The sequence below is a fragment of the Peromyscus maniculatus genome, chromosome 6 (genome assembly GCF_049852395.1).
Source record: "Peromyscus maniculatus bairdii isolate BWxNUB_F1_BW_parent chromosome 6, HU_Pman_BW_mat_3.1, whole genome shotgun sequence".
Lineage (NCBI taxonomy): Eukaryota > Metazoa > Chordata > Mammalia > Rodentia > Cricetidae > Peromyscus > Peromyscus maniculatus.
In genome coordinates this window covers 17,919,389-17,991,477 of record NC_134857.1, presented here as the reverse complement: position 1 = coordinate 17,991,477, position 72,089 = coordinate 17,919,389, and the positions used below count along the sequence as shown (strand labels likewise).

The window sequence follows — 72,089 nt, the reverse complement described above, 5'->3', positions numbered from 1 at the left end:
ATCTGGAAAGGACAGTGATCATATTGTTGGCAGTTGAGGCAAGGGCAGTTCTTTGCCTAGCAGGCCATTTTGTGCCAAGAAAAAGGCAAACTTCCAAACAGAAATGTCTTAGAAGCCCAACATTGTCTTGGGATCAGATTGGTGCTGCCACGAGCAATCCTGTCTCATGTCAACAGAATTCTAAGTTATCGAAACATTTAAATACCATATTCTCTAGGTCTATGAAGTGTTTGAACATTACCTATCCATCTGACATATGTTTCTGTAAATATAAAGAACCTAACTATAAAAATGACAAGCATGGGTGACTATAATTCTGTAAGTCTTATCTACCTAAATAACCTAAGGACTAAGGCTTCACATTAACGAGGTAAACAGTTTGTAAAAAGATTTACCATATATGAACAATGACCTCAAAATTGTGACAACATACAAAATATCTTAAACTGAGGTAGAAATGTATAGTGCAATATGATAACAATGTCCTTAACATGTATCAATATACAAAATATTCTAAACAAAGGTAGAACATACATACATTATGTCAAATATAATTTTACATTTGTATCAATATACAAAATATTTCAAATAGGAGTGTACAATACAACAAATATAGTTTTGTATTTGTATCAATATACAAATTAACTTAAATAGAAATATAAGAATAGTTTACATTTGTATCAAGTATACAAGAATCCATATCAGTGCAAATTATCTTTGCTAAATCAGTTTACTAGCAGATACAATAATCTACCTTAATATACTATACCTATTCATTCGCCTTTTTCTTTTCTAAAAGAGAATACTGAGTCTAAATTTTATTGTTCCACCCCAAACCCTATAACCATTCATCCACAACTGCAAGAAAAATGAAAACTTTGGGGGAGGAGTGTCATTTTCTTAGAATTACTTTGTGCTGTTTAGGGTGTGACAGTATCTGTGGGGTCCTGTAAGTAAGTTTAGATATTTAGGTCTCAATAGGACTAGCTGTAGAGTCTGCAGTCGGTCTCAGAGTAATGGGTAAGATTGGTGAGAATCTGGCTAGAAGTGCAGTATAATGGACCATCTCATCTTGGAACTGTCCTGAAGAATTGTCAGTCCAATGATGATCATTGAGTAATGTTCTTTGGTACAATGGCATCTTTCTGGACTGAATAGAGTCATTGTTGTGGGGCCCCATCTTCCTTCGAGAGACTTCCTGTAGAAACAAAAGCAAAGTCCCTTCCTCAACATAGGATGTATCCTGGTTTTCCTTCAGAGGTCAACAGATCTTTAAAGTAAACTGGGTGGTTCAGCTCAGGAGTTTTTTTCTGTTGTCCAGTGTCTCTCTGCAGCTGTTGTCCCTTTATCATCAGTATTGAGAAAATTCAAGGTTAATAAAGCATTATGTAATATATTTCTAGGAGTCATTGTTACCTCTTTTTTCTTACCTATTTAGCATATCCTTTAAAGGTTGATGGGATCTTTCTATGACTGCTTGGCCTGTTGGATTGTGTGGTATACCTGTAACATGCTTTATATTGTAATAAGCAAAAAAATGTCTCATTTTATTTGAGACATGTGCTGCAGCATTGTCAGTCTTAATTTTTACAGGTATTCCTATGATGGCCATAATGTCTAATAGGTGTGTAATCACAGAATTTATAGAAGTTGGTCATTGAAACCCTGAATAGGTGTCAATGGTATGGTGTACATATTTTAATTTTCCAAATTCTGCAAAATGAAACACATCTATCTTCTAGATTTCATTTCTTTGTATACCTTTAGGATTGCTTTCTGCAGGTAATGGAGTTTGGTTATAGAAGGAACAGTAGGACATTTTTAAAATAATTTCCTTGACTTGTTGTCAAGTGATGGAAAAGTCCTTTTCAAATCTTTGCTATTTACCTGGTGTTTCTTATGAAATTCTGAGGCATAATACCTAAAAATAACTGATCAATCTCATCATTACCTTGTTCTAAAGGACATGGCAGATCTATATGGGATCTGATGGTGTTGTATATATGGGATATTCCCTATTTCAGATGATTTCTTGTAATTATATAAACAGTGAAATTAATTCTGTGTTATCAAGTATAATTTCAGCAGTTTCTATTGGTGAAATTATTAAGGCCACTCCACGTAGTTAAAAGGGAGGTTTATTTTGTGGGGTAACTTACAAGTGAAGGGTAGGCTACAGGGTCTGGGAAAGGTGTGACACAGACCGGTGGTGTTCTCTAGAGAACTCTGCTCAGTTTACCTTCAGTGTCTGGGGTTCAGGAACCAAGAGAGCCCATGGATCTGGAACTCACGTCTTCAGCATCCTCTCTCAGCCCCGCCTTGTGGGCGTGACCTTTGCTGAAGCCTCAATGGGGGTTGGAACTTCCAGGTCAAAGCTGGAATGACTACCCACTACAAGTTTCAATATGTAAAACAACTCTCTCTCTGCATATTGAGAGTCAGTAACTATACTGAGAGGTTCTGTGAAGTCCATTAGTATCATAAGAATGGCATATAGTTGTGCCTTTTTTACAGACTTGTAAGAGCTTTGAACCACTTTACTTAAGTCTCCTGATTTATATCCTGCCTTTCCTGATTTATTTGCATCAGTGTAGAATGTGGGGACTCCAGAGATTGGTTTGTGCCATACAATGTGAGGAAGGACCCATTCAGTTCTTTTTATGAATTCTATTCTCTTACTTTTGGGATAACAATTGTTAGTCTCTTCCAAAAAGTTACTGCAGGCTTTTTTTAAGTATTCATTATCTTTCCATAAAGAGGAAATTCTTCATTACTTAAAGATTCTACAATTTCTTCTGGGTCCATTCGTGTCAATTACTGCTATGTGTTCCAAGGACTCTCTCTTTCTCTCTGAATTATGTCTGGCTGTAGGTCTTTGCATGTGTTCCCATGTACCGTAGGAAGCTTTTCTGATGGTGACTGAATAAGGTACTGATCTATGATATAGCAGAATATCAGTAAGAGTCATTTTATTGTTACTTTATTTTTTTTTAAAGACTAGTAGTATCCCATCTCTTCACTCAGAACTCCACAAGGTGTGGTGATATTTTATTTGTACTGAAATGTTATTTTAATTTTATGTTAATAAATAAAGTTGCCCTGGGGTCAGAGCTATTAGAGCCATAGTAAGAGCGTGGTGGTTAGAAGAGCTAGGTAGATTTCTGTGTGTTCAGGGATACAGCCAGTATTGGAGACATACGCCTTTAAGACCTGGAGGGCGGTACTTACAGGCAGTGATGAGGCAGTCATGTGGTTGGGTTTACAACCAATGAGAAGGCAGAACAGAAAGATTATTTAAACAGGGACACAGGAAGTACCGCCCTCTCTCGGGGAAGCTAGGAGCACTGCAGGAGGTAAGATTTTATCTCTGAGCTCTGACCTCTCGGCTTTCTCTTTTACATTGGCTCTGTGTTTCTTATTTTAAAAAGACGATTGGTTACATCTACATCTGGCGCCCAACGTGACAAGAATCCATTAAAAACTGCTTGGGGCCGGCTCCCTAGCCGGAGCAGCCGGCTCCCTAGCCCCGGCCCAGGTCTGCTTGGGCTCAGGCTGGACTGTGAGCTGCTTGCTTAAAGCCAGTGCTACAAACAGCTCAGGCCTGCCCTGCTAAACAGGGCCCCTGCCTGTAAAGCCAAGCCTTGACTCGGCTCACGAGGGAACAAGTGACTGGCTTTAAGCTTTAGCCGGCTACCCCTTCGCTTTCACTTTCACTTTCGCTTTCGCTTTCTCTCTTGCTTTCTCTCTGTCTCTCTGTTTCTGTCTCTCTCTCTCTCTCTCTCTCTGGATTCACACCTAGGACACTAGGTGGCTCTTTTGAAATTCGCTCGGATTTCTACTGTTCTACGCAGATTTGGTAAGTCATAAAGGAAACTATTTAAAAGACAAATTTTTTCCACATTTAAAAAAAAATGGGTTTCCTGTGTACATTGGAAGAAAATTGGGTTTTGTTTGAAATTTTAGGCAGTCTGACAATGGAACAACTATATGAAAAGATTAGTATTATGGGAATTATGCAGTTAATCACCATGCTTATTCTCATTTTACTATTTAAAAAGATAGTCGATTTAAGTGCCCGGATAACAGCTTTAGAAAAACCTGTTAATTTTAACAGTGAAGTTGGTTCAAGTTTGGATCATAAGGTTACAGAAAGAAAGCCTGTTTTCACACAGTCATCCTTAATTTATCCTGTAACCGTACAGCAGATGCCTGATCAAATGGCTACACAAAATATCTGGGCTCCAATTGAACTGATGGATTTTAAAAGGTTTAAGGAGGCAATAGTATCTTTTTTTTTTTTTTTTTCTTTTTTTCGAGACAGGGTTTCTCTGTGTAGTTTTGCGCCTTTTCTGGGACTCACTTGGTAGCCCAGGCTGGCCTCGAACTCACAGAGATCCGCCTGCCTCTGCCTCCCGAGTGCTGGGATTAAAGGCGTGCGCCACCACCGCCCGGCGAGGCAATAGTATCTTATGGCATGCATTCCCTATATGTAAAGCAAATGTTAAACTCTTGGTCAACATATAATAGGATTATACCACAGGACTGGCGGGACCTTGCACAAGCTGTTCTAGAACCCAGCCAGAGACTTCAGTTTCTAACGTGGTTTAAGGAGGAAGCTAGAAACGTAGAAACACAATGGAGGGATAAAGGAATACAAGTTTGTCAGGATCAGCTTATTGGAGAAGGCCAATATGCTTCAATACAAACACAATGTTTATATGATGTTCAAACCGTAATTTTATGTCGAATGGCAGCCTTGAATGCATGGGACAGAGTTGATGAACCAGGAAAAAAACCTGAGTCATTCACAAAGGTTATGCAAGGCCCAAAAGAATCTTTCACAGATTTTTTAGAAAGACTGGCTTCAGCAGTAAACAGAATGGTCTCAGGATCAGAAGCTAGTAAGGCAATAATTGAAGCTTTGGCATTTGAGAATGCGAATGCAGCATGCAAAAGAATAATCAGGCCGTTAAGGGCAAGATCTGCACCTTTGGAAGATTGGATTAGAGAAACAATTAATGTTGAGGTTGATGAGCATGATACGTGGGTAGGAGAAGTAATTTCAAAAGGTTTGAGGAGTGTTAGATGTTTTGGGTGTGGAAAGCAAGGACATTTTAAAAGGGACTGTAAACAGGTCATTCCTAGAAGCAATGTTTCTTCAAGGAACAATGGCAACAGAATGCCCCTTCCTTCTGGAGTATGCAGAAGGTGTGGTAAGGGAAAACACTGGACCAACGAATGTAGATCAACAAAGGACAGACAGGGTAATCCTTTGCCTCAGTTTTCGGGAAACTCCCGGAGGGGCCTCATGCAGGCCCCCATAGCAAAACCAGTTCAAACCTTTCCTGCAGCTGTAGAGGAAATCCCTGCTCTGAGCGATTAAATAACCAAATGACTATTGGAATAAATCAGGCTGGTCAGGATGATGAAAAAGAGAGAATAGAAAATTCAGGAGAAAACATAAAGAAAATTTTTTGGCAAACTTCTATTAATGAACAGAGACCAAAATTAACGATAAAAATAAATGGTGTTTTGTTGTCTGGTCTGGTAGACACAGGTGTGGACATTACCATAATTGCACCAGAATTTTGGCATCCAGCTTGGCCTCTTCAGGAGGTAAACGTTCAACTGTTAGGAATTGGGACATTATCTGGAGTGAAACAGAGTGCAAGATGGCTGGAATGTATAGGTCCAGAAGGACAGAGAGGAAAATTAAAACCATATGTCGCTAACATAGCTATGAACCTGTGGGGTCGAGACTTGTTGCAACAATGGAATACTCAGATTAAAATCCCTCCAATCTCAGAAACAAATCATAAACTAGCACATGTTTCTGAGAGAAATATTAGAAGGCATTATTTTGAGTGGTCACCAGCCATCCATATTATACAGGAACAGGGCACAACAACTGATAATCTTCCAAAAATACCAACAGCTCTACCTTTAAAATGGTTAACAGACAAGCCTGTATGGGTTCAGCAATGGCCTTTAACAACAGAGAAACTCCAGGCTTTAGAAGAGCTGGTAGAAGAACAGTTAAATGCTCAGCATATTGAACAGTCAACCAGCCCTTGGAATTCTCCTGTATTTGTTATTAAAAAGAAATCTGGTAAATGGAGAATGGTAACAGACCTTAGAGCAATTAACAAAGTAATTCAGCCAATGGGCTCTCTACAATCTGGAATTCCTTTGCCTACTCTGTTACCAAAAGGATGGCCTCTCATAGTTATTGATTTAAAAGACTGTTTCTTTTCAATACCCTTACAAGAAAAAGACAGAGAAAGATTTGCTTTCACAGTGCCTACTTATAATAATTCTCAACCGGTTAAAAGATTTCAATGGAGGGTCCTCCCACAGGGAATGTTAAATAGCCCAACTCTGTGCCAATATTTTGTACAACAGCCATTGGAAGTGATACGTAAAAAATTTCCTAAATCTATAATTTATCATTATATGGATGATATTTTACTAGCTGACTCAAATGCAGATACTTTAGAAAGAATGTTTGAAGAAGTAAAGAAAATTTTGCCTTGCTGGGGATTACAAATTGCTCCTGAAAAAATACAAAGAGGAGATTCTATTAATTATTTAGGATATAAAATAGAGCTACAAAAAATTAGACCCCAAAAGGTGCAAATTAGGAGAGATAGACTACAGACTCTTAATGACTTTCAAAGATTATTTGGAGATATTTCTCATCTACGAACTATTGTTGGGGTAAAAAATGATGAACTGACTAATTTGTTCAAAACCTTAGAAGGTGACAAGGACTTAAATAGTCCAAGAGAATTATCACCTGAAGCTGAGAAAGAATTGGCCTTGGTAGAAAAGAAAGTACATGAAGGGCACGTGGATCGTATTGATCCAAAGCTGGATTGCATTTTGGTTATTTTACCTTCTAGGCATTCCCCTACTGGAATATTAATGCAGAGGGAAGATATTATATTGGAATGGATATTTTTACCAAATAAACCAAATAAAAAATTAAAAACTTATGGGGAAAAAATCTCTGACTTGATTTGGAAAGGAAAATTGAGACTTCGTCAATTAGCAGGAATAGACCCAGCAGAAATTGTCGTACCTTTAACTAAGGAGGACATTGAAAAATTATGGACAGAAAGTGAACCTTGGCAAAGAGCTTGCAGTAATTTTTTTGGGAGAAATTAACAGCAAATATCCCAAAAGCAACAGAATTGATTTTATAAAGAGAGCTGATTGGATCTTGCCTCGAATTGTACGGCAAAAACCCATATCTGGAGTTCGTACATTTTATACAGATGCCAACAAAGAAGGAAAGGCAGGTTACAAATCAGAAAATTTAAGTAAAGTGGTACAAAGTCCTTATAATTCAGTGCAAAAATCAGAATTGTATGCTATTCTGTTGGTATTAATGGATTTTTCAGAACCTCTCAACATAGTAACTGACTCTCAGTATGCTGAAAGAGTGGTGTTACATATTGAGACTGCAGAATTTATCCCTGATGCTTCAGAATTAACTTCACTATTTATTCAATTACAAGATACAATCAGGAAAAGGAGTCATCCTTTATATATAACTCACATCCGATCTCATACTGGTCTGCCAGGCCCTCTAGCACAAGGCAATGATGAGATTGATAAATTATTGATAGGAAATGTGCTGGAGGCCTCAGACTTTCATAAAAAACATCACGTCAATAGTAAAGGTTTAAAAAAGGATTTTTCCATAACCTGGCAACAAGCCAAAGAAATAGTAAAGAAATGTCCTACTTGTTCTTTCTATAATCAAACGCCATTACCAACAGGATGTAACCCAAAGGGTACTCAGAGGAATGAAATTTGGCAGATGGATGTATTTCACTTTGCAGAATTTGGAAAATTGAAATATGTACACCACACTATCGATACTTATTCAGGATTTCAATGGGCAACTGCTCTGAGTTCTGAAAAAGCTGATTCTGTAATCACTCATTTGCTAGAAGTTATGGCCATTATGGGTATACCTGCACAAATCAAAACTGACAATGCTCCATCATATGTCTCTGTTAAAATGAAACAGTTTTTTGCTTATTACAATATAAAGCATATTACAGGTATACCACATAATCCTACAGGTCAAGCAGTTATAGAAAGGTCAAACAGAACTCTAAAGGATATGCTAAATAAACAGAAAGGAGTAACAAAAACCCCCAGAAATAGACTGCATAATGCTCTATTAACTTTGAATTTTCTGAATGCCAATGAGAAAGGAACAACAGCTGCAGAGAGACATTGGGTAATAGAAAAAACTACAGAATTAAATCAGCCTATATACTTTAAAGATGTGCTGACCTCAGAATGGAAGCCAGGGTATGTATTACGCTGGGGACGAGGTTTTGCTTTTGTTTCTACAGGAGAAGATAAGCTGTGGATACCATCAAAATTGATAAAGGTTCGATTTGAACAAGAAAAACCTCTTAATTAGAGGAGGTGATAATTCATCAATCAGCATGAACATCCAATTTAAACTAACTTGTACCTGTAACACATGTCTTTTCATTTAATCAGATAATAACTTGCCAAAAAGGAACATCCCCAAAATTAGTCTTGGGGGAAGGTTTTTGTTTTTGTCTTTTAGGAGAATGAAGGTTAAGGAATCTGAAGGACACAAGACAAATGAGACAACTGAAGAAAAGGGACAAATCATCTATCCCAGGAAACAGAGTATATGGGAGTATATGGCATATGGGTATATATTATCTGAAAAATTTTATGTCTTCTTAAATGTTTGTTTCTGCTTTTCTCTAAAGATTTAACACTATTGGTTTTCTAATAGTCCCAGTTCAATTAAAATTTAAAGCTGACTTTGGAGTTGGAGAATGGCTCTCTCCTTCTTTAAACTCAAGCATGTTGTTAAAATGAAAATACAAACTCCCTGTATCATGTCAGAATAAAAGAGCCATTTTCTGCTATGGGACAGGACAAAGCCAAATTAATTAAGGGACTATTCTATTACTAATCTCAACTCTTTGATTCTATTCTGATTCTTTAAACTTTTCTTAAAGTATAAATTTTATATCAAAATTTACAAGATTAATATATATATACATTTTAAACTTTGTTAAGATATGAATGGTCATATAGAGTACTAACTAATTCTAGAAAAAAGGCTTCAGTTAGCTGCATATATATGTCTTTGTGTTCGAGTCTCTTATCAGTTTTCTGCAGGAAATCACGGCCAGGCCTAACATCAACTGAAGTCTCCGGAAAGAAGATGGGGCCCCACAACAACAACAACAACAACAATTCCACGTGGACAATAATAATATCACTAAACTGACAAACATCATCTACAGATCAGCTTTGAACTACAAGGTGCTCAGAGCAATTTTGAGATGACTAGCTGAGATGATCCAGTCTCAAAGACTACTTGAATAAGGACTTGAGATAAACCCTGAACTTTGGCTTTATACACAGACTGGATAATAATGAAGGATATAGTTACCTTTCCTAGAATTTGACAATTAACCTAAAATTTTTCTTTCAGGATAAAGATAACTTCGCCCATACCCAGCAGGAAGCAATTTTAAGAATGACGCCCACATTCCCAAAGAGGTGGTGTGGGGCGGGTGGTTTTTTTTTTGGTTCTTTTAATGGGTTTTGGGTCTGGGATAATTTTCATTGTTTAGGGGGGTTGGTTACAAGTTGTCAAGGGTTAGGAAAAAGGCTAAGCAAAGGAGATTAGATTTAAGGTTCTTGTTTTTAAAAAAAAAGAAAAAAAAAGAAAAAAAGAAAGAAAGAAAAGAAAAGAAAAAGACAATTACTAGTTTTAAATACTTTACATTATTACCAACTATTAGGATATAAAGAAAGGAAAGTTAGTAGTTAGACATTACAATAGAAATTGTAGTCATATTAGATATGTTTTAAAAATTGAGCAGATGTATTTTAGACAGGTCATCTTCAAACCCTTCAGAGATCTACAGAATATGGCATTTAAAATGTTTTAATAACTTAGAAATTTTTCTTTTTTGAGACATGTCGGCTCCTGGCAGTACCAATCTACTTCAGAGAAAATATGGGCATTGAAGAAACTGCATATGGAGTTAATTTTCATTGTGGCAAAAGTTAGCCACTGGACAACAAAGTATCCTCAAATCAACAGACAAAATGGACAGACAGAACACGAAACAAAGGACTACCGATTCCTGCCAAAACAAGTATGGTTATGGCTTTATCAGAAGGCATCTTCTGAGGCCAGGACAATATGGCACCATCCCTGAAGTGGCCTTCACAATCTGGAAAAGGTACAGTGCCCTTTTCTTTGAAGGCAGCTGAACAGGCAGTGGGCCGATGGCTTCTGTTGTGCAATGGAACAGCAACTGAAAGCTCATGCCTCTCAATAGTAGACTGGCATTTAATAGAGGGATGTGGAGAAGGGCATGCTTAGATGAAGCCATATATACACAGCCAAGAAGAATGGACAGCTGAATTCAAAAACCATCAACAATTTCCAGAATTTAAAATCCTGAATCATGACATGACACTAGTGGAATTCAGGTGTTTCTGGTACATGGACTGCTCTCACCCAGTGTGAGGTTGAACTGTTGACCTTGTGTACAACCTACTTCACAAATGAGTCTGTCAGATACGCTAAGCCTATAGGCTGAAGATGATGCCCCAACACTGCAGAGAAACCTCAGGTGACTGTCCAGGCAGCTGACTGTTTCTGTCGACTCACAAAATTTTTGGAAGTTGCTTTTGTGCACTTCCTGTTTTTATTTTTGTTAGCTAATATTATTTCCTTCTTGGGTCTCTGAGGGAGTTGAAGATTAGTTAGTTATAGTTGAAGATTAATTAGGATAGAAAGTGAATTAGATACATTTTGGACTTACTAAAATAGGATAGATAAGGGAATTATTTTCTCTGATTTGTCAAATACAAATGGACTAGACATCGTTTAGGTATTTGTTACTTGTATATATTGTATATAGTTATTGTACTTTTGTATATAGTTTTTCTTTTGTTAGTTATAACCTTTTGCCTTTTTTCTTTTTATTAAAATAGAAAAGGGGAAATGTGGTGATATTTTATTTGTACTGAAATGTTATTTTAATTTTATGTTAATAAATAAAGTTGCCCTGGGGTCAGAGCTATTAGAGCCATAGTAAGAGCGTGGTGGTTAGAAGAGCTAGGTAGATTTCTGTGTGTTCAGGGATACAGCCAGTATTGGAGACATACGCCTTTAAGACCTGGAGGGCGGTACTTACAGGCAGTGATGAGGCAGTCATGTGGTTGGGTTTACAACCAATGAGAAGGCAGAACAGAAAGATTATTTAAACAGGGACACAGGAAGTACCGCCCTCTCTCGGGGAAGCTAGGAGCACTGCAGGAGGTAAGATTTTATCTCTGAGCTCTGACCTCTCGGCTTTCTCTTTTACATTGGCTCTGTGTTTCTTATTTTAAAAAGACGATTGGTTACATCTACAACAAGGGGAAATGGAAACTGTATAAGAGCCAGAGGGCATGGAGGACACCAGGAAAACAAGGCTCTCTGAATCAACTAAGCAAGGCTCATATGAACTCACAGAGACTGAAGAAGCAAGCACATGACTTGCAAGGGTCTTCAACAAGTGTCTTAGTTAGGGTTTCTTTTGCTGTGAAAAAAAAATTACCATGACAATTCTTATAAAGGAAAGTGTTTAATTGGGCTGGCTTACAGTTTCAGAGGCTTAGTACATTTTTATGATGGAAAGCATTGTAGTATCCAGGCAGACATGGTGCTGGAAAAGGAGCTGAGAGTTCTACATCTTGATCCTCAAGCAGCAGGATATTTGGTGAAACACTGAGCATAGCTTTAGTATATGAGGACTCAAAGCTCACCTCCACAGTGACACACTTCCTCCAGCAAGGCCACACCAACTCCAACAAGGCCACACGTTCTAATAATGACACTCCCTGTGGGCCAGGTATTCAAACACCTGAGTCTATGGGGGCCATTCCTATTCAAACCACCACATCAGGTCTCTGTGTATATATTATGGCTTCTAGTTTAATGGGACTTCTGTATTCATGATCAAGTAGGTCTCTGTTTCTTGTCCTAGCTCTTTGGACTCCTTTCCTTTTGTTGGGTCACCTTGTACATTCTCAGTGTGTTGGTATATGTTTTATCGTATTATATTTTATTTTGTTATGTTTTATTGTTATCTCTTGGAAGCCTCATCTTTTCTAATGAGAGATAGAAAGTGAGTGGATCTAGAGAAGATGGGTTGGGTGCAGGAAATGAAAGGAATAGTGGAAAGGAAAACTATAATCAAGATATATTGTATGAGAAAAGGATCTATTTTCAATAAAAGAAAAATATCTATACAAGCTGCCTCCCTGCAGCAAATAGAAAGCAAAAGCAGCAACCCATTTGTAATGATAGATAATGTCAATACTTAGTATCTCCATGCCCAGGAAAGTCTACTTTACAGTGCTTTTCACAAAGAGCTTTCTCCTATCCCTGATGCACACAGCACCCATGAATGTCCATAGTAGACTCACTGGTCTGCTTCTTCAACTTCAGCTGGCAATGTATTTTAAAAAGAAAGAAAATGACAATGGAAATTTAAGAATTCCCAGACTACATGTCCTTTGCATTTCTCCATCTGACAAGACTTAGTAAGGGTTATTTGTGCAGACTTTGGAGGCTGGCCATCATTTCATGGCTAGGCATTATCATGTCAGGGAATCCCACTACCCAATGTAATGCATTATCAATGCCATCTTCTCCGTGTCTGAAACTCCCCAGTTCACAGCCTAAGCACCAAGCTTCTGGAAGAAACATAATTGAAATGTCATTCTTGGACTGTCTTTAGCCTCTTTTTATTTGAGTTATACCACTTTATACCAGTCCCAGAGAAAGTTGAAGTCTGAAAAAGAAAATTCACTTATTTCCAATTTATATGTAAATATAAATGAGAACTTTAAGTCAGGGTCAACTTACTACTGATAAGAAAAATTTTCATTCCCCCAATATCCAGCAAAAAAAATCTCATGAGCTTTTCCAACTTAGTAATAAGACCTCTGAAATTTCTTAGAAATCCATATGCCTCCAATATAACAATTTCATTGTTAACAATGTTACAAGGCCACCTAGAATATCTTTAAATCACAACAAATGTGAAATATGTTATTTCAAGTCATTTTTCTAATTATAGTGCATATCTACCTTATCCAAATAATGACTTTGATCACAGCTGTATGAAAACTATAGCTACATTCTTTTTTTTTTTTAAAGATTTATTTATTTATTATGTATACGGAAGAGGGTGCCAGATCTCATTACAGATGGTTGTGAGCCACCACGTGGGTGCTGGGAATTGAACTCAGGACCTCTGGAAGAGCAGTCGGTGCTCTGAGCCATCTCTCCAGCCCTACATTCTTATCTATGTCATTTCTCCATCATTCTCTTTAATACACAAAAAAATATTTAATAAGTGTTTTTGGTATAACTGAAATGCTGATCTTTTTAATTTTCACTAATTGGCCTTGCTAAAAATTTCCTAGTGTTATTCATTCTCTTTTCCAGTTGTACAACTTTCAAAACACAAATTGGGTTTTTTTTTAGATTTATTTATTTAATTTATGTGTATATATGTGTATGTATAGCTTGTGGTATTGTTCAAATCTTAGATGGTCTTTTAATAAAAAACCCAGAGACAGATATGTGGTGATTATTTTATTTGTGCTGAAATGTAGTGATATTTTATCTGTGCTTTAATAAATAAAGCCTGCCTGGAGATCAGAGGAAAAAGCAAGCCATTTTAAGTAAACAAAGAAGTCAGCAACGGAAGCACACACCCTTAATCCTATCATTTGGCAGGCAGGATCTCTCTGTGTTCAAGGCTACACTAGAAACAGAGCCAGGTGTAGTGGCACACACCTTAAATTCTAAAACTAGTTAACCATGGGAGTCTGGAGGTCTGTACAGACAGGAAATGACTTAGCTGGGCAGGAAGAGGAAGTGATATAGCTGAATGAAGAGAGAAAATCAGATGGCAGAACAGCAAGGCATATAGGCATAGGTAAACAGGAAGTCATGGCATTTGGAAGCTGCAGAGTTGGTGAGGTAAGGTTGGCTGGTGGCTTTCATTATTTCCCTGATCTCTCTAAGGCTTTCACTCTTATATTTGGCTCCATGTTTTTTATTTAATAAGACCATTTAGAAATTCATCTACACAGATATCAGGGTGAAAGCTGAAAAAAATCAGAGAACTAGAACAGCCAGCCACTAGTTCTTACCTCTACAAAATCCTTGGTCTAAAGAAAGTTTTTTCCTGTTTCCTCACACCTTATACATCTTTCTCTGCCCTGCCATATTACTTCCTGGGAATAAAGGCATGTGTTCTTCCCAGTACTGGGTTTAAAGGTTTTTGTGACCTCTGCCTGGCTCTATTTCTAATCTAGTGGCTGGTTCTGTCCTCTGATCCTCAGGAAAGTTTATTAGGGTACACAATATATCACCACAACCATGTGCTTGCAGTATCTGTGGAGGCCATCAGGTCCCCAAGAACTGGAGTTACAAAACATTGTGAGCCATTATGTGGTTCTGAGAATTGAACTTGGGTCTTTGGAATAGCAGCCAATGTTCTTAATTGCTGAGCAATCTCTCCAGACCACCCCAACCCTACATGCTGCCTTTTTTGTGTGTGACAGATATGGGATTAAATTTTTAAGTTCATACCTCTTCCTGCTGCATTAAACTCTGTTGCACATGGCCATTGTCCTCTGGAACTGTCAGCAGCCATGATTACCCACAGGAAACCTGGACAATATTAGGCTCATTAACTTTCCATCATAAAAAGTAGAAAGAATTCATGGCCACATACTTCCTGAAAGACTTATAGACATTTAATGGTTGCAACCAGAGAGGGACCCACAAGTTCTCCCTCTCCAACAATATGTGACAGTTAGTAGTTGCTAGGAGATAGTCTTTTGCCAGTGTAAGCCTTCCAGAAGATGCCTTTGATTCCATAAGTGACCTCTCACACCCATTCCTATAAGTGACAGCCAATAAAACTCACTGGTTCACCAAGCTCCATGTGGAAGAGTCATTCATTCTGTCATCGATGCCCTGTCTGGGGTGAGTCCACTTTTGCTCACATCTGTAGTGGTATTTGCTCTAGTATAACTGCTACCAACTCCATCTTTTGAAACTCTGACCACCACCATGGTCATTTTGTGTGCAGCTATTGTGACAAGAGCAGCCAGCCCTGCAGAGTGCCCGCAGATGTCCAGGTAGTACCTCTCCTTGTTTGGTGTATTGCTTCATTGTTGTGACCCCAGCAGCTCTGCCCAATAGTCATGGGTAGGGGCTGTCTGGATTAGTGTGATTCACAGATGAGCGATTTAAAATACATTAAGGAGGCTATAGTTACCTAGGGCATACATTCATCATATGTAAAACAAATGTTAAATACGTAGTCTTCTATAAATAGAAATATACCAGATGACTGGAATACGTTAATCTCAGTTGTGCTAGAATATAGCTAGCAGTTACAATAGATACATATAGATCTAAATGGCATGAGATGTCACGATCACATCTAGTAGTATTTGGTTTTACCCTAGGTCTCTAGGCTACCTAGACTCTGGTTCTTGGTCACCCAAGCAGTATTGGGTATGGGTTTAATAATGCTCATGGAATGGGCCTTAAGTCAAATAAGACATTGGTTGACTATTCTCACAAGCTTTGTGCCACCATTATCCTAGCATATTTGACAGAAAGGACTGGGGTGGAATTCCTGAGGAGACACAGAGCCATACGACCTGAGAGAGGAGAGGAAGAGTGAATGGTGAGGCAGGAAAAGAGAACACAGAACTACATGGCCAAAGAGAAGATAGGAAGACAGAGGTGCAGTAGAGGGTAAAGCAGATCTCTTGTAGAGTTTATCAGGGAAGAGGGTAAGGAGCCAGGAAGGATACAGATGGAGGACAAAGGGACAGAGGAGGAAGACCAGGTCAAAAGCATAAGAGATTACTAAAACTATGAGAACAGGATAACTGGGCACAGAAAGGAGCTGAATGTGAAGACAGGGCTGAAACTGTGTAGATAGAATTGACTTAGAAGAATAAAGTGAATGACTAAAGAACTCAGTGTGCTTAGATTCATTTGATATCCCTCAGATTAGTGTTTTTAGCCACTTGTAGCATCTGTTCTAGACCTTGATAGAAATCTCCTCAAGGCAGGCACCTGGGGGAAATTTGTTAGGTCTGCCTTTATCTGTTACTTGGTCTTTTACCTTTGCAGCTTTCAGTATTCTTTCTGTGTCCTGTACTTCAGTTACTATGTGCCAGCGGTCTTTCTTTTTGGTCCAGTCTATTTGGTGTTCTGTAAACTTCGTGTAGCTTGATAGGCATCTCCTTCTTTAGTTTAGGGAAATTTTCTTCTAAGATTTTATTGAAACTATTTTCTGGGCCTTCAACCTGAGTTTTTTCTTCTCTGTTCCTATTATTCTTCAGTTGGTCTTTTTCATAGTATCCCAGATTTCCTGCATGTTTTTCATTAGGAGGTTTTTAGATTTAACATTTCTTTGACTGATGTTTCCATTTCTTTCATTATGTCTTCAATGCCTGAGATTCTCTTTTTCATTCCTTATATTCTGTTGCTGAAGCTTGCTTCAGCAGTTCCTGTTTGAATTTCTAAAATTTTCATTTCCACAATTCTCTCATTATGGGTTTTCTGCATTGATTTTATTTCCATTTTCAGTTCTTGAACTGTTCTATTTATTTCCTTCCATTGTTTGTTTGTGTTTTCCTGGATTATTTAAGGGATTTGTTAATTGCCTCTTTAAAGACATCTATAAAGGATATGTTAAGGCATTTTTCTCATGTTTCAGCTATGTTTGATAATCCAGTCCTGCTGTGCTAAGTTCTTATGCTCTGTTGGAGACATTGTCCTGGCTGTTATTGATTGTGTTTTTACACTGGGATTTATACATCTGGGTTTGAGAAAATTATAGTTCTAGGTGCTTTTATATATATATTGTGTGTGTATGGGGTGTGAGATGTTTTTTGTTCCACTTTTTGTTTCCTGTTTTTAGGAGGGCATAGTGGCTGTAAGTGGCCTGGTAGGGAATTTTCTATAAACCTAATAGTTGTGACTACTGGGTATTCCAGATAAAATGTATTTCTGGGTATTAGGTGCTGACACTTGGACATTGGGATAGGCTAGGCATCTGAGGACATTCACAGGTGGGAAGATGGCAGAATGTTCTACCCAGATCTTACTTAGTCTAATAGGAATGGAGGTAGACAGTGAAGAGAGGTAACCTGCAAGGTCTTCTACAGAGCAGGAAATGAGGTGGGGACATTGGATCTTGAGGAGCAGAAGGAGAGGGATATATTTACAATCAGCCTACCTGCCTCCCTTGCAGGAGTGGCCTGTGGATTAGTGGCCTGGAGATGCTTGCTGGAGTTTTGGGTGGGGATAAAATAATGAGTAGGGAGAGGGATGTTAGTAGGGGAAGGTCTGTGAGATCCATAGGAGATGTGGGATGTGAGAAGAGAAAAGAATGCAGCAGGTGTTCTGTAGCATAGCTAGGTATGAAACTGGGAGATTGGATTAGGAGGAGAGAAGGGAGTGGTGAGGGTCCTCAGTTAGCTTACCTGTTTCTCTGGCCTGCTCAACTAGTGTGGTTGCAGGAAATGCCCACTGGTGTTGAAGACTTGGACAATGGGATGAGGACAATGGAGGAGAGGATCGTTGTGATCTACTGGGGATGGGATCAGAGGAAAAGGAGACCACAGCAGGTGTTCCGCTACAGAGCTGAGGATGATATATGGGAGTTGGATCTTGGAGAACAGAGGGAGAAGAGAAGATATGTAGGCCATCATGCCATTCTATGTGGGACTAGGGACTGAAGTTATGGCTTCCTGGATATTAGACAAGCTTTTCATCAGCCACCTGACTCTTCAGTCCTGGATATTAGTCTCTGCTGTGGGATGATCTGTATGTCAAATAAATAAAACACTGATTGGCCAGTGGCTTGGCAGGAAGTATAGGCTGGACTAACAGAGAGGAGAAAAGAAAGAACAGGAAGGCGGAAGAGACACTGCTAGCCTCCGCCATGACAAGCAGCATGTAAAGACGCCGGTAAGTCATGAGCACATGGTAAGGTATAGATTTGTGGAAATGGATTAATTTAAGCTATAAGAACAGTTAGCAAGAAGCCTGCCACGGCCATACAGTTTGTAAGCAATATAAGTCTCTATGTGTTTACTTAGTTGGGTCTGAGCTGCTGCGGGACTGGTGGGTTAGAGAGATTTGTCCTGACTGTGGGCCAGGCAGGACCAGAAAAACTCTAGCTACAAGTATCAATGTAGCCACTGATGATGGTGAAAGGGGAGAGACTTTGCTTAACTTTTCAAGTTCAGATCCACTTCTTATTTATAATAATCATGACTGTGGGAGTGTCATGAGGATTAAAGCTGACATATTTAATATACTTTTAATGTTCAGTGTAGATTAAGTCCCAGTAAAAGCCCAAATCATTTAACCAAGTACACTTTCTGTCATACCTCTTATTTCTAAGAATTTAGTTTTTGCTTGGCAGTTCTAACACAACTGAAGACACAAAGCTGTAAAGACTTTGCAGCTCTCAACAGCCTGCAAGAGACAGATGGAAACCTTCAGATGGAGCCATATGAGTAACAGAAAGGAAGGCAATCTTCCATGTTAGAGAGACAGAAGCTGAAGTGTGAACAACATGAGTTTCTCTTGGGATAAAAATCACAGGACAACAGGTCCTTGCTCTCTCTCCTTATCTGAACACTCTTCCAGCTTTGGTTTCTATAAATCTCTGTTAATGAGTCAGGTGCACAGACTCCTAAACCCCAACTTCTGACAAGTAGCAACTCGCTCTGAGATGGTTTATTCTTCCCAACTCTTCTTCCCTCCCTTAGACTGTGTGTGTGTGTGTGTGTGTGTGTGTGTGTGTGTGTGTGTGTGAGTGAATGTGCATGCATGCACATATATCTGTGTGAGTGTGCAGAGGCCAGAAAAGAACATCAGACCTCTTAGAGTTAGAGTTACAGGAATGTCTGAGTTGTACAACATAGACATTGGGATCTGAAGTCCAGTCCTCAGGATTCTGTAGCAAGTGTTCTTAACTGCTGAGTCATCTCTCTCGGCCCATTTCTTTTTCCATTGTGTTTACATCAATGTCTCTGGGCAGGTAAATCAAGAATCCACAGTGAGAGGGATCTGGAGAAATGATCCAGTAGTTAAGAGCATATAGTGTTTGCAGAGGACCTGAATTCAGTTCCCATCACCCATGTCTGGCAGGTAATAATGACTTATAACTCCAGCTGCAGGGGAATCCTATGCCTATGCTTCTGCTGGCACCTGTACTCACGTGCACATACCCCCTCCCCCCACATAATTAAAGTAATAAAATGTTCTTCTTTGCTGGGCAGTGATGGTACTTGTCTTTAATCTCAGAACGTGGAAAACAGAGGTAATAGAATCTCTGCAAATTCAAAGCTATCCTGGTCTACAAAGCATGCTTCAGGATAGCCAGCGTTACATAGAGAAATCCTGTCTCAACCCCCACCCCCCAAATTAACAGTTAACATATTCATAAATGTCAATTTATATAATTGATTTTGAACAAAAATAACTATTTTAATTTTATTTAGTGTGTGTGTGTGTGTGTGTGTGTGTGTGTGTGTGTGTGTGTGTGTGTGAGAGAGAGAGAGAGAGAGAGAGAGAGAGAGAGAGAGAGAGAGAGAGAGAGAGAGAGAGAGAACAGAAGCCAGAAGAGGGCAAGAGGGCATTGAGTGCCCTGGAACTGAAGCTACAGGTGGTTGTGAGCTGCCTGATATGGGTGCTAGGAACTTGGTCCTCTGTAAAAGAGGCAAGTGTTCCTATCCACTAAGATACCTCTCATCATCAAGAATAACTTTAAAAAAGATTTTTATTTGTTAGGATGAATGCCATGCACCAAACAGTTGGAAGAAGTGTTCTTGAATTTGTACATGGTGAGGTAAAACGTAGGCTTCATCAATACTCTGTTGAGCTGAAGAAAAAACAAGGCAAATCATTCTGATTTACCTTTGATAGAAATATTACATATTAAATTTTCTTTATTTTCTGTGTATATGATGTGTTCAGTGTGTGACTATAAGCACATGCATACTACAGCATGCCTGTAGAGGTCAGTGAAGAGCCTAAGATGTAGATCCTTGCCTCCACCTTGAAACTGTGACTCCTTTGTTCTGTGTTGACACTAAGCTACCTCACTCACAAGCTTCCAGGGATTCTCCCTTGTCTCCTCCCAATTTGCTACAGAACCACAGGGATCTAAGATACATGCTGCTATGCCAGACTATTTTGTGGATTCTAAGGATTTGAACTTAGGTTCTCACATTTCCACAGCAAGTGCTTGACCCAGTGAACTATCATCCCAGGCTGAGATCACGTCTACATTTAAATTAACACTGTTGCTGCTAATATTTCACTAAAGGTAGTATTTATTCCCTTAATTGAGATACCTAAGGACTCAGAAACCTCACACATCAAATAGCAAGAACAGGGTGTGTAGTGCCACTGTTAGCCACTGACAATGAAAAAGGCATTTTATTAAATGGACACTCTTTGGTTTGTGTGTCAGGGTGAGTTCAATCTTGGCATTGATTTTACAGCTAGGCAATTACAGTCAGAATGTGAATACACCCGTGAATATGGTGGAAAAGAGTTGATCCAGTGACTCTGTGACAAAGCATTTGAAGCAGAAGAAGCTGAGGGGTGTGTGCTGCTTGATGGCAGCAGCTGACTCACTCTGAAGCTGCATTTGCACAGCTAGAACAGTGCTCTTACCTGAGTGCATTTAGGGAGATTGTTGGTGCGACCATATGACCCAGCTCCTCATGTCATTAACCTGGCTCTGGCACTGTGCTGTCAAGGGGGGGTGTGCATCTCCTTAGCACGTTAGCTAGCTTCCTCATAGTAGTGACCATAATATCTGACATGACAGCTCAAGGGAGTAATTTCCTATTTCGGTCATGGTTTCAAGGTGTCAATTCCATCATGATGTAGACAGTGTGGTACAGAATAAGGAAGCAGTGAATGGAGATAGAGTATAGGGATGGGGAAACATGTCTCCAGCAATCACTTTCTCCAACTAGTCACTAACTACTATTTCTCACAACCATTCAATAACTCCACATATTATGACCCTATCAAGGAACTAATCCACTTACTAGATTAGACTCTTCAGGATCGAGTCAGTTCTCCAACATCTACTAGCAGGCAAACAAGCACAATGTGTGAGCCCCTGGGAGATATTTCCTATTCAGATCATAACACTGGACTGGAGACTGCCTCAGGGGTTAAGAGTAATTGCTACACAATCATGAGGAACAGAGTTCAGATCCCAGCACCTACATGATGAGTGGAGTGTCCTACAAATGCCTGTAACTTCAGCTATGAAGGATCCAATACCATCTTCTGACTCCAGTGTTCAAAGAGACATGGAAATTTGCACATGTATGTGCACATAAACACACCCATACACAAATAAAATTAATATAAAATATAATGGTCATGACAGAAAGGCTCATGGTATCTGGTGAAATCTTGCCCACATATTATATTGCTGCCTCCTTGGAACTGAAGGCCCATGTTTGGTCATATGTCAGTTCTTCCATCAAGAACTCTTTAGAAGTTTAAGAAAATGTTTTCAGATATGAGCCACCAGTAGTAAAGAGAAAATGACAGGTGAGAGTTTGACAGAGCCCATGCTTTCACAGTGACTAAATTATGTTGAAATTTCATTCCCCTTATTGATAAACTATGTAATCGCAACTGTTTTACTTCTGAAGAGGCAATCAAGTGGTATCCAAGAATAAACCTGCAGACCCTAGTCTGTAGTGGACTGTGTGTGAGTTGCCTTTAGACCTAGCAATGTCCTAATAATTCATACAAAAAGTGATGCTTGTACAGACTCGAAAGTTCAAGATGTTGTTTTGTTGAGTGCATGTTCGTATTCACGTGTTCAGTAGCACATGCATGTACCCGTGTTTGTGGACACATGATACATGCATGTGGAGGCTAGAGAACAACCTGAGCTGTTGTTTTTCAGAAAGTCATCCACCTTGTTTTCTTTCTTCCTCTCTCTCTCTCTCTCTCTCTCTCTCTCTCTCTCTCTGTCCTCCCTCCCTCCCCTCCCTCCCTCCCTCCCCTCCCTTCCTCCCTCCCTTCCTCCTTTCCCCTTTTCTTTTTTCCTTTTGGTATAATTTCCATATTATTTTTCCCAGGTGTTTTTTCTTCTGTCCACATGAGTCCAACTCTTTACATGAGCTTTGGTGGAGGTCTCAGGCAGCACTAGTGGGTATAGGATGAAGTGTTAAATGGCCTTATTAATAAAAACCTGGTGCCAAATACTGGGGTAAAAAGCTGAGAGATCAGAAAAGCAGAAAGAAGCCAGCCACATTCTTACCACTTAGAGATACTCTACCAAGGAGACCTACCCCCTCTATACCCATGTCTATATGCCTTTCTGTCACGTCATCTCATTTCCTCTTTCCATCCAGCTACATCATTTCTTCTTCCTGCCCAGCTCTGTCACTTCCTGTCTGTCTGTACAGACCTCCAGACTTTTATGGTTAGTGCAGGGATTAACACTATGTACCACCATGCCTGGCTCTGTTTGCAGTGTGTCCTTGAACTCATAGAGATCCAGATGGATCTCTGCCTTCTGAGTAATAGGATTAAAGGCATAAGGCATATGCTAGCTACCATTGCCTGACCTCTGTTTACTATAGTGGCTGGCTTTTTCCTCTGATTCTCAGATAAACTTTATTGGGGTACAGAGATAAAATATCACCAGAAGTTGGTGTAAATCATGTTGAAGGTATTCATTCTTCTTAGAATATTTACTGATTCCTGACTATCTTGCTATGGATGGCACAGCTCATTCAGTAATACAGCTTTACATAGACCTTGGGAAGCATGTAAGCATTGGAGACACTTGCTTTAGAGATGCTCTTGACAGCAGCAGTCTCTACGATCTTCTGAAAGACAACCTTCCTAATGGTTTGGCCTTGGTCACACACCAGGTGCCATTCCTGCAAAGAACATTCCTGCACATGGCCGTGGCCCTTTTTGGCATGACCATTGTTTCTTCATTTTTGTTATCTTGGAGCCAAGACTTTAAAAACAAAACAAAACAAAACACAATATTAAAAAGAAAACCAAAACAAAACAGATTCTCTCACTGGCCTGAGCCCACCAATTTGACAAGACCCAGCAATTCCCAGGGATGCCCTCATCTCTCCTTCCCCAGGGCTAGGTTACAAATGTGGACCACTGTACCTGGCTTTTTCACAGAAGGTGAGTTCTAGGAGACTGAACTCAGGTCCTTACATTTGCACGGCAAGCATTTTGCTGATTGAGCCATCTGCGCAGACTTCAAGGAAGGTTTTGTGATGAGGTAGGACTCAATCAGACTAGAATGAGGAGAGTACAGAAGCTGGGGTCAGGGGCAGCTGCAGAACAGCAAGGCTCTTGGAGAAAAGGCTCATGTGAGAAGCTGGTTTGGAGGTGTACTCTACCAGATCAGCCCAGGCTTTACAGATCCCTGAGACCTGAACAGAGAAGAGTGATTATGGTTTTCTTAAGACAGGACTGGCATAATGAAAGTGTTTTTAAATGTCTTGGCTCAGTAGCAATGGGCCCATTTGATCAGCTCAAGAGTCCCTGAAGCTGGGGAAGCTGGATCAGACGCTGAAGCACATTACCATGGATATGGAATTTAAAAAGCTATTTAGAACATCAAGTCTGATATTTTCTTTTTAATTTAACCTTCATTTTGAACCATAAATCCAGCAGTAATAATGAGAATTGAATACCTTTACTCTCTCTGGGCATCCTATGGAATCACTGCAAGTGAAATTTAATTCTGCCTAACTTGCCATCTAATGCCTTTTGAGACTCCCAAGTCATATTTCCGCTCCTCTGCACTTGATCTGACACAGTGACAACAGCATTTTTGAAAACTGTTTTAGCTGCTCAGGGAAGAGTATAATTGACCTGGCACTCCAGTGTTCTTGAGTTTGAAGGATCAGAGAAGACAAAGGTCATCAGACTGTCCATCTTGTAAGCATGAAAACAGAGTTCAGACCATTTAAATGTTCTTTTCCTCTGTCAGAATGGAGAACACAATGATTAGCAGAGATGACTTGTATCGTATATTCAGTCTTCTCTTGAACTTTATAGATCCACAGACTATGTCAGCTCTTAACTTTGACTATTTTTCTTGTTGAAAGTTATGTGGGTTCTGCCCAGCTAAGAGAGTGGACCAAGGAGGAAGTGTGTGACCCCTGGCACTTCAGGCTAGTAAACTGAGTCCTTTTATAAATGTCCACTAAGCCTGGCCAATGAGTGCCCTCTTACTGTTGTCAATTTGAACCTTGGTCCCTTTATATAGCTCCACAAAGAGCTGATTGGACAGAGTAGGGATGCAATGAGTCCTGTCCAACACAGAAGTAGCTGAGGTTCAAAAACAGTCTTTGTTCCTTATTTCAACAGGGAAACAGTGGCTACAGAAAGCATGTGTGGGGTTGGCCCACAAAAAATATTAGGCATGTAGTCTGTGTGATGTCACAATCACAGTGCTTGAATAGGGGGGAAACCTTAGTACAATTTGAGGTGGGTAGTGATGTTCAGATTTCTCTTTCCTTTCTTTCTTTTTCTTTTTTTTTTTTTTTTTTTTTTGGTTTTTTGAGACAGGGTTTCTCTGTGTAGCTTTGCACCTTTCCTGGAACTCACTTGGTAGCCCAGGCTGGCCTCGAACTCACAAAGATCCACCTGCCTCTGCCTCCCGAGTGCTGGGATTAAAGGCGTGTGCCACCACCGCCCGGCTTTCTTTTTCATTATCTTTTCCTTTCTTCCTTCCTTCCTTCCTTCCTTCCTTCCTTCCTTCCTTCCTTCCTTCCTTCCTTCCTTCCTTCCATTCTCTTTTTTGTTCTTTCTTTCTCCCCCCCTACCATGAATATGTTTTTTGTGTGTGCAAGTACCAATGTATATACAAATGTATATGTACATGCGTGCATTGTATGCAGAAGCCAGAGGACAATCTTTGGGGTCATTCTTCTCAGGCGCTGTTGACATTTTTGGTGGTGGCAGGCCTGGAGGTCACCAAGTAGGCTAGGATGGCTGGCCAGTGACCTCCAGTAGTTCACTTACCTCTGTTTCCCCAGGGGTGAGATTATAAGCCACTTTGTGATTTTTCTTTTCTTCTTTTTATGACATAATAATTTTTATTAATTCTTTGGAAATTTCACATCATGCACACCAATCCTCATTTCCCCATCCCTCTACATGTACCCCTCACATACATAGCATCCCTCTAAGAAGAAAATAAAAAAAATTAATTAAAAACAAAACCACCCACCCACCCACCCAACCAAACAAACAAACAAAAAATCACTTCTCCCCTCTGTGTTTTCTACCTCTCCAATGCCTTTTCATTCATCTTAGTGGCACTGGGAGCTTCAGTGTGTCACACAGTATATTTATTTGTCCACTCAGCTTTACTTGCAAATGTTCATTGTAATTTATTGGTCGGATTCAAGGCCTCTGGCTTCTGCTACACCATCAATATTGGACCCTCACTGAAACTCCTCTCAGATAATCCTGCTGTTGTCCCAGTCATGGAGATCTTGTGACTCTTTTTCTGCAGCACCAGTCCTTTCATGCACTTCAGCAGGTCATAGATGGGGTAGACATTAGGGTGGACCAAACCAAGACCCTGGATGTGTGCCTGGGTCATAGCTGAGCTAGTCAGTATGGGCCACTGAGGCCACCCTCCTCAGGTGAAGGGCAAAGGAAGCTCTTTTATGCTCATGCTGTGGGGGCAGCATTTTTTTAATGTGGATTCTGGGAATTGAACTTGGGTCCTTGTTCTTGTGAGGCAACTACTGTATTGATAGAACCATTTCTTTAGTCATTTTTTCATGTTTGACTTGTTGACTTCCAGAAATTTAGTAGGTTTTTATTTATTTATTTTTATTACATCATCTGTAACAACCCTAGACTAATTATAGATAAAACCAAGGAAGCTATGAAAAAAAAAACAAGACTCCTGAAACATGTTTAGCTCTATATTGTTTCAATAAGTCTTTTACCTTTACCAGACCTCTTGATTCTTTAATTTTATGACCATAATATAATATGCTTTTCTTTTCAGTGGTAGAGAGGAAGACAATCTAGAAAAGAATAAAGAAAAAATAGTCCACCATAATTCTGGTGATCAGACATAGCTGTTGTCCTTTGAGCCTCAAGCTCTATAAACTCTGTGATGCTCTTCTCTGATACTTGGAACCAATGTCATAGGGCTGTCTGTTGTACTCAAAGTGCAGCTTTAATGACTGCAAAGTATTTTGCTGACATGTTGTGAAGTTATATGAATTAACCGGAACCTTAAATTCTGCTTATTAAAAATGTTGTGAAGCTGTGAATGCCCACTGTATGAACCACTGCCCTAGACAAACTCAAGTTTTCCAGGAATGTAAAACAGAAATGTGCAATGCTATAATGATGTGTGTGTAGATTGGGCACACTGTTTATGAGCTCTGAAGACATGAGTTACTTTATATTTGTTTCTTTCTTTTTTTTGTTTTGTTTTGTTCATCTTATAGTCATTCTTAATGGCATTTTTATGGAAGAGAAAATTGGTGTCATTCAAATGTAAAATTGGATATAATCACAGGGACAGATTTGAACTCATCTTTCCATCACAGACCTTCACTATCTCATGCTATTTTATGTGTTATTAAGATATGAAATGGGCTGGGGAGATGGCTCCATTGGTAACTTGCTTGTTGCACTAGTATTAGGATCTGAGTTAGACCCTTAGAGCCCACATAAAAGAAATCCGCAGATGGTAACATGCTTAAAACCAGAGCCTGAGAAGGTAGAGGCAGGCAGATCTCTAGCCTGGCTTTGTTGGCCAGTTATGGGCCAGTGAGAGAATCTGTGTACAGAAAAAATAGGTAGACAGTGGCTGTGTTTATCTTTGGCCGCCACATGAATGTGCACATGTGTACATATACTCCTGTGCACACAATCATGCCCATATTATATATACTACATAAAGTCCTCACATGCACATTAAAACATAGCTAGTACCAGAAGACAAGTGCAGAGTTGAGGTAAGAGATGAAGAAAACACACATTCTAGAGATGTGGAGGGCAGCAAGCTCAACTTCAACAATCACAGACATCTCAAGGTGGGCCTTGAGTTGGCCTTTAAGGCAAGTAGGTTTAGACGTGAGAGAAAGTGTGAGGGAGAATTCTCATGCAATGAAACTTGTTGGAGATGAAAGGAGACAGTGGCTCCTAGGAACTGTGTCAGTTTCATGGTTAATTATTTATTGGTTTAACTTGGCAGGGCTTGCTGTGGGATATCTTTCTTTATGCTGTGAATATGTGTTGCTCCCACTGGCTAATAAATAAAGCTACATTGGCCTATGGCAGGGCAGGATGGAGCCAGGCAGGAAAATCCAAGAGAGAGAGTGAGAGGAGAAAGGAGAGTGGGAGTTGACACTAACCCATCATCCAAGGAGCAACATGAATGGGACACAGGTAAATCTGTGGAACACATGGCAATATATAGATTAATAGTAATGGGTTGATTTAAGTTATAAGAGCTAGCTAACACGAAGCCCGAGCCATAGGCCATACAGTTTGTAGTTACTATTAAGCCTCTGAGTGATTATTTTATAAGCTGCTGTGGGACTGCAGGGATGGGTGGGATTGGAGAAACTTCCAGTTACATTTTGGCACCCAACATGGGGCATGAACCCAAGACCCTGAGATTAAGAGTCTCATGTTCTGTTGACTAAGCTAGCCAGGCTGTGATACAAAGAGGTCTTTCCCAGCCACTGCCTATGAGGTTGGGAGCATAGCCACAGTCTTAAAAACACAGGCATATAACTTAATACTGCTTCTCAGAATTGTGGAGGTAAGCATGAGTTATAGTGCCTGTGCCATATTGAAAAGCAGAGTGGGGTGGAGCCAGCAGCCAGGGTTGCAGCTACTTTCCTCCTAGCCATGCTGCTTAAAAGTTTAAAATTTCTCCTGGCCAAAAAATAATTGCAGATACACAATAGGACAGATTCAGATGGAAAAAACTCTAAACAGTTTACATTGTGAGTAAAAAAGTATACAGGCTTGAGAGAGAGAAGAGTAAGGATATAGATAGTCATAAAAATAAACTCTTAAAAATAAAATAATATATAAAAATATAATAAGCCATGTAAGATGAAAATTACACAGAGAGTCTGGAATATGTTGTCTTTGAGATTTTTAACTAAAGAGAGATATTTGATTGTAAAGCCTGCTGAGTTAAACCCATATATATATATATATATATATATATATATATATATATATATATATATTATATCTTTTTAAAGGTATCTTGATTTCAAAATTTGGATCTAAGGATATGTTGCTTTGGAAAAAATGTTCTACTTTTGTTTTCACAGAAGATGAGAAGCTATGGAATCCTTCCAGGTTAAAATGGTTCCATTAAGGAAGTTCCCCTGAGAGGTCTCCAGATGATCCAATATCCAGAACAGCTTCAAGGCAACTGGCTAAGATGATCTAACCTCACAGACTACTCCAGTCAGGACAGATTAACAGTGCCCCCAGTCAGCAGGAAGTAGACTAGAACACTATGCCCACATTCTCAAAAAATGATTTATGGATGCTAGTCTTTGTTTAGGAGGTTGGTTACAAATTGTTATTCATTATAGTCAATCTCTCTCTAAAAGAAGTAAGGGAATATGATGCAGAAATGTATGATATAGAAATTATAGGATAAAAGGGTAGATTATTGATTCTACTTTAATTCAAAAAACAACTATTAATCTTACATATTTTACATTACTATGGATTTTGGTTTATTGATACAAATTTAAAGTAATTTTGTTATACTACATATATATATGTATGTATATATATATATTTCTACTCTCTTTAAGATATTATGTTTATGCAACGCAACTTATTTAAAATTAGTCATCTATGACAATCAAACTTAAAGTCATGTTAGTTAAGTTTTCTAGATATACATAGATAACATTTCAATTAGGTAGGTAATCTTCAAACACTTCAAAGACCTACAGGAGATAGCATTTAAAATGTTTTAAGAACTTAGACTTTTCCAGACAATGAGATATGCCTGCTCCGGACAGGACCAATTACTTTAAAGAGGAGAGGATGATGGCCATCAAAGAAACTCATTATGGAGTTTGCTTTCTTTGTGGCAAAAGTTAGCCACTGGGCAAAAAAGTGCCCTTGCCTTGACTGCTTGATAGGATGACATATAAACTAGACATGCAGAACCCATAGAACCTGAACTTTGCAAGGCAAGATGGTCCTTCAGTTTCCTGCTTGACAGTGGAGACTGCCAGACATTCTGCAGGACACAGGGAGAAATGACTAATGAACTTTGCCACTAGGAGAGACAATTCTTCAAATTTTCTGCTTCACTAAAAAGTCTGCCAGAGCCTTTCGGCCTGTAGACTGAAGATGGATGCCTTAACATTACAGAAGAACTTTGGATGACTGTCCAGGTAGCCAGATGTCTGTCATTTCTAGAATTATGGAAGTTGCTTGCCATGCACTTTCTGTTTACTCAGATAATATTATATCCTTCTGGGGTCTTTATGTATTTGAAGACTATATAATTATGTTATGATTTTTCTTGGTTATGATAAAAGATAAATTAGATTAAAACTTTAGACTCACAAAAATAGGATAGATGATAAAATATTTTCTTTAATTTTACCAAATACAAATAGACTAGATATTGTAATTGTAATTCTTACTTGATAACTATTTTGTTATATATAATTTTACTATGTTAAAGTTAAAACCTTCCTTTTTGATTAGACAGAAAAGGGAAAGTACTGTGGAATGTCTCTTTTGTATGCTGTGAATATGTGTTACTCCCTTTGTCTAATAAACAAAGCTGCATTTGCCTGTGGCAGGGCAGGATCAGTCAGGTGGGAAAATCCAAGAGTGAGAGTGAAGAGAAGAAAAGAGAGTGGCAGTTGACACCAACCCGCTCTCCAAGGAGCAACATGAATAGGACACAGGTAAAGCCACAGAGCATGTGGTGATACATAGATTAAGAGCAATGGGTTGAGTTAAGTTATGTGAGCTAGCTAGCAAGAAGCTTGAGCCATAGGCCATACAGTTTGTAATTAATATAAGCCTCTGAGTGATTATTTTACAAGTGGTTGAGGGACTGAGGAGCTGAGTGGGAATGGAGAAATTTCCTGCTATAAGAGCTCCTGGCCACTTCTTCAGTTGTTCCAAGCCAACTACTGATTGATTTATCTGATGATCTACCCAAGAGCTAGGGAGATTAGGGCAGTCTGGTGAAACCATGCAAACATGTGGTTCTTATCTGCAACACTATTTTGGCTCTTTACAGTGAATTCCACTTACATTTCACTTGTACGCTGTTTAAATTGAAGAGATAGGAGTATTTAAGTACTTGAAATACCTTTGTCTGGAGGGATCAAAGGACTAATTTTGCTTGTTTTTATTGTTTGCTTTCTTTCTAAGAACATTGTAAAGACAGCACTTAGTTAAGGCCCCAGTCAGGCCAAATACATGGCTAATGAAAATAATAGCAGAAAATAACAGAAAGAGGGCTTGTGGTAGATCTCTGCTGGTGCATGTGGCACAGAGTCCTCTCTGGATTGCGGTTGTAGGGTGAAACTCTTGCATAGACAATTCAAGACTAGCACAGACATTGCACTTAGAATATATCCCTCCCCGCCCCCCGTGAGCTCCAGAAGGCTCTCAGAGAATGAATATTTTTTGATAAAATCTCTAAGGTGTTAATAAGCAATGACCCAAATTTTAGGTTTCTGATAATTGGCACATGTGGGATTCATTTTGTGAAGTAAGCTATTGAAGGGCTGCATAATGTTAGATGGGAATCAAACATTAAAGTGTTGGTGTAAAACCCACAGCACAAAGTATATTCAGCATTTGGGTTCCAGATTGCACAAAGCCTGCCCTGTGGAAGGGTTCACAGATGTTAGATTCTCCTTCGGTATTTAAAAAAATGTTGTTTGTGGCACTCATTTGCCAAATAGCCACTGGTAACCTTGACATTTTCTTTGTTCTGCTTTCTCTTGTTGAAATGAGATAGCACAGACTCAGGGTTAATGGAGGCTGACTTGGAATACTAATTCTGCTTTTGTTTATTCAGTTTCTTTGTGTTGTATTGAGGTAGTATATTAAGGTAATGTACACTGCCCTAATTCTGACTCCTATGAGTTATACGATTTATGCTCTCTGTGTCTCCTTTTCCATATTTATAAAACAGATTTAATCATAATACCTACATTGTACCAGCTATCTGTATGCATATATAGTTTATACAACAATAACTGGTACCAAGGGATATGTGTTTAGTATAAGTTTCATTAATAATTAATAATTAATTTAGTATTATTTTCATTAATACTTTCTATAGAATAGGATCCTTTCTATAGAAAAAGGATCCATTTACATTGTGATTTCCTTAAACAAAGGAATGAAGTCTCATTGTTTTTAGTATTCTTTGTAGTTTCTGGCATAATAATTACAAATATATTTATATGTTGTGTTTGTATAGTATATTTACATTTATAGATATGTACATAACATAATTTTAATTTTTAATTGGTAAATTGCATATATATATATATGTACAAAATGTATATCTTCAAGGAATTTTGTCATAGGTTGTGTGGTTTTGTTTGAAGAGGATATAGTAGGTTTATTCTAGATAGATCCAGTGGGATTTTGTGTCAAGTTTGTGCTCAAGCCTGAGGTAAGGCATTAGAGTTTTTAGTGTTGCTTGTTTAGAGAAAAGAATGCTATTGCGGCTGGTAAATGGCTCAGTAGTAATACTGCTCACAGGTATCTAAACAGTCAAAAGTTTGAACAAAGACAACTTCTATTATCTTTTCTGAGCAATGGGACATTTCTCATAGAGAAATGTAAGTAAGGAAAGGGAACTTATGTCCTTAAGACCAATCATAACTAGATAGAGGACTCATATGAAGCAAAGCAAGAGACACAGGCTGGATAAAAATAATCATTGCACATGAGTGCCAGGAATATGCTGAAACATGACTGCTAATTCCAGTCTAACATTTGGGTTAGTCTCAACTGTATCAGTGATGGTTTGTCAATTTGAGTAGGTTAAAAGGCCACTGTTTGGGCCTCAGCTAGTGGGATCAGGAACTCAACACTGTGTTAAGCAAATGTAGCAATCTACATTCTTTCATTGACCCTTTCTCCTCTTCCTTTTCATATCACAGGCCTAATTTTTCTCAAACCAACAAGGAAACAAGTCAGTCACTTGCTCACAATCCTGCTTTTGGTTTGTCTCAGAATAAAGGTAAGACCCTTGATCCATTGTTACTACTTCCCTATTCATGTTAGTGGCCAAGAAGTTCAGAGAATTAATTATCAATGCTCCAGAATCCAGTGATTCCACATGTCCCTCCTGGACTGTCATGATGGCCTTTGCATATAACCCTGCCTGCCTCCTGGACCCTGTCCATGTGCTGAGCAATGGCCTGGATTCAGTGATGTTATGCTGTCTTAATGACTAAATGTAAAGTTGAGAGGAAGCAACAAATGAAAGCTGATGTGGAAGTAATAACAATTCTATACTTGTACGTTATCTTGTTTCTTGGTGTTGCCATGGACTGTGTGAGTCTGTTCTTGCTCTGGTTTCCAATGTTTGTGCTTCCTCATCCAGCATATGCCAAGACCAGTGTTTTTCACAGAGCACTAAGGTCACAATTAAGACAGCATCTGAGAGAAAGCCAAGTTAGCACATTATCTCTCTCATGTTTACACAAATCTGATTTCTGTGTATGCAAACACATTATTATAGTCTCACAGGAATACTCAGAATGTAGAAATTTTGTCTTTAACCTCTAAAAACTTCCATGAGGTTTCCTGAATGTATTGTGTCAGCTACAAGTTTTCCCTTCCTGAGCCTTCATAAGCATCTCATGATGACAGAATCATGTTAGGCTGTGGGGTGGTTTGAAAGAAAATGGCCCCCAAAAGGACTGGCACTATTAAGAAGTGTGGCCTTGTTGGAGTAGGTGTTGTCTTGTTGGAGGAAATGTGTTCCTGTGGGGGTGGGCTTTGAAGTCTCAAAATATACTGAAGCCACACTAAGTGTCTCAGACCACTTCATGTTACCTTGTAAGTGAAGATGTAGGAATCTCAGCTCCTTCTCCAGCTCTTGTTTGCCTGCATGCCACCTTGTCACATCATGATGATAATGGACTAAACCTCTGAATATGTAAGTCACCCCAATTAAATGATTCTTTCTTTTATGAATTGCCATGGTCTTGGTGTCTCTTCACAGCAATAGAAACCCTGCGACAGACTGCCTTTTATTTTTGAGTTAGCTTGTAGTAATCATGCAATTTTTGAGATATAGAGTAATATTGATACATATGTTCCTGCATGATGATCAGGTGATTGCCATTTCTTGACATCATTTCATGGCTACTTTGTATTTGGAGGTCTTGAGCTCCTCTCCACTGCTTCTCAAATAAACAACGATCAGTGTGAACTGTACTAACCTGTTGTATGGATGAACACTAGAATGCATCCCTCTTAACCTGTATTTAGTACCATTATCCAATCTCTCTGCATCCCCACATCTAGCTCCCATCATCCCACTCTCTTATGCTTCCAGGTACACATTGTTCATTTCCATATGCAAGAAGCAGTGTGTGGTTATTTATCTTTTCCCTTAACATCATTTTCCAGTTCTAGACATTTTGCTGCAAATAATAGGATTTTATATCACAATGATGCTATGCATATACATTAAATTTTCTTTACTCATTTCATCATTATTGGTAATATAATCACTTCTTGATCTTTGTGGACAGCATGGCAATAAACATAAGATTATAGGTGTCTTTGATATTCTGATTTTATTTATTTTAGCTATATGGTGGAATAATATGTTAGTTCTATTTTTATTTAGTTTTTTGATCCTCCATACTATTTTCCAAAGTGACTATGCTAAGCTCCATTCCTACCAATAGTATCAGAGACTTTCCGTTTCTCTGTATCCTCATTAGACACTTTTAATTCTCATGTTTTGTTAGTCTCCACTCTGATTTAGATGAAATGGTTCTCATTGTAGCTTTGTTTTGCATTTCCTAACAGTGAGACAAGCATTTTTCATACATTAGTTGGAAATTTTTATTTCTTCTTTTGAAAGGCATCAGATTCCTTGTTCATTTAAAACTTAAGTTACTGGTAGATAAGTGTCTAGTAATGTAATTTATAGTGAGAGTATAAACCCTAAACATTCTAAGGGTATGGAAATTCACTGAGACATAGAGAGTCAGGGAACGAGCAACTATCTGAATGGCTTCCTTAAACATGCTGTGTGATGTTTCTGTTTGTAAATTCATAATAATAAAATAATTTTTTAATAAAAATTGAATTACTGGGTCTGTGCTGCTAATTTTGTAGTCTGTTTTATATTATAGGTGTGAATTCCTTTCTGTTGAAAAGTTTGCAGACACTTCCTACATTATGCAGCTGTCTAACTCTACTGATTTTTCTGTGTAATACCATTTATCAACTTTATCTCTGTTGTCTGTACTTTTGTGGCTTTAAAAAAAATCATTGCTGTACTGACATCTTCAAGAATCTTTCTCATATTTTCTTCTAGATAGTTTCACAGTTTCAATCTTGTATACTGGTGTTTGGTCCATTTCTGTAAAAGATGAAAAACAGGAGTGAAATTCACTCTTCCATGTCTGATGTCCTGCTTTCCTGATACTGTATTGAAAAGGCAAGAGCTTCTGCCAATATGAGATTTAAGGTACCTTTTCTAGTCCCATGTAGAATGCTATTGGTGTTTTAATTGAGATTGCATTGAAATAGTAATATGGCCATTCAAACAATGTTAATTCTCCTACTTGATTAACATAAAAGGTCTTTTCAATTAATGTCTTGCAATTTTAAATATTTGGTTATATTTGTTCCTAGGCAGTTTATATTTTTGTAGCTATTACAAACAGGATTATTTTTTCTCAGTCAACTTTGTATTTGTTGTATGAATGACAATGCTCTGGTTTTATATGATGATTTTTGTATCCTTCCTTCAATTTTACTCAATTATTTTATGAGTTTCATAGTTTTTTCATGCTTTTGCTTTTTTTCTTTCTTTTTTTCCAAGACAGTGTTTCTCTGTGTAGTTTTGTTGCCTGTCCTGGATCTCACTCTGCAGACTAGGCTGGCCTCAGACTCAGAGAGATCTGCCTGGCTCTGCCTCCCAAGTGCTAGGATTAAAGGAGTGTGCCACTATCACCTGGCTCTTCTGCTCTTTCAATACATAGAGTCATCTGCATAGGGGCAGTAGGGCTTCTCCTTATTTTTATGTTTTTAGTTTCCTTTTCTTGTTCAGTTGCTGTGGCCAAGACATCCAGAACTGTGCTGAATAAGACTGGTGAAGGCAAATATCCTTTTCTTGCTTCAGATTTCATGGTAAATTCTTTTTGCCTTTCTCTGCTCAGGGTGATGGTGGTGAGTTGTCCTTTGTGGCCTTTGCTATATGTTGACGTAGTCTTTCTATATCTTCTTGTTGAGTGTTTCTCTCATGAAGGGATGCTGATTGTATTCAATTGCCCTTTTCTCTATCAGTTATGGAAATCATGTCTTTTTTCCTTTGTCTGTTGATACGATTTATTATATCTTTTGAAAAGTGTATGTTGAGCTGTTATTGAATTTTCAAGGTAAATTCTGCTTAAACGTCACTTGTGTATAATTCTTTTGATGTGCTATTAGATGCAATTTGTAGCATTTTCTGGGGTGTGTTTTTTTTTTTTTTTTGTTTTTTTTTTTGTTTTTTTGGTTTTTCAAGACAAGGTTTCTCTGTGTAGCTTTGCGCCTTTTCCTGGAACTCACTTGGTAGTCCAGGCTGGCCTCGAACTCACAAAGATCCGCCTGGCTCTGCCTCCCGAGTGAGTGCTGGGATTAAAGGCGTGCGCCACCACCGCCCAGCCTGGAGGATGTTTTTAACATCTGTGTTTATCAGGGACAGTGATTATCAGTATTTTATTTTTCTACATTTAAAAAATTATTATTTTTTCTCATATGTCTTTCCTTATGTGCATGGACATGTGAGTTCCCATATTCTTTGGAGCCCAGAACAGAGCATCAAATCTCCTGGAACTGTAGTTATAGGAAGTTGTGAGCTGACTAATATGAGTGTGGGAACCAAATTCAGGCCCTATACAATAGCCAGATGTCCTTTTAACTGCTGAGCCATCTCTCCAGCCCTTTGTTATTGTAGTATTGAATTATATTATGTTATGTTATTTTATACCCAATGACTTTAGTACCAGGGTAAGGCTAACCTCAGAATGAGTTTGAAAACTCCTCCTTTTCATCCATTTATTTATTTATTCCATTTTAAAATCTGTTTTAGTTTTATTATATTTAAACATCATTCTGTATATGTGTGGGCACACTTGTGCCATGGTGCACTCATGTGTAGAGGTCAGTGGAGTACTTGCAGGAGTTGGTTCTCTCTCTTTACCAGGTGGTTCCCAGGGATTAAACTCAGATTAGGCTTGGTGATAAGCACCTCTATCCACTGAGATATCCTGCTGGTCCATTTTTTTTGTTTTGTTTTGTATTTCAAGACAGGGTTTCTCTGTGTAGCTTTGTGCCTTTCCTGGAGCTCACTTGGTAGCCCAGGCTGGCCTCGAACTCACAGAGATCCGCCTGCCTCTGCCTCCCGAGTGCTGGGATTAAAGGCGTGCGCCGCCGCCGCCGCCCCCGCCGCCGCCGCCCCCCCCCCCCCCCCCGGCAAATATGTGTTTTGTTTTTTTTTTTAATTTTAATTTTATGTACATTGGTGTTTTGCTTATGGAACTGGAGTCACAGACAGCTGTGAGCTGCCATGTGGGTGGTGGGACTTGAACCCAGGTCCTCTGGAATAGCAGTCAGTGCCCTTAACCACTGAGCCATCTCTCCAGGCCCCTGGTCCATTTTTTTAACTTTAGTTCTACTTTAAAAATCTGATAAACTTCAGTAGTAACATCAGCTGGTTCTAGACTTTTCTTTGTTAAAAGCCTTTCTATTACTAACTCAATTTAATTATTTCATGGCTATTCAGGATTTATATATTTTTATGAGTCAATTTTGATAGGTTATGTGTTTAGAAGTTTATCATTTTCAAATTTCCAATTGGTTTGCAGACTTACTTACAACAGTTCCTATTGAGCCTTGGTTTTTCTATTATATCAGTTGGAATGCCTATCTTTTTATTTGTGATTTTACTTTTTCTCCTTTGTTATTTTAGTTAAAGTAACATTTATTTTATCTTAAAAATTAACCAACACAGCTATTTGTCATTGATCTTCTGTACTTCAAAAGTTTATCAATTTCACTCATTTGTGCCTGAACTTCATTGTTTCTTTCCATCCGGCAGTTTGGGTTTGATTTGTTTTCATTTGTAATCCTTTGAATTGCATTGTGAGGTTGTTTGAAAAAAATTTTTTGTTATAGGCACCTGTTGCTATGAACATTCTTCTTAGTATGCTCTTGCTGTATATTGTGCTTTTATTTTTCTTTCTTTGAGAAAATATTTTAAATTTAACTTTCATTTAAAAAAACCAATTAACTTTTAAACTGCTACATTAAAATTATAATTCTTTGGGATGTTATGTGATGCTATTTACAAATACACATTGGGAAACCAGACTAAACTATGTCCTGAAGTTTACAGTCCATTTCACAGTCAAAACATTCAAAATCGTCCTTATTTACTGGCCCAAGAATATGTCATTAAGTCATCTACTTGTACAGTCTCCTTGGTTCCTCTTGCTAAGTTCTATTCTTATTGAACTGGTCAGAGAACATGTAGGATATGAATTCTTGAGATCTACATTTTGACCTAACATTATCAATCCTTGAGAGTGTTCCTTGTGTATTTGTTTGTACGTTGCACCTCCCAACAGGCCCAATATGGGTAGGTGTTGCTAACTGATGGGATTTGAAAAGTGGTTATATTATCTGCCTCAATAGATACCAGTCCCTTGATGGATTATTATAGAATGGAACATTAAAGACGATGAACAGTATGAGGTGAGACCCAGCTAGGAGGAACTAGACCCTGAAGGTGGGCTTTTGAAGTGTTTATCTTGCTTGTGTTGCTTTGGTTTCTGGCCATCATGAAATCACATCAGCCTCCACCACAGCTTCTGCTATGATGATGCTCTGTTTTACCTCAGGCCAGAATAATTAAGCCAGCCTACCATGGATGGGAACCTCTGAAACCCCAAGGCAAAAACCCAATCTTTCCTTTTTCTGAAGTGTTTCTCTTTAGGTTAGAGAGATGGCTTTATGGCTAAGAGTGCATACTGGTCTTACAGAGGACTCTGTTTCAGTTGCCAGCACATGAGGTAGTTCACAATCACCGAAAACTAACTTCAAGGGATCCAATGCCCTCCTCTGGGATCCACAAACACATACACTCACATGCATTAGCTCACTTAAACACAGACATATAATTAAAAATAAAACAATAATTTACTTCTCTCAGATATTCTGTCACAGCCACAAACCATGGTTTAAGAAAATATACTCATGAAAAGAATGTTTATTCTGTCATGGTTGAATGAAATACTCTGCAATTGCTCTTTAGGATTCCTTGGTTTATGATCTTTTGTCTAGATAACGTTCCCAATGATGGAAGTGTGGTGTTGGAGTCTCCAACTACCTTTGCATCAAGACCTATTTTTCTATCTCAATATAACAGTGCTTGCCTTATAAAAATGGGTGTTTGAATTCTGGGTGCATATACATTTGTACGTGCTGTATTCCTCTAGTCAATGAATATCTAAGTCATTTCAGAGGAATCTTCTTCATCAATTTTATAGGTTTTGACTTGAAGTCTGCTTCATGTGGTATATGTACTATTTTATTTGCTTGTTTGGATGTTTGTGTGGGATTTGTCCATTCCTTTATTTGCAGTAACACCTTAAAATTTGTATTGAAGCCAGCCTGTGGTGGCACACACCTTTAATCCCAGCACTTGGGAGGCAGATGAGGTCTCTGAGTTAAAGGCCAGCCTGGTCTACAGAGTGAGTTCCAGGACAGCCAGTGCTACACAGAGTAATCCTGTCTCAAAAAAACCAAAAAACTTTTTTATATTGAATTAATTAATTAGCCAGTCATGGTGGCACATGTTTGTAATCCTTGTACTCAAGATGCAGAGGCAGGAGGATCATCATGAGTTTGAGGCTGACATGGACTATATAGTGAGACCCCCTTTCTAAACCCCACCAAACTGTATCAAACCAAACAATCAAATTACTTATTTTTGAGACAGGGTTTTATTTTATAGCCCAGGCTTGGCCAGAGCTCATTATGTAGTCTAGACAAGACTGGAATCTGTAATCATCATGATTTAGCCTCTTGAGAGCTGGAATTATAGATCACCATGTCAGGCTGATTTTTTTGTTTTTTCATTTCACAGTTGTTTATGATGTATTCTGGTTATATTTATCCCATTACTTTCTCTAGCCCCTTCAGCTTCCTGCAGACCTCTTCCTCATTCCCCCTCCAGTGGTGATATTGTGTTCCCCAAAATACTGTGAACCCTAATAAACTTATTTGGGATTAGAGAACAGAACAGCCACTAGATATAGAGGCTAGAAAATGGTGGCACACACGCCTTTAATCGTAGCATTCCTAAAGCAGAAATCCATCCAGATCTCTGTGAGTTCAAGGCCACACTGGAAACAGCCAGGCATGGTGATTCACATCTTTAACCCCAGGAAGTGATGGCAGAAAGCAGAATGGTATATAAAGCATGAAAACCAGGAACTCGAGCCTGGCTAAGCTTTTAGACTTTTGAGCAGCAGTTCAGCTGAGATCCATTTGGATGAGGACTCAGAGGCTTCCAGTCTGAGGAAAATAGATCAGCTGAGGAACTGGCAAGGTGAGGTGGCCATGGCTTCTTCTACTTCTCTGATCTTCCAATGTTGACCCCAGTACCTGGCTCCAGGTTTGTTTTTATTAATAAGACCATTTAAGATTCCTGCTACACCCTCCTATTTTCCTGTCTTTGTGTGTGTGCAGGTCTGTGTAGTTGGTCACGGCTGCTGTATGATTGCAGTGACCATGTCATATCTGGAAGACTGAACTTCCGCAATGTTCCAAGCCTCCAAATACATGTCTTATTTAGGGACATTTTAAAAAATTTGTTTGTTTGTTTATGTTTTCATATTTTTTAAAACTTATGCCACTAGTTAAACTCTTTTAAAGATTTTATTTTTTAATTAGGTGTGTCTGTGTGGGGGTATGTACATTTGAGTGCAGGGCCTATGAAGACTAGAAGAGAAAATAAGATTCCTTGGAACTAGAGTTACAGGTGGTTGTGAGCTAGCTACCCTATGCATTTCTGGGAACCGAACTCTGGTCCTCTGCAAGAACCACCAGCTTGGAACCAAGTGTGGAGGATATTTCACATTTAAACAGCACTCTTGTGGGGTAGCACTACATACGCTGCTCTATCAAGCCTCTGTCCTCTTAGAGGAAAATGAGTAGAGGAAACCGAGTTGACTGAGAAATCCATAAGTGACTAGAATTAGCCTGAGTAGAATACCATGAAGTCAAATGATCCTTAACACAGAAATTCACTTCAGTAATATGAAGATAAAGAAAGCATTCTGAAATACTTCAGTGATTTTTAAAATTGTTAATTTTTATTTGTGTATCAGTACCACCTAACTACAAAACACAATGTATTATATCCCAAATGTCCCTAGCACATTTGGGACCCAGCCGGTGGTGTACCACATTGCGGAACCTGTAGGAGGTGGGACCTAGCTAGGAAGTAGGTCACTAGGAATGGGACCATTAGAGCTGTCTTAGTGACTTTTCTCATTGTTGTGACAGAATACCTGGCAAAAGCAACTTAAGGAGGAAAGATTTCTTACACTCATGGCTTTCCTACATTGTGATGGGGAATGAGTGCTGGATTTCATGGCAGCAGAAGTCTGTGGCAGAACGGCTTTACATCTTGATTATTAGAGTTATATAATGTTCAAAACTCACTCTTGGGGTTTGCACCACCAGCTAGGAACTATGTCTCAAAGGTTGATAGCCTCCCAAAGTAGCTGGGGACCAACTGCTCAAAGCTCTGAAGGCTAGTCCAGACTTTAATATATTATCTCTGGCTACTTCCCATCATACTCTGCTTCCTGTCTGACGGGATGTGAACAAATAGCTCCAGATGCTGCTGCTCAGTGGTGCTCCACTAAGAATGACTGAAATATCTTGAAACCACAAATTGGAATAAATCTTTTGTGTTGGTTTGAATAAAAATGGCCTCCATAGACTCATGTTTAAATGCTTAGTCACGAGAAAGTGGCACTACTTGAGATGGGTTAGGAGGTATGGCATTATTGGAGTAAGTGTGTCAGTTGGGGCAGGCTACCAGGTTTTAAAAGCCCAAGCCAGGCCCAGTGGCCCTATCTTCCTACTGCCTGTGAATGGAAGATGTAGAATCCTCAGCCACTTCTTCAGGAACATGTTTGCCTGCATGCCATCATGCTCCTGTCATGATAACAGTGATAACCTCTGAAACTGTAAAGCAGCCTCAGTTAGATGCTTTTCCCACTATGGTGTCTCTTTACAGAAGTAGAACACAAACTAAGACATCTACCTTCATACAGTTGCTTCTTTTGGGTATTTTGTCACAGGGACAAGAAAACCCTCATAATAGAATAAAGAACCCAGTTACATAATTTGTATTTGGATAGTTGATTAAATATTTTGGGGCAGGAGCAGGTATGAAAGTCACAGTTGATATTTAATTCTTCAGCTCACAATTGGGGGACTGCCTAGGCTTTTGCTGATCAGAGGCTGTGTCTGCTGGGTTTGGCTTTTATCTGTTGATGAGGGCAAAGTCAGTTCCAAGTGCTTTTTATTCTTCTGGTCCAACAGGGAAGCTGAAGTAGGTTCTCATGTTGATGCAGATGTGGAAGAAGAATAATTAGAAGCATAGAATGATTCTTATAGCTTGGGTTTAGAACAAGGTGCTACCAGTTTAGTCCATTCCATTCTCTTGATGGAATAAAATTTATTTGACCAAGTCCAAGTTTAACAGACTAGGTGTAACACACAGCCTATAGTGGAAGGGCTATGGAAATAAGATGCAATCTGTCAGCTTAAGTGTGATGCAAAGGCACTTTCTGTATTCTACATGCTTAAAAACACTCTGAGAAGACTAAATGATACTAGGAACAGCATAATAATTCTCTTTTCAGCATGTCATACTTGTCCTCTCAGTTGGTTAAAGATCTTTATGTGTTTAGGTTTAGAGTCATCACTCTCAGAATATAAGGAACTCTAGACTTTATCATTTTCTTTCCTTTGAATACAGTTTACTCATTCACTAAATTTTAACCAATCAGCATTGGAGACTTGTTTTTATTTCTTCTGTCGCTGTGATAAAATTCCTTGACAAAAAATGGCCAAAGGAAAAAAGAGCTTATTTGGTTCATATTTCAAATGTATAGTTCCTTAAGGTGGTGACATCACAGTAAGAGGAGCTTAAGGCAATTGGTCACACTGAACCTGCAATCAAGAAATAGGGAGAAATGCATTTAAGTGCTTGACTTATTTTCCGTATTTTTTAAAAAGTTTTTATTTATTTATTATACAGTGTTCTGCCTGAATATATGTCTGCACACCAAAAGAGGGCACCAGATCTCATTACAGATGGTTGTGAGCTACCACATGGTTGCTGGAAATTGAACTCAGGACCTCTGAAAGAGCAGCCAGTGGTCTTAACCTCTGATCCATCTCTCCAGGCCCATACTTTCTCTGCTTTATACAGTTCAGGATACTGCCCAAGGAATCATCTTGCTGACTTAGGAACAGTATTCTTACATCAATTAATGTAAGATAAGCCTTCTCTGTCATGTCCAGAGATGTCAAGGTGATTCACACAGACCATCACAGAACATCACAAAGAACTGTTTATTTTCTCAAACAATGTTATTAATTGGATATTACAAATTGAACAAGGCATATCAAGATGATTATGTTTTAGTGGGAAAGTCCACTGAAATACAGACTTAGAGGAAATAATGTCACAATATATCTCCCCCATCAGTATACATTCAGTGTTTTATAGTGGTAACTCTGGAAAAGTTGTAGAAGTCTTCCCAGCATCCCCTTCTTAGCAGTCTGCATCACCATAGGGAGAGAAGGAAAAAGATTTATTCAGTTGTAATTCTGTGAGGTGAGGCTCCAAAGGCTGGCCCAGAATCTGCCTTTGTGGTGAAATCTGAGGCTCAGTTACCCCCTGTCCGGATATGTGGAGTTTGCATTGATTATAGGGAAGTTGAGCTGGTGCCTAACTAGATCCTTCACTCTACTGACTAGTATTCTTAGTACTGGAAGGTATTCTACAGTTATTCTTCTCTACAGAGGAGAAAGATAAACACGAACCTAGCTACAAACCCTTTGGTCTATGAAGGGGACAGTTTTACATGATACACTGATACACAAAAGTTATGAGACTAACCAACTACTACTATCTGCTTGGATTAAGACTCACTCTATGAGATAGAGCTCATGCCTGATACTGCTCAGGGAGCCACGACCTGATACTAGATAGGCCATGGACCTAGGTGAAAACCAAATACTACTGTTTTCTTAAAGGAACATAGCAATAAAATGACTCCTAACAACATACACCTACAGATCAGTGTCTTGCTCAGACATCCTTAGAGAAAGTTCCTTCTGTGGTAGATGAGAACAAATACAGAGATCCATAATTGGACAACATACAGAGAGTGAGAGACCTCGGAACATTCAGTCCTAAGTGGGATGTCTTCATCAAACTCCTCCCCTCAAGGTTTGTGAACCTATGTGAAAGAAGAGGCAGAAAAAGTGTAAGATTCAGTGGGCATGGAAGACATCAAGGACACAGTGGCTTCCAGACACAACAGGACTGACTTACATTTGAACTCACAGAGACTGTAGTAGCATGTGCCTCCTCCATGAAGTTCTACCTCCCTAAAGGTTCAGTCTTCAGAAACAGAGCCACCAGCTGGGGATCAAGTGTTCAAACACATGCATCTATGGTGGGACATTTCACATTTAAACCACTACACCCATTTTCCCTCCATGAGTATAGGAAGCTCCTCGCTGGCAAACATTGTTTTAGATTTTGCATTTTCAGAACACTCTATACCAGGGACTTAAAAGGCTTGTGATATTTACAGTGAGCCTTGAAGGATAACAAGCTCATAGATGCAGTGGGGACAGCGGGTTCAGGGTGTGAACAGGCAGGAGGGAGTTGGTGTGCCTGCGAGGCAGCAAGGAAGCTAGTGAAGGTTCTCCTGCAAATATCAAGTTCCACGCTTCCTTTATCATGTAGAATGAAGCCGAAGAAAGGTGACTATGACACAAATGGGAGAAATTAAGAGGGAACTAAAAAGCCATCTATCAGTGTGGCATTCCAGGATCGTGACCTGGCTCATCCTTCTCTGTGTGACACACCAGCCTCATCACCCTAACTATTACCATACAGAATTAATCACATGTAATCCATCTGTGAGGTCCAGAGTTTAAGGAGAGTTATATCTTACAGGACATGCTTACACTAAGAAACCTGTGCCTCAGGAGCCCTTGAAAGCAAATCAGTGTCCCCCATCTGGAGTTTTAGAACAGCTCACCGCTGAGGAGTCACTCTGCTGTCAGAGTGGTCTCAGGAGGCTACAGTCAGACTTCTCACTCTTAGCTCTGCAACTGTTTCTATTTCACAGGAGATTACTCAGAAGCAGGAGTGATTAACTATCATGGTAGGAGGCAGGGATCAACTCCTGCTTTTCTTGAGCAGTCTGGAGGCTGGTAGAATGGAGAAGCCATACAAAGGGAACAGGGCATTATTATTATCATGAGTGGGGGTTTAGAGGGACACAAGTGGGAATGCACATCCTTATGATGAAAAGATAATTAGTGAAACATCTGTAGCCTGGGCCGTTCATCTGGTGATGATTACACAGAGTCTGTGTGGAAGGCAACACAGTGTATTATACAGGATCCTTGAGGACCACTAAACAGACTAGAGCACTTCTCTGGGAGACAGAGGAGGAAGGAAGGCAGCTTACTGTGCAAGACAAGTACTGAAAGGAGCCTAAGCAAATGGAATAACAGAAGCACTGCTGTTCTTCTGTTGAATGGATGTCTTAGAAATGCAAATATCTGGGAGTACATATTTGACTCAATTTTAGTTTGAATCCATTTGGAGCTCTCTCCTAGACACCTGTTCCTTCCTGTTTCACCCAGTGTCCTCTCTACTGGAGAAAAGAAAGAAAAGAGGAAGGTCCACAAAATCATGAGTATGTTGATTGGAAATAGTTCCAAAAATCAGAATAAATAAAGGCAGAACTGAGTGAAGTCATGTCTAAGTGGAGAACTGAAGACAAGTGATTCACAAACAGCATGAGCAACAGAATAAAAAGGTGGAGTTCATAAGTAGAACACCCAATGCTTGCTCCAGTGTAAATGTTTTCCTGGCAAAATGGCTTTGGGAGATGATTCAAAGCTAACCTAGATATTTCTAAAATGTAGTAAATGGCCGTGGTGAATTGGCCTCAAGTATCAAACTTCTTAATCATAGGATGTCTCGCTTAGCCTTAAATATTTCGGAGAAACTGGATGTTCCTCACACATTCCACAAGTGTATTTTGGGTGTCATTTCTTTCTCTTTGATCCCACTGCCATTTCTCTCTGTAGCTTCAGCTGTCAACTTGACACAGATCCAGTGCTTCCTGGGAAGAAGGAACCCTAAGTGAAGAATTGCCCCCACCACATTGGTCTGTGGTCATGTCTGTGAGGCATTTTCTTAATTGCTGTTTGACACAGGATGATGTACCCCACTGTGGGCAGTGTCATACCTAGGCAGGTGAACCTGGGCTGTGTACAAGAGCTAGCTTTGTCAACCATATCGAGTAGGTCTGGAAGCGGCTTTCCTCTACTGGTTTCTGTTTCAAGCTTCTGCCTTTTAGTTCCTGCTTTGCTCCCCTTGATGATGGACTGAAACCTGTCAGGAAAAATAAACCCTTTCCTCCACCAAGTCAGTTTTGATCAGAGTTTTATTGCAGCAACAAAACCAAACAAGAACACCTGCTGTAGACCTCTCTGTAGATGACTCCTGGCTGTTTTACAGATCTCTCCATCCTGTTTGGATTCCAAGAGGGCGGGCATGTGTTGAATAATGTTTTTGTGAATGCAAGGACAAGATAAGTATACAACCTTAAAGCATTAAATGCTATCTTTTTCCACAGGTTCTTCTCTTTTCGTTTCCACGGGAGCATCTCCTGTTGGCCACTTGACTCTTTAGCAAGGCCTGCAGCACCCTGCCACCCAGCTTTCCACTCTCATACCTTTTTTCTTTAACCCACACAGAAGGAACAACACTCAATACTATAATAGTCCCTTGAACAATGTTCTTTGCAAGTAATAAAATAAACCCATTTTCTGTATTAAATAGAATATGTAACATCTCATTATGAATCTACTACAGTTGGAATAATAAAACCATTAGTTTCAAACTTCAGGTAGGTTTTGCCTGCCTTGGGTTGTCTAGAAAAACTTGCCAATGTTGTCAAATGTCCTATAACATATTTCAGCCTGTATTATAGTGTGTAAAACACTTTCTTTCTGAAAATTTCTGTCCCAACAGTCTGAGTACCATTGCCTGAGTTGAGAAGAAAGGGTTGTATTTTTAAATCAGTGTATTCCAACTACAGTTTAATACCTATGCTTTCCAGGAGGACAGTTGTATGATGATGGTTAGGAGGGTCCAAAAACTAACACACATGAAATTTCTACCTCTATCTAACACCACTTCAACAAATGTTACTACTGTGCCACTCAAAGGCTTCTGCTTGCCTTTGAAGTTTCAAGGCCAACTCTGCCATCATCCTAGTTTCCTGTCCTATTGCTGAATAAAATGCTCTGACCACAGCAATTTAGAGGAGAAAGGGTTGATATCTGGATTATAGTTCCATCATGGAAGGAAAAGATGTCTAGGAGGCAGGAACCTGAAGCAGTAGTCACATTCTATCTACTGTTGAGAGCAGAGAACAATGGATTAATGTATACAGGCTAGTGCTCGTGTGCTGTCTTTACTCTTACACAGTTTAGATCCCTTGGTTACAGAATGATGCTATCCATGGTGGATAGGCCTTCTCACTTCAATTAATGCAATCAAAAGAATTCTCTGCAGACATTCCCACAGGGCAGCCTAATCAAGATAATTCATCACCGAGAGTCACTTGCCAGGTAATTCTAGATTGTGTCATGTTGACAATTAAACTAATGACTGCATGTGTTGCAATGACAAGTTTCCTTGTCAAAGGATGAAAACTACACTCATCTGTGCGTGTAAGGACAAACGTTTCTGGGTTGTTTTTAGGGATTATGTTGGTTTAGTAAATGGTTGTAATAGATTCTTCTCTAATCATCACGACTGCACTGCGTAGTTAGCTAGGTTTTCAGTACCAGGCATACTTTCGCTCTTGCTGAGTGGGTTTCAATTCCACTGCAGAAAACCACAACTAATAAAAATGCAGAGCTGTGAATCCTGGTCACAATGAATACTACAAAATGCTCCTGCCCCTAAGGATGAGAGAATATTGCTGAAAGGGCATGAAAAGATTGTAAGAGACAGAGAACCAGGGAGTTTGCTGTGAGACTGTGTTTCTTAGGAACATCAGAAGCTATACCCATAAACACTGACCAACATGACTGCCCAAATACAAGCTGAACAAGCATGACACCAAATGAACTTGCCAAAGTGGACATGGAAAACTCACACAAAAACTATAGGCAACTGAGGAAAGCTGGGAGCAGAAGAGGTGGTCTTTCCAAGGGAGAACACACTAATAATTGTTGGCCAGTGCCGGCCCAGAAGACATGCATTCAAATAACATTTTGTGGGGACTGAACAGGTTATTTTAGGAATTATATATGGATATACATGTACATATATGCATCCAATAACAATGAAAAAAGAGGCCATGAATTTGAAGACTAGTGGGGAGGGCTATATGGGAGGGTGTGAATGGAGGAAAGGGAAGGGAGAAATGTTGTAATTACATTATAATCTCAAGATGAAGATTAAAAGAAATAACTACTATAGGTACTTACTCCCTGTGTGACTATTAACAGTTCACAGAATGTTATCTGTTGCTATGGTAACTGTGTGACTATGTGTCACATGTCTCTGAAGCTCTTTTACTAAAGAATTTTCCTATAGCTACACATTATGAAAACATTGCTAGGTAACACTTATTTTGCCACATTCAATTGGAAATTCCTGCTCCTGTTACACACACCAAGGTTCTTACACATGCAGGAATCATTTAGTAAGTAAACTTGTAAATGCTGTGAAAAGCCCCAGTTGATAAACATAACCTTGCTTCCCAGAGAAGTTCAAATGTTCTAATGGCATCTGTCAATAAAATGCTGTATGAAATATTGTGACTTTGAGTCCATTTTTAGATCAGGTTCATTTTTCTACTACAAAAATGTTTATTTGAAACATACCATGTACTAACTTATTATAACATAAAATTGCTTAATATCTATTTAAATAACATTTATTACAATCTGAATCAGATCACAAAGAAGAAACTCTTTGTTCAGTAAGAAGATGAAAAGTTATGTGGGAAAATTATTTTCTGTTTTTTCTTTTATTGAAAATAGGCTCTTTTCTCATCCAATATATCCTGATAACAGTTTACCCCCCCTCTAGTCTTCTCAGTTCCTCCTCACCTCCCCTTTCATCTGAATCCACTCCCGTTCTTTCTCTTATTAGAAAAGAACAGGCTTCTAAGGGTTAACAACAAAATAAAATATGGTAAAACAAAACCCATCACATTGAAGTTGGACAAGGCAAACCAATAGAAGGAAAAAATCCTGAGGAAATGCATATGAATCAGTGACCCACTCAATCATGCTTTCAGGAGTCCCATAAAAACACTAAACTGAAAGCCATAGTATATATACAGAGAATCTGGTGCAGACCATTATATGCCCTGTGCTTACTTCTTCAGTCTTTGTGAGTTCATATGAGCTTTGCTTAGGGGAGTTAGACCTTGTTCTATTGGTATTCTCCTGCCTCCTCTTCTACAAGAGTATTTGAGCTCTACAAGGAGAAATTTGATGGAGACATCCCATTTAGTGCTGAGGGTTCCAAGGCCCCCCCTCTCCCTCTCTCTATGTGTAATGTCTGGCTGTGTGTCTCTATATTTGTTCTCATCTACTGCAGGAGGAGTTATCTCTGATGATGGCTGATTAAGGCACTGATCTATGAGTATAGCAGAATATCATTAGGAGGCATTTTATCACTACTTTTTTTCAGACTAGCAGTATTTGGTTTTACCATAGTCTTAGAGCTATATAATCTCTGGCTCATGGTCACCCAAGCAGTGTCGAGCATGGGTTCCATGTCAGGGAGTGGGCCTTAAATCAAATCAAACATTGGTTACCCCCACAAGCTTTGTGCCACCTTTAACCTAACATATTTTGCAGCAAGACAGATTGTAGGTCAAGAATTTCATGGCTGGGTTGGTGTTTACATTTCTCTTTTGGTATCTTGAAGAGTAACTTTCCAATACCAAAAACTAAAGACACTAAAATGTAGAGGTAAAAGTTTCTGGAGAGAAACATACTGTCTTGATAAAAACAGCCTGGGTTGTTTGGGGATTTTCTATGGGACCCCCTTGGTCAACAACTCAATTGGATGTAACCCAGTGCCAGTACTTTTGTCTCTCCCTGAATTCCCTCTAACAAGCCATTCTCTAATCTTCCAATCCAACACTCCACCCCAAGTCCACCCATGAAATTGATTCTATTTCCCCCTTTCAGGGAGATCCACATGTTCATCCTAGTCCCTTTCTATATACATAACCTCTCTGGTCTTGTAGCTTGGTTATCATTTACTTAGTGACCAATATCCACATATAAGGAAATAGATACCATATTTCTATTTTTGGGGCTGTGTTACCTTACTCAGGATGATTTCTTATAGTTCCAACCACTTGCCTGCATATTTAATTGATGTTAGTTTTTTGACATCTATTCACTCCAGTGTGTAAATATACCACATTATATTTTATCTATTCTTCTGTTGAGGAATACATAGTTTTTTTTTTTGTTTGTTTGTTTTTTTTGCCAATTTCTGGCTATTATGAATAAAGCAGCACTAAACATGGTTGAGCAAGTGCCCTTGTGGTAGGATGAAATGTTTTTTGGATATATGCCCAAGAGTGGCATAGCTGCATCATGAGGTAGATCGATTCCCAACTTTCTGATGAACCATCATGGAGACAGATTTCTAAGTGGTCTTATTAAATAAAAAACATGGAGCCAGACATAGGGGTCAAAATCTGACAGAGATCAGAGGAATCAGAACAGCCACCAGCTAACCTTACTTCACCATGCTGCAGCTTCCAAAGACGAGCTACTTCCTGTCTTACCCATGCCTTTATTACCTTGCTGTTCTGCCCTCTCATTGGCTATCTTAGCCCAGCTACTTCACTTCCTTGTCACTGTCTGTTTGTATAGACCTCCAGGTTTCTATAGTTGGCACTGGGATTAAAGGCATGTGTCACCACGCTTGGCTCTGTTCCTGAGTGTGACCTTGAACTCACAGAGATACAGACTGATTAAGAGCATGTGCTAACAATGCATGACTTCTGTTTTTACTAAAAGTGGCTGGCCTTTATCCTCTGATCCTCAGATGAATTTTATTGTGGGACACAGATAAATTATCACCACACCATCATATTGATTTCCATAGTGGCTGTGCAAATTTTTACTCCTACCAACAATGGATGAGTGTTCCCCTTATTCCACATCCTTGCCAGCATGACCTGTTATTTGTGTTATTGATCTTAGCCATTCTAACAGGTATAAGATGGATTTCCAGTGTAGTTTTGATTTGCATTTCCCTGATGCCTAAGGATGTTGGAGATTTTTTTAAGTGTTTTTCAGCTATTTGAGTTTCCTCTCTTGCATCTATATACCCTGCTTTTAATTCGATTATTTGGTTTTCTTTTATCCATTTTCTTGATTTATTTGTACATTTTAGATATTAGTCCTCTCTCAGATGTAGAGCTGATGAAAAATCTTCTCTCATTCTATAGTTTACTTCTTTGTCCAAATGATGGTGTTCTTTTCCTTGTAGAAGCTTTTCAGTTTCAAGAAGTTCCATTTATTAAATGTTCATCTTAGTGCTTGAACTATTTGTGTTCTGTTCAGGAAGTCTTCTCCTGTGTCAGTGAGTTCAGGGACATTCCTCACTTTCTTTTCTATCAGGTTCAATGTATCAGGTTTTATGTTTGAGGTCCTTGATTCATTTGGAGATGATTTTTTTTCAGGGTGATGAGTGTGGATCTATTTGTATTCTTCTATGTGCAGACTTCCAGTTTGACCAGCACCATTTTTTGAAGATGCTGTCTTTTTTCCAGTGTGTCCTTCTTGCTTCTTTATCAAAAACAAGGTGTTCATTGTAGTGTGGATTTATGTCTGGGTCTTTGTTTCAATTCAACTGATCAAAGTGTTTTTTTTCTTTTTTCTTTCTTTCTTTATTTTGCTAATACCATGCTGTATTATTACTATAGCTTTGTAGTACAACTTGAAATTGGGAATGGTGAAACTTCCAGCAGTTCTTTTATTGTTCAGAATTGTTTTAGTTGTGTTTTTTTCCTTGTGGTTCCAAAGCAAGCTCATAATTATCCTTTCAAGATCTGTGGAGAATTGTGTTGGAATTTTGATGGGAATTTCAATGAATCTAATGATTTCTTTGGATAGGATGGCCAATTTTTTTTTTACTGTGTTAATCCTAAAGATCTACAAGCATGGGAGATCTTTTCTCTATTTTGATATCTTCAATTTTTTTCTTCAAAGACTTGAAGTTTTTACCATATAAGAGTTACACAAACACAATAGAAACAGAAGGAACATTACCAAACTCCTTCTATGAGACTACAATTACCCTGATTCCTAAACCAAACAAGGATACAACAAAGAAGAAAACTATAGATCGATCTCCCTCATGAACATTGATGCAAAAATATTCAATAAAATACTGGCAAACAGACTCCAAGAACACATCAAAACAATTATCCACCATGATCAAGTAGGCTTCATCCCAGGGATGCAAGGGTCGTTAAACATATAAAAGTCCGTCAATGTAATACACCATATAAACAAAGTCAAAGAACAAAACCACATGATCATCTCACTCGATGTATAATAGGCATTTGATAAAATCCAACACCCCTTCATGATAAAAGTCTTGGAATGATCAGGAATACAAGGAACATACCTAAACATAATAAAGGCAACTTACAGCAAGCCAACAGCCAACATCAAATAAAATGGAGAGAAACTCAAAGTGATTCCACTAAAATCAGGAACAAGGCAAGGCTGTCCGCTCTCCCCATACTTATTCAATATAGTACTTGAAGTTCTAGCCAGAGCAATAAGACAACATAAGGAGATTAAGGGGATACAAATTGGAAAGGAAGAAGTCAAGCTTTCCCTATTTGCAGACGACATGATAGTATACTTGAGCGACCCTAAAGATTCCACCAAGGAACTGATAAATCTATATTATAAACACCTTCAGCGACATATCAGGATACAAGATCAACTCAAAAAAATCAGTAGCCCTCCTATATACAATTGACAAACAGGCTGAGAAGGAAATCAGAGATACATCACCCTTTACAATAGCCACAAATGGCATAAAATACTTGGGGTAACACTAACCAAGCAAGAGAAGGACCTATATGACAAGATCTTTAAGTTCCTGAAAAAAGGAATTGAAGATGTCAGAAAATGGAAAGATCTCCAATGCTCATGGATAAGGCAGGACTAACATAGTAAAAATGGCAATTTTACCAAAAGCAATCTACAGATTCAATGCCCATCAAAATCTCAACACAATTCTTCACAGACCTGGAAAGAATAAAACTCAACTTCATATGGAAAAACAAAAAACCCAGGATAGCCAAAAGAATCCTATACAATAAAACAACCTCTGGAGGCATCACAATCCCTGACTTCAAGCTCTACTATAGAGCTACAGTAATAAAAACAGCTTGGTATTGGCATAAAAACTGACATGTGGATCAATGGAATCGAATTGAAGACCCTGACATTAATCCGCATACCTATGAAAATATAATTTTTGACAAAGAAGCCAAAAGTGTACAATGGAAAAAAGAAAGCATCTTCAACAAATGGTGCTGGCATAACTGGATATCAATGTGTAGAAGGCTGCAAATAGATCCATAACTGTCACCATGCACAAAACTTAAGTCCAAGTGGATCAAGGACCTCAACATAAATCCAGCTACTCTGAACCTGCTAGAAGAGAAAGTAGGAAGTAGTCTTGAACACATTGGCATAGGAGATCACTTCCTAAATATAACACCAGTAGCTCAGACACTGAGAGAAACAATCAGTCAATGGGACCTCTTGAAACTGAGAAGCTTTTGTAGAGCAAAGGATATAGTCAACAAGGCAAAGCGACAACCTACAGAATGAGAAAAGGTCTTTACCAACCCCACATCTGACAGTGGACTGATATCCAGAATATATAAGGAACTCAAGAAATTAGACATCAAAATGCCCAACAGTCCAATTAAGAAATGAGCTATAGAACTAAACAGAATTCTCAACAGAGGAAACTCAAATGGCTGAAAGACATTTAAGGAATTGCTCAACATCCCTAATCATCAGGGAAATGCAAATCAAAATGACTCTGAGATACCACCTTACACCTGTCATAATGGTTAAGATCAAAAACACTGAAGACACCTTATGCTGGAGAGGATGTGGAGCTAGGGGAACTCTCCTCCACTGCTGGTGGGAATGTAAGCTTGTACAACCACTTTGGAAATCAATATGGTGCTTTCTTAGAAAACTGGGAATCAAACTCCCCCAAGACCCAGCTATACCACTCTTGGGCATATACCCAAGGAATGCTCAATCATACCACAAGGGCACTTGCTTAGCTATATGTTCATATGAGCATTGTTTGTAATAGCCAAAACCTGGAAACAACCTAGATGCCCTTCAACTGAAGAATGGATAAATAAAGTGTGGTACATATACACAATGTAATACTACTCAGCAGAGAAAAACAATGACATCATGAGATTTACAGGCAAATGGATGGATCTAGAAAAAATCATCCTGAGTGAGGTAACCCAGACTCAGAAAGACAAATATGCTATGTACTCACTCATAGGAGTATACTAGATGTGGAACAAGGATGATTGGACTGCTACTCACATCACCAGGGTGGCTACCTAGAAAACAGCACCTCAAGAAAGACACGGGGATCGCCCAATGACAGAGAAATGGATGAGATCTACATGAACAGCCTGGACATGAGTGGGGGTAATGAAGGGCAAGGGTCGAGGGAAAGAGAGCTTGGGGGAGCAGAGGGTCCCAGCTGGATCAAGAACAGAGAGGGAGAAGGAGGAATAGGAGACCATGGTAAATGAAGACCACATGAGAATAGGAAGAAGCAAAGTGCTAGAGAGGCCCACAGAAATCCACAAAGATACCCCCGCAATAGACTGCTGGCAATGGTCGAGAGACAGCCCAAACTGACCTACTCTGGTGATAGGATGGCCAAACACCCTAATTGTGCTAGAAACCCCATCCAATGATTGAGGGAACTGGATGCAACGATCCATAGCCAGGCCCCGGGTAGAGCTCTTGGAGTCCAATTGGTGAGAAAGAGGAGGGTTTATATGAGCAAGAATTGTTGAGACCAAGGTAGGATAAAGCACAGGACAAATAGCCAAACGAATGGAAACACATGAACTATGAACAAATGGCTCAGGGGCCCCCAGATGGATTAGGCCCTCTGAAAAGGTGAGATAGTTGATTGGCTTGATCTGTTTGGGACGCATTCAGGCAATGGGTCCGGGTCTTGTGCTCAGTGCATGAGTTGGCTGTTTGAAACCTGGGGCTTATGCAGGGATGCTTGGTTCAGCCTGGGAGGAGGGAACTGGACCTGCCTGGACTGAGTCTACCAGGTTGATCTCAATCCTCAGGGGAGGCTTTGCCCTGGATGAGATGGGAATGGGGGGTGACCTGGGGGGAAGGGGAGGGAGGTTGGAGGGGAAGAACAAGGGAATCTGTGGCTGATATATAGAACTGAATTATATTGTAAAATAAAATAAAAAAAGAAAAGAACATAAGCTCAGGAATGTTTGTTCATCTTAAAAAAAACACTACAAATGATATACAATATAGGAAGTAAGCTTCAATTAAGTGCTTTCCTTTAGAAGAATTGCCATGGTCATGGTATCTATTGACAGCAAAAGGACATTGACTAAACAGAGAGAAAGACCTATGGGACCTGCTAGAGATGTGTACCAGTAGAGTCAGGGAATGCTGACATAGCTGTTGTGTTGCTGAATTGAGGATAAGACTCTGGGATTCGATCTAGATGGTGTGAATGATTGTGCAGGCATGGGGGGCACCCCCGAGGGCATCCCGCACATGCAGGGAAACATGCTGGGCAGATGCAGTGTCGGGCATGCCATGAGGGCATGGTGGCAGCAGGTAGCCAGAAATTCACAACCCAGACACTGCGTCGGCATATAGAGTTTATTATAATAGAGACATGAAGAGAAAGATAGGAAAGACACACACACACACAGAGAGAGAGAGAGAGAGAGAGAGAGAGAGAGAGAGAGAGAGAGAGAGAGAGAGAGAGAGAGAGAGCACGTCATGGGAGGAAAAGTGGAGGAGAGGGAGAGATAGGGAAGGTAGGAGTTTTTCCTTAGAATGAGACTTTTATATCAGGATGCAGGGCAGTGCCAAGGGGGGTGGAATTCCAAGGGGTGGGTCAGAATATTAACACTGGAGGAACAGAAGGAGAGGTGAAGATCTATCTTAAGTCAGTCTACTTGCTTCCCTAGAAGGAACCTCTCTTTTAAATTATTATTATTTTTTTTATTTTATTAATTGTGTGTGTGTGTGTGTGTGTGTGTGTGTGTGTGTGTGTGTGTGTGTGTGTGTGTGTGTGTATGCGTGCATGGATGCATATGTATGAAGTGTCCTTCAGGCCAGAAGGCGTCTGATCTCTTGGAGCTCGAGTTGCAGAATTTGTTGAGCCACCTGATATTGATACTGAAAAAATAGCAAGTTCTCTTAACTGCTGAATCATCTCTTCACTCAGCACTGATTTTCTTACAGGAAACAGATGGATACAGAATGGATACATCTAAGACAGAGTGACTTAGTTTTATCTGCTTATATTTACACAAATAATGAAGCTGGCAATAGGAATACCAGTTCCATTTTCTCACCATGCTGCAGGCACCAATCAGAGTGCACAGTAATCTACTTTTGTTTAGGAATTATTTTTTATTTTTAATTACATGTATGTGTGTGCCATATGTGAAGGTGAATGCAGCTGTTTATGGAGGCCAGAAAAGGACATTGAATTTAACTTCTTAATGATTTTGTAGATAGAATGAGTTTATGGTAACCTCTGGTTCATTGTAGAAGTCCTTCTTACCCTACTGTAGTAGCTTTTCTCATGTGTTCTGAACCCGTTGCTATAAGTGACAATCAGCAATAACCTAGTGAATAGTTAACATTTATTGAATAACTAACCAGTTGTTCCAAGGTGAATGGAGAGTCAGTGTCATTGAGACATCTTTTCATCTAAAAGGTAGAGATGCCTCCTAGTGTCTGATTTATTGAGCAGTTAATTTAAGCTAAATCTTGCACTCATGATTTTAAATGCCAGTTTATATGGATATATTACTTAGCACATATTAACATTTTTCCTAAGTGCAGAAAATGGAATTATTTTTCTCATTACTACAGACATTGCATTTGTCAAGTTACCAGAAAAAAATAATTAGACTGTGTCACATAGCTTCCATATACTGGCTCTTTGTTTATATGTTTTCTTTAAGAAAAATTTATTCTTTCTTGCAACTTTACATCTTACTGAGAAAGGAGTATCTTCTTTGTAAAGTCACTGAATTAGTAATAAATATTAGTGTGGTAGTTTGAATGTAACTGTTCCCCATAAGCTTTATTGGGATTGGCACTATTAAGAGGTATGGCCCTGTTGAAGTAAGAAAGTATGTCACTGTGGAGGTGGTCTTTGAGTTGTCTTATGCTCAAGCTATATCTAGCTCAGAACACTTTCTGTTGCCTACATATCATGATATAAAACTCTCAGCTCCTTCTCCAGCACCATGTCTGCCTGCACACGACCATGTCCCACCAGGATGATAATAGACTGAACCTCTGATCTGTAAGCCACCCAATAATACTTTTTTCTTTATGAGAGTTGCTGTGGTCATATTGTCTCTTCACAGCAATAGAAACCCTGACTAAGACAATTAGCTAAACAAATATTTTTCAACTGTATGTTTTATAGTGAGAAAATCTAAACAAAACATAAGATGCTTAATTAATTATAATTTATTATATGAAGCAGTTTTAAATATAAGTATGGGACAAAAATTGCTTTTATTCTTTTTGGAATTCAAGTTTAATGGAGCATCTTATTTTATTTGTTAAATCTGTCAGCCTTAATTTATTTCTTATCATATTTAATAATGCACCATTCCCAAGAGGCTCATTTTACAAATGGTGGCACTGGAGCCTTGAAGAATGACCAAGCTCACATGGCCACTAAGTAGTGCACCAGGCCTAAGCCTCACAGTGATTAGCTCCAGAGACCATGCCTTTAACCACACTGCTATGCTCCAAACTTCTCTGAGGTGGGTATGAATAACTGCTTTATATACAAGATATCAGAGTTAGCAAATCAACAGAACATGACATGTTATATAGCCAATGAGAGAAGTATGGCCCTGATTTGAACCTATGGTGCCTATCTCCAAAAGTCAGTACTTTTAAAGACAAAATCATATGACAAGAATTTTTCAAGGTCAGGAACTGAAACATTTTTTGGTTGCTAAGATTTTTTTCCAGAGCAATACAAGACTCAGCATAATGAAAACTAAGTGCCTGGGGAAGGCCTAATGCCATTTCATGTCAACAGATTATTTATAGCATCACTAAGATTCCTTTTAGAGTAAGGATTTATTTTGCTGTTTCTAATAGCATTAAGTGTTGGCATTAGAATATTTCCGTGACTAGGAGATCTGAACTGCAGAGAGGCTGATTCACCTCTGAGCATTTTACCTAATGTATGTGTCAGCTAAGAGGATTTACTGAATAGCCCCAACCTGAGGACTTTCAGCATGATTGCAATGCATGGTGCTCCTAAATGTTGCCCTTGTTGACTTGATTCAGTTCTCAGAATTAGCATGACACACTTCAATCCTAAAGAAACATATGCAAGTCAGTCTTTTAAGCTTACTTCTTCTCATTGTAGCTGGCCTGATTCTATTCTGACACAGTGACTTTGGGTAAATCTCAGGCACAATGTAGTAAGAGGCTGGTCACCAACGAGAACTTTTTAGAGTAAGCAAATCAAATGATTTAACGTTTAAAAATGTGTTCATTTGAGTCAAGCAAAAATAAGTCAGACAGATATATTTTCAATGACAGGCATAGAAATTATGCTCTCAGAATTAAACATACCTCATCTCCCTGTTCTTTGAGACAATTGGCCATTTGTGTGAAAATCAAGTAATTATATGCTCCAGTGCTTTCCGAGATGAAGGATACCGAGAGATAGTGAGAAAAACACAATAGTGGTCTACCTGTGGGTAATAACACATGTGACCGATCATTCAATCTGAAAGTATTGTCACCATCACACACCTCATGGATGACTGGGTAACCTCTGAATCTACTTTGGTGTTCTATATTGTGAGCTTATAATTACTTCTAGAGAATGGAAATGTCTATTTCAATATATTGGAAAGGTCACCACATCAAACCAAGGTTTTTCACTTTTTACATCTGGACTTAATTTAGCTTTTCCACCCTGTGTGTGTGGGGCAGTGTATGTATGTATGTATGTATGTATGTATGTATGTATGTATGTATGTATGCATGTATATCTGTTTTTGCTGTATACATGTGTGTAAGGCTGCATGCATGCATGTGTGTCTGTGCGTGAGTGTGTGTGTGTGTATGTGTGTGTGTGTATGTGTGTGTGTGTGTGTGTGTGTGTGTTCCACAAGTTGAAGTCAGGTGTTTTTCTCTATCATTCCCCATGTTACCTTTTGAGAAAAAGCCAAGGAACCTAGAGTTCAATGTGAGACAAGCTGGCCAGCAAGCTTAAGAGTTCCTTCTGTCCCTCCCTCCCTAGAACTAGGATTATAGAGCAGGCACCACCATGACTACTTTTTACCTGGATACAGGGGATCTGAACTCAGGTCCTCATGATGTATTTTATTTTACTTACTAAACCATCTCCTCACCTCCATGGTTTTCATTAGGAGTATTGTGATGGTGGTTAGATACACAGACTATAAATGATATCTTTGCTTGTATGCCATGATTCTTTTACTATAATAACTGTAATGTTTTATGTGTTTTTACATTACAGACATATGAAGATTGTGGTGGTATTGTGTTCCCCAAAATATTGTGTACCTTAATAAACTTATCTGGGGTCAGAGAACAGAAAAGCCACTAGTTAGGCAGTGATAGCACACACCTTTAATCCTAGCATTCTAGAGGCAGAAATCCATCTGGGATCTCTGTGAGTTCAAGGCCACATTGGAAACAGCCAGGCATGGTGACTCATGCCTTTAATCCCAGAGAGTGGTGGTAGAAAGCAGAAAGGTATATAAGGCATGAGGACCAGAAACTAGAAGCATTTGGCTGCTTAAGCATTTGGCTGGTTAAGCATGTGGCTGGTTAAGCATTCGGCTGGTTAAGCTTTCAGGCTTTGGAGCAACACAGTTCAGCTGAGATTCATTCTGGATGAGGACTCAGAGGCTTCCAAACTGAGGAAACAGGACCAGCTGAGGAATTGGCAAGGGGAGATAGCTGTGGCTTGTTCTGTCTCTCTGATCTTCCAGTGTTCACCCCAATACCTGGCTCATGTTTGATTTTATTAATAAGAACTTTTAAGATTCATGCTACAGAAGATGCCTGCATTTGTAAACTTATTTCATTTTGGTAAATGAGATTGCTAGAGTAGGTAGCAATATTTCTGCTTGTATTAGATATTTCGAAGATCAGCTCAGATAGCACCTGTTAGAACATGGTCCCAGTCTTAGAACTTTGCCTGAACAAGCTGTGTTTTCTGCAGTGCCTCTGAGAAGCTTTCCTTTTCCTATAAATAGCTTCATACTCCAGCGTTTAGAGGAGCACTTTGCTCTTCCAGCAAATGGAGTTTTGTGGATGGAGTTGTGTCAGGATATATTTCTAAGCACTTGTGAGGAAAACTCTAAGGAAACAAGACATGAGTCTTGTGACTTCAGTTTTTACAGAATGTGGAATTGTTCTTGGAATGTGTTTTTGTGCTCCTCCCAGATGTAGCAGATCGAATCGAGTTTACTTCAGCTGTTTTTATTCACCTGCCTCTATGGAAAAACATGTTTACCTTGTATGGCTTGTCCTTATGACTGCATATACTTTATTTAGATGACTCTTCTTAACCCTCATTGTCTGATGCTCTGAATAAAGTTGGCTATCACACCAGACTTTAGTTTGTCTCATTTTTAGGCCCTGTTCCCCAAGTTCCCACTGCTTCTGGAGCAGTAAACAAGTGGCACCAGGAATCAGGGACTTGATTATCTTATGAGACAGGAGGTGAGTGAGCATAATGGGGCAGAAACCGTGGAAGACTTTGCCTGTGCTGAGCTTGAACATCACTTTTTAAGGAAAGGAGGAGCACACACATTAAAACCACAGCTATTAGATTTCTTGCAAGTTGTTTATGGCTTCCAGATGATGAAGTGTGGGACAGAATCTGAAAGAATATTGAAGAGGCAATAATAACAAGGGGGAAAGATCCTTGTTCAATTTTGGGTCACTTGAGCATTAATTTGAACTGTTATCAAAATACTTAAGGAAGATATTAATCATGACATAGAAATGACTAATTCCTTTAAACTGGGTGATCAAACCTTAAAATTGGTAAAAAAATCAAAAATAGATTTTTCAGTGTCACTGACCACTATGCCCATGACAGTGATGGTTTCCTCAGGTCCCTTACCAGAGACTGACCCTGAAACATGAGGTGAGACATTTGATGATCAATCTAACACTGACTTCTGTCCACTTTTTGGTGAGGAATTAGGACAACCTACGGAAAAGCCGAGTTTACAGCCTAGGCAAGCTGAGGTGCTGCAAGGAAGAGTAATTTATTTACCTTTCCCAGCCTCAGGAGTTGTGCTCCGTATTTCCATACAATTTCAGTGAAATCAAAATGTTTATATACACTAACCAATCTATTTAAAGTTCTAGAAGGAAAAATGGCACTGGACAGTCCTCACACATCTGAAGAGGCAAAGGAAGAACTACAGCTACTTGAATCCAGACTAAAAGAAGCATTTGTTTATCAAGTGAATCCTTTGCTGCCTTTAAATTTACTTATTTTCTCCAACAGGTATCATAGCACAAGAGGATAAACCTTTGCAATAGATTTATTTGTAACATAAAGGCCATGAAATAGTAACTGCTTACCTTACTCTTCTTGCTCAATTAGTAAATCAGGGAAGGACTCAATGTCAAAATTGTATGGTTTTGTTCCTTATTGTATTATATTAACCTTAACTAACAATCAATTTTTAAGAGCCTTTCAGAACTCTACAGATTTTCAAATTCATTTGAAGATTACTATGGAAGGATAGGAAATCATTATCCAGCTGGCAAGCTATGGGATTTTCTCATATGAGCTGAATTTGTGATTACAAAAATTGTCCAACCTTCTCCTTACTTTATTTATTTTATTGATGGCTCATCTAATGGTATGGGAAGATTCTTATTTTATTGATGGTAGATACTTATTTTATTGATGGCTCATCTACTGGTATGGGAAGATTCATGGTCCAGATAGTCATCAATATATTAATACTTCCTTTTCCTCAGCCCAACAAGTAGAACTTGCTTTTCTGATTCATTTAGTACGGTTAATTCATATACCCTTAAATATTGTTTCAGATTCTGCTCATGTTAAAGGATTATTTCTTGCAATAGACTCACACTTGTGCACACTCTAACTTCCCTGGTTTTATTGAAGAAGGAAATAAGAAAGTTGATGCATTAACCTGCCCTATTTTTACTTCTGGAGAAAGTTGAGAGGGAGTACATCTGTCATTGCAGATAGATCCACTGAAACATTATGGATTCCTCTTCAGCATCTCCAGCTCCAGGCCATCAAGGATGGTGGAGAGAGAGAGGAGACAGTAGAAGACAGCAAACCTCCAGCTAAAGGGCAAAAGGAGAAATTGACCATATCAATAGAAATCATCTGCCCAGCTGGGCTCAAGTTAAGACCCTATGCACTAAGGGATAAATTACTTTACTAATGACTCTGTGTTTATGATTGGATCTTGGGACCATAATAGATTCATTCATTTATCTGAAGAAGGTAAAGCATTAAACTTTTCCTTGAGATTTAAATCACTTTCTGTTTGCACAGGACATTATAACATCTGTATTTCTATCAAGGGCAAGTATGGGGCTTATGTTCTATAAGATACTAGAACTACAAATCATGAGATCACTTTTCAAGCTATTCTTTAGATTTTTTCTGATTAATATACTAATGTGCTAGATATAGTTTGGATCCCTGTTCTTGGTGCCACAGTTACACATAAAGCTTTCACCAGTCTGGTATTATTTATTGTGTTTATAATTTGCTTGTTTCTAGGATATCCATGCGTCAAATGACTAGATTTATCTAGTACATCTTAAATAAAAACCACTCTGGATATTCTGTTATTAAAAAAATATTTAAAAGGGGGGTATGTTGGAACATGGTCAAAAGTGGGGTTGTGTGAGGAGATTTCTGACTGTGAGAAACTTCCAAGGAAAGAAGACATGAGTCTTGTGACCTCAGTTTCTTCAACACACGGGATTGTTCTTGGATTATGTTTTCCTCCCAGATGCATCAGGTAGGAGTGAATTTACTTCAGCTGTTGTTATTCATGTGCTTCTGTGGAAAAACATGTTTTTGCCATGTGTGGATTGTCCTTGTGATTGTGTATACTTTATTCATGTGACTCTTCTTAGCCTTCAGAATATGAATTGTCTGATGCTCTGAATAAAGTTGGCTATCACATGAAACATTCGTCTGCCTTGTTTTTAGGCCTTGCTCTCCCAGGTTCACACTTCCAACTGGAGTGATAACACCTACTTAGATTATCAGTAACATGGCAAATTCTAGGCTATTGATACTGATAACGATGATGCCCACATTGATAGTTAATTTAGAAATGGCTATATGGCATATGTTAAAGATCCCAGACTTTGGGGTTACATTGATTTGGTTTCACATACATTAGCAATATGATCATGGCCATCTTTAAACTCAATTTCCTTATGGAAAACAATTCCTGATTAATAGATATGGTAATAATTTGCTAATTGGTAGTAGATACATAAATGTTTATTCCTTAAAGTTCTTTCAAAAATACCAAATGACATTGGTTGTGAGATGAGGAAGTGTGTGTGGTTTGAATTGGCAAGGTGGAATTGGGAAATGAGTAAGTCTGTTGAAGAACATCCAGGATTCAACTGGGGAATTTTAAATATGGATTATGACACAAGTGAAGACTTTGTGGGTAAATAACAATGAATGAATCAGGCACTTGACTGAAGAGAAGGGCTACATATAATAAGGACCTAATGATTCTGATTAGCAAAGCAGAACCGTGCCAGGTTTGTGTTCACATGAATATGAGTAATTTAAAAAACTTATCATTTAAGAGAGAGCAAGAAGCCGGGCGGTGGTGGCGCACGCCTTTAATCCCAGCACTCGGGAGGCAGAGCCAGGCGGATCTTTGTGAGTTCAAGGCCAGCCTGGGCTACCAAGTGAGTTCCAGGAAAGGTGCAAAGCTACACAGAGAAACCCTGTCTCGAAAAAACGAAAAAAAAAAAAAAAAAAAAAAAAGAGAGAGAGAGAGCAAGAGCAGAATGTGTTGTGGACCATAATGAAGACAGTTATTGTTACAGTCCAGGAGCAGTGTATAGAGGGCTTGGATCAATATATTGCCAATTAGGTTAGAATAAGAAAGTGAACAGCAAATATAATACACACTTGCAAGGGGTGTAACTTTGTGAATAAATTGGTCAAGCAAATGCAAAATTTAAAGGTACCCACTCAAGAAGAATGGAAAGCTTTAGCTTCAGCAAGGGACATAAATTCAGCTTGCTTTATGAATTTATTTATTTATTTACTTATTGATTGATTGATTGATTGATTGATGGTTTTTGAGACAGGGTTTCTCTGTGTAGTTTTGGTGCCTGTCCTGGATCTCACTCTGTAGACCAGGCTGGCTTCGAACTCACAGAGATCCACCTGGCTCTGCCTCCTGAGTGCTGGGATTAAAAGTGTGTGCCACTGCTGCTTGACTTATAAATTTAGCTTTAAATGGGTGAACAGCATGAGTTCAGAGCAACAGGATTTCTGTGTTACTTTGTTGGTTTTTCTAAAAATTTCAGTTTATCAAATACTTTGCTCTCTTTCTTCTGTTGCTGCCAATGACCTGTCTTTCACTCTTTGCTGAATTGTTTTGTACATGTTTTGTACAAGTTTTCATGATTCAATTTTAAGGCAATGAGAAAACTCCCTATGCTCCTGTCTATAGTATAGGGAAGGATGCCTTTTGTGGGATCCAGTAGCATCCAGTCAGAGCTCTGCCAGAATATTCACCATTTTCAGAACGGCCTGTTTACTTGTCTTTCCTATAGAAGACTTGGATCTTCCTAGTCCCAAGCAGAGTGTACAGCACACAGAAGACAAGAATTGAATTACTCATTCTAACAGGGTAAAGACTCATAGACCACTTAGCATGTCCAAATTTCTAATTAAGAGTCTATATTAAGTCAGTCCCAAATAAATATCACAGAATATTTTTCAAGACAACACAGAAAAACTATCTTGGTAGGCAGTTGCAGGAAGAAGCAAGCACATAGTTTAACAAGACCCCAGAACATGCAGGGGCATTTTGACCCTGTGTTCCTAAAACAGAATTGGGTGTTTTCCCATGGAATTTTTCAGGCAAGAGGTTAAAAACCAAAGGTGGTTTCAATTGAGACAAGATGGAGAAACCTTTGACCTTTTATACTCATTGAGTGATGAATCATTGAACTCAAGTAGAAGATGAAGCAAATTATTAAAAACAGTGGGAGCACTACCTTTCCTTATGAATTCCTGGTAGATACAAATATAGTCTCCTGCACTTGAATATTCTTAAGTGTCAACTTACCTAGCTTCTTCCTGGATTTAAACTCAGGTCTATTATTTTAGCAGTTCTCTGAAAATATTCTGTGGTTAATCAAAACCCATTTGAACAACTCTTCATGGAAGGCATTTAAATTCTTATCTGGTGTTTTATGCCTCTAGGCATCAATGTAGTAAGAGAACTGACTTCAGAGATTTCTTGCTTTCTCTCTCTCTCTTTTTTTCATTCTCATAGCTCCTTGAGGTATAAACCAATTTTCTAGCTCTAACAGCATATCCTTGCAAATAATTGTTTGGTTCTGAAATAAAACTCTTTATTATAGCAGGAGTGATAAGATACCAGTAGGACAATAAAAAACTAGGCCTTAATGCATCTGATGCTTGCGCTCCAGGCTGACAGTTTCCTGGAGGTGGTGAGCAGAGCCCAAGCAGAACTGACTGCCTGCGGTTCAAGAGCAATCAGAAGCTATTCCCATAAATAGTGTGGCAGACCCTCTTCTATCTTGTGTACTGTGTAGAAAAAAAAGGAAAGAAACTGCCCTCCTTGGAAAGAAATGAACTGCTTTTTATGTTGCTGACAAAGAGAAGCCCACTGGTCACACATACTGTGGCATTTGTTGTGGATTTTAAAAACCTATACCACCACCTGGTTGGAGGAGCTGAAATTCTTTGTGACATTTGCCTGTAACATGTAAGTCAGCTAAGCTCTTTAATGATAGGAGAAAAGAAAAAGGAACTCCTTTTCCACCATCAAGGTAAAGAAATGTATTGGCCAAAGGGCAATGCCATAAAACCAAATGTAGGGTAGGGAAGAAGAAGATAGAAATGGAATGTGGGCCAAGGAATGACTATCTGGAACTAGAGAAGTCTTGGGTATGTCTTTCTTACCTTACAATAGGGACAATGTTACTTTTATGACAAATGCAGGGCGTGTTTCATTTTGGATGGGGGCAGGATAGAGTGGTAGTGGTTTTAAAAATAGAGTCTTGCTTTGTATGTAGCCCAGGCTGCCTTTGAACTTTGAGCATTCTCTTCAGTGAAGGATTACAAGTGTGAGTTATCATTTTTAGGTCAAGACATACTTCTTAATATATATATTTTTACTGTCACTTAATAACAGTGTATTAAAACTCTTGCATGAATGTAGAATGCAGCTATTAAGCTATTTAAGAATATAACTTTGTTTTAATGCAAATTAGTATAATCAATGTCCCCATTATATACAGATGTGTAGTGTAAGATAATAGGGAAAGACCATGAAAATGGAGTCTTTCCTTTTGTCCTCTCTCCCTTCCCTTTTCTTCTTCCTTCTCTGTAGATGTAACCAACCATCTTATTAAATAAGAAACACAGAACCAATGTAAAAGAGAAAGCCAAGAGATCAGAGCTCAGAGCTAAAATCTCACCATTCCTCCTGCGGTGGTCCTAGCTTCCCAAAAGAGAGCTATATCCTGTCTGTCCGTCTTTTCATAGTATTTTGTTCTGCCTTCTCATTGGTTGTAAACCCAAACACGCGACTGCCTCGTCACTGTCTGTATGTACAACTCTCTAGGTCTTAAAGGCGTATGTCTCCAATGATGGCTGTATCCCTGAACACACAGAGATCTATGGGATTAAAGGCGTGTGCCACCCCCCCCCCCACGCTCTGTCTATGGCTCTAATAGCTCCGACCCCCAGGCAACTTTATTTATTAACATACAATTAAAATCACATTTCAGTACAATTAGAATACCACCATACTTCTCATTCTCCATCTTTTTCTTCTTTTTCTTTTGTGGGTGCAGGTAAAACTCAGGGCCTTGTACATGCCATGAGTTTAAGACCAGAGAGAGCTATATAGTTCAAGGACAGCCTGGACTACAGAGTGATAAAATCCAAAGTGCAAACAAACTGCCTTAGCAGTGTTCTGCTGCTATGAAGAGACACCATGACTGTGATAAGTCTTATAAAGGAAAGCATATAACTGGAGCTGGCTTATAGTTTCAGAGGTTATCAGCATGGCAGGAAGCATAACAGCATGCAGATGGACATGGTGCTGAAGTAGTAGCTGAGAGTTTTACATCCAGATCCACAGGCAACAGGCAGAGAGAGACTCTGATATTGGCATGAGCTTTTTGAAACCCCAAAGCCCATCCTGAGTGACATACTTCCTCCAACAAGGCCACACTTACTCTAACAAGACTACATCTCCTAATCCTTGTCAAGTAGCACCATTCCCTGATGACCAAGAATTCAAATATATGATCCTATGGATGCTATTATTATCCAAACTACCATATAAATGATCCAAAACAACAACAAAAATTTCATTAATTTAAATGGAGTAGCTAGCACTTCCAGATTTCCACATAGGGAAATAGCCACTTTGGAAAGTATTTTCCAAGGTTCAGTTACAGAAGCACACAGAGGTTGCTACAGCTGTGATCCAAGTGAGCCATCTTTGCCATATCATGCAGGGACAGCAGAACTTGATATTGTCTGTGGTTTGGCAGATAGAAGTCATACTGGCTGGTTTTGTGTGTCAACTTGACACAAACTAGATTCATCAGAGTGGAAGGAGCTTCAGTTGAGAAAATGCCTTCATGAGATTTAGCTATAAAGAAATTTTCTCAATTAGTAATCAGTGGAGCTGGGCCTAGCTCATGGAAGGTGATACCGTCTCTGGACTGGTAGTCCTGGGTTCTATAAGAAAGCAGGCTAAGCAAGCCATGTGAAGGAAGCCAGTATTCAGCATCCCTCCATGTCCTCTATATAAGCTCTTGCCTTCAGGATTGTGCTCTGTTTGATTTCCTGTCCTGACTTCCTTCAGTGATTAACAGCAATGTGGATGCATAAGCCAAATAAACCCTTTCCTTCCCAACTTGCTTTTTGGTTATGATGTTTTGTTGCAGCATAGAAACCCTAATTAAGACAGGGATCATGGAGGATTACACCAAAGTTCTAGAAAGCAATGTTCAGCAATGTCATATTATTTCCATTGAGATCTTGAGGAGGCTTCGCATAAAGCTGTGTTGGTGATACCTAAGCTGCAGAAGAAATTTCAAGACACTCAGAGATGCTAGAACATAAATATTTGCTGAGGAAAGCTACAGACACTAGGTAGAGCCAGCCCAAGGGAGAATCTACATGTGCTGTAGACCAGAGATCTGGAGGGATGAAGCTACCCAAGGTGGTTGGAACAGAGATGGTGACATCACACTGACATTGGACAGGAAGCTGTTGCATTTGGTGTTTGCCCTGTTGTTTTTCATTCTTGCCTTGGTCTAAATTTTCCTTGTTTTGTCTCTGTTTCTCAGTTTTGGAATGGGAATGTCTACTCTGTGCCATTGGATATTGGAAATACGGAAGTATCATTGATTTTCATAGGGGCTCATAGTTATGAGATTACCTAAAGTCTTAGAAGAGTCTCTAGGCTTTGAACGCTGTTGGAAGTATTAAGACATGGGGAATCTTGGGGACAGCTTAAAATAGGTTTGTGTTTTGAAATGGCAGAGAACCTCGGGGGACCAGAAGTAGAATTCTATGGTTTTAAAGTAATGTATTTAGATGTCAAGCAGACAACGAGTGGACTTGTGATGACTAATATCAATTTCCAATTTGATTAGTCTCAGAAATTCCCGGAGTATTAGTAAAGTGCATTTTTGGATATGTATGTGATGGAACTTTCCAGAGAGGGTTAATTGAAAGGGGCAGATCCATCCTGATGTGGGTCCTAGACTAAATCAAAATAGCAAAAGAAAAATCCATCTGAGCACTAGCATGCATCTCCTTAATTACAGATGCAATGTGATCAGTTAACTCAGGCTCCCATTGCTAGGCCTTTCCCACCACATGGCCTGTGTTTCCTCAAACCATGAGCCAAAAATAAATCATTGTGATGGTTAGTATTAATTGCTAATTTGATACAGTCTGTAATCACCTGGAATTATCCAGATTAGGTTTTCCAGTTCGAATGTCTGAAGGATTATCTTGATTACATTAATTGAGTTGGAATACTTGACCACTTGTGTGTAGTACCATTCCTTAGCATGGAGATTCTGAACTGTCTAAGAGTAGAGAGAATGAGCTAAACACTAGCATGCATGTATCATTCATTGCTCTTTGTTCTTTACTGGGGATGTGATCCATGTTTTGAGTATTTGCTACCTTTACTCCCTCATAGCAATGGACTTTAACTGCAATTGTGAGACAGATAAACCCTTTCTTCTTTAAGTTGTTTTTGCTAGAGGATTATTATCACAGCAGCAGAAAATGAAACTAAGACACTCCTCCTTCTTATTAGTCATTTTGTTATTGTAATGAGAAAAGTAATCAATATAGTCACTGTTACCAACTATCCAACAGAAACAACTTAAGACACAAAAGAATTATTTTGACTCATGGTTTAGAGAGCTTTTGTTCCACTGTGGTGGAAAAGATGGGGCGGAATTCCTCTGCTGTGAATTTAGGAATATGAGGTGATGGCTTCATCACATGGTAGCAGACAGGACGCAAAGGCTGCAGGCTAGAATGAAAGACAAGGGATCAACTTCAAAGACTTGCCAGTAGTGACCTAATCTGCCAATAGTTTTAACGTCCTACAAGTTTCAAAACCATCAAAGTTCTACAAGTTGGGGATTGAGCAGTCCAGACATGAGCTTGTGTGACACACTTCAGATTCCAGCAACAACATGCCATTGTAAACCATCAGTTGTCTCTTGATGTGTGGGTTTATCTCTGTGCTTTGTGGTCCATTTCACTGGCTTGTGAATCTGATTTTATCTCATTACTGCCGTATTTTTATTAAATTGTAGGATAGTGTGAAATCAGGTATTATGATACCTCCAACTTATTCTTTTTGCTCATTTACCCTTTGCCCTGGTTATTTTCTGTTTCCATATGAATTGTGGGATTTTTTTCTGTTTATGAAAAATGATATTATAAGTTTTACAGAAATTGCACTGAACTTGCATTTTATTAAGTGGCAGGGCATTTTAACAATGTTAATTCTCATCTGTGATCATGAGCGATAGCTCCATTTGCTCATGTATTCTTTACTTTCTTTCTTACAGCTCTTTTTGCAAAGACTCTTTTATTTCCTACATCCCTAAGTGTTTAAACATTTTTGTAACTATTGTAAATGGGATTGATCATTGGTTTCTTTTTGTGGAAAGTTCATTGATAGAGTAGATGACACTACTGAGTTTTAAATATCAATTTTTGTATCCTGCAATTTTACTGAGTTCACTTATCAGTTCTAAAAAGTTTGTGTGGATTCTTTAGGTTGCCTATATATAATATTTTCTTATCAGCAGGTGGTAGTGACAGTTTCATTTTTCTTTCCTATTTGCACGATTTTACTTATTTTTCTTGCTTTATGGCTTTGTCAAGAACTTTGAATATTATGATGAATAAAAGTAGAAAGAGTATCTATCCATGTTTTATTTCAAATTAGTGTAAGTTGCCATTCTCGTCTCTGTGACAAAATCTCTGACAAAAGCAAAATAATGAAGGGAAGGCTGATTTGACTCCTAGTCTGAGAGTTCTGTCCCCCATGGCAGGTAAGGGCAGCAGCAGGAACACTGAGAAGCTTGTTACATCACATCCACAGCCAGGAAGCAAAGAGAAACGAATTCTGGTGTTCAGCTTACTTTCTCTTTCACTTGTTCCAGGCCCCTAGATGATGAGATAGTAGTGTCACCCACATTCAGTGTGTCTTCCTTATGGAAATGCCTTCATACATACATTTCCGTTGAGATAGTAAATCAGTCAGGTTGACAAGATTAATGTTGTCTTTGATGCTATTAATGTGGAACTCATTTTTATTGATTTATGAATGTTGAATCATCCTCGCATCCAGTGTGGTGGTATTCTAATTGTACTGAAATGTGATTTTGATTGTATGTTAATAAATAAAGTTGCCCGGGGGTCAGAGCTATTAGAGCCCTAGCAAGAGTGCAGCGGTGGTGGCACCCGCCTTTAATCCCAGCACTTGGTAGAAGAGCTAGGTAGATCTCTGTGTGTTCAGGGATACAGCCAGCATTGGAGACATATGCCTTTAAGACCTGGGGTACTGTGCATACAGACAGTGATGAGGCAGTCACGTGTTTGGGTTTACAACCAATGAGAAGGCAGAACAAAAGACTATGAGATGACTTACACACAGGAAATAGCTTTCTTTCGGGAAGCTAGGAGCTCGCAGGAGGAAGGGTAAGATTTTAGTTCTGAGCTCTGACCTCTCGACTTTCTCTTTTACATTGGTTCTGTGTTTCTTATTTAATAAGATGGTTGGTTACATCTACATCTGGCGACCAATGTGACAAGAATCCATTAAAAACCACTTGGCTTGGCGGCAGGTCGGCTTTCCCACAAGGGTGGTAGGCTGGGCGGTCGGTTCACTAGTCTAGGCGGCCGGCTTCCTAGCCCGGGCCTAGGTCTGCTTGGCCTCAGGCCAGACTAACTGTGAGCTGCTTGCTTAAAGCCTGCTTGCTTAAAGCCGGTGCTGCAAACAACTCAGGCCTGCCCTGCCAAACAGGGCCCCTGCCTGTAAAGCCAACGCATGTGGTCAGAGCTTAAGGAAGCCAGAGCCAAGCCTTGACTCGGCTCAAGAGGGAACACGTGGCTGGATTTAAGCTTTAGCCAGCTACACTTTCTTGC

General features: G+C 39.1%; 1 long non-coding RNA gene across 1 annotated transcript; it reads left to right on the top strand.

Annotated features, from left to right (window-relative positions):
- Positions 1–28,497: 28,497 nt before the first annotated feature.
- Positions 28,498–46,526, top strand: LOC143273822 (uncharacterized). Its single transcript, XR_013052017.1, has 4 exons — positions 28,498–28,736; positions 30,004–30,111; positions 32,341–32,420; positions 46,393–46,526. It is a non-coding gene; the product is annotated as an uncharacterized LOC143273822 (long non-coding RNA).
- Positions 46,527–72,089: the final 25,563 nt, after the last annotated feature.